The sequence below is a fragment of the Zalophus californianus genome, chromosome 1 (assembly GCF_009762305.2).
Source record: "Zalophus californianus isolate mZalCal1 chromosome 1, mZalCal1.pri.v2, whole genome shotgun sequence".
Lineage (NCBI taxonomy): Eukaryota > Metazoa > Chordata > Mammalia > Carnivora > Otariidae > Zalophus > Zalophus californianus.
The window spans coordinates 8,595,284-8,667,372 of NC_045595.1; the positions used below are offsets into that span (position 1 = coordinate 8,595,284).

The 72,089-nt window shown below is 41.8% G+C and overlaps 2 protein-coding genes across 2 annotated transcripts; one reads left to right on the forward strand and one right to left on the reverse strand.

The window, feature by feature from the left end:
- Nucleotides 1–25,559: 25,559 nt before the first annotated feature.
- On the reverse strand, nt 25,560–50,717 carry LOC113918273 (zinc finger protein 709-like). Its single transcript, XM_035723753.1, has 5 exons — nt 50,380–50,717; nt 30,499–30,623; nt 30,018–30,144; nt 29,775–29,835; nt 25,560–28,935 (listed from the first exon to the last, which is right to left on the reverse strand). The coding sequence occupies exons 2-5, from the start codon at nt 30,499–30,501 to the stop codon at nt 27,372–27,374; spliced, it is 1,755 nt and encodes a 584-aa protein (XP_035579646.1). The 5' UTR covers nt 30,502–30,623; nt 50,380–50,717; the 3' UTR covers nt 25,560–27,371.
- Nucleotides 50,718–56,855: 6,138 nt separating this feature from the next.
- On the forward strand, nt 56,856–57,494 carry LOC113918274 (high mobility group protein B1-like). Its single transcript, XM_035723755.1, is given in 2 exon segments — nt 56,856–57,111; nt 57,113–57,494. Coding segments are annotated over 2 exon segments (594 nt in total). The 5' UTR covers nt 56,856–56,884; the 3' UTR covers nt 57,480–57,494.
- Nucleotides 57,495–72,089: the final 14,595 nt, after the last annotated feature.

Here is a 72,089-nt window from a genome sequence, read left to right on the forward strand (position 1 = left end):
GGTGTAAGAAAGTGGTCCAGTTTCATTCTTTTGCATGTTGCTCTCTGGTTGTCCCAACACCATTTGTTGAAGAGACTGTCATTTTCCCATTGGATAATCTTCCTTGTTTTGTCAAAGATTAATTGACCCTATAGTTGTGGTTCTATTTCTGGGTTTTCTGTTTTGCTGATCTATGTATGTGTCTATTTTTGTGCCAGTACCATACTGTTTTGATCACTACAACTTTGTAATATAACTTGAAGTCTGGAATTGTGATGCCTCTACCTTTGCTTTTTTCAAGGTTGCTTTGGCTATTCAGGGTCTTTTGTTGTTCCATACAAATTTTAGGATTGTTTGTCCTAGTTCTGTGAAAAATGTTGGTGATATTTTGATAGGATTACATTGAATGTGTACACTGATTTGGGTAGTATAGACATTTTAACAGTATTTATTTTCCCAATCCATGAGCATGGAATGTCTTTCCATTTTTGTGTCCTCTTCAATTTCTTTCATCATTGTTTTATAATTTTCAGAGTACAGATCTTTCACCTCTTTGGTTGGGTTTATTCCTAGCTATCTTACTGTTTTTGGTGCAACTAAATGGGATTGATTCCTTGACTTCTCTTTCTGCTGCTTCATTATTGGTGTATAGAATCTTTTTATTTATTTTATTTTTTATATTATAATAAATATAATAATATAAATATAATAAATAATATTTATATATTATTATATTTATTTATTTATTCAACAGATTTCTGTATGTTGATTTTGTATTTTGCAACTTTACTGAATTTATCAGTTCTAGCAGGGTTTTTTTTTGGTGGAATCTTTCAGGTTTTCTCTATAGCCTATCATATGTCATCTGCAAATAGTGGAAGTTTACTTCTTCCTTGCCAATTTGGATGCCTTTTATTTCTTTTTCTTGTCTGATTTCTGAGGCTAGGACTTCCAGTACTATGCTAAATAACAGTGATAGAGTGGACATCACTGTCTTGTTCCTGATTGTAGAGGAAAAGCTCTCAGTTGTTCCCCATTGAGGATGATATTAGCTGTGGGTTTGTTTGTTTGTTTTGTTTTGTTTTGTTTTGTTTGTATATGGCCTTTATTATGTTGAGGTATGGTCCCTCTAAACCTATTTTGTTCAGGATTTTATCAGGAATGGATGTTATACTTTGTCAAATGCTTTTTCTGCATCTATTAAAATGACCATATGGTTCTTATCTTTTATTAAGGTGGTGTATCACATTGACTGATTTGTAAATATTTAACCAAACACTTGAATAAATCCCACTTGATCATGGTAAATGATTCTTATTCTTATTTTATTTGTTCATTTAAATTCAAGTTAACATATAGTGTGGTATTAATTTCAGGGGTAGAATTTAGTGATTCATCACTTGCATATAACACAGTGCTCATTACAGCAAGTGCCATCCTTAATGCCCATAACACAGTTACCCCATCCCTCTACCCACCTCCCCACATCCCTTTCAGCAACCCTCAGTTTGTTCCCTATAGTTAAGAGTTTCTTATGGTTTGCCTCCCTCTCTGTTTTTGTCTTATTTTATTTTTCCTTCCCTTCCCCTGTGTTCATTGCTTTGCTTCTTATATTCCACATATGAGTGAAATCATATGGTATTTGTCTTTCTCCGACTTATTTCACTTAGCAAATACACTCTAGTTCCACCCATGTCATTGCAAATGGCAAGATTTCATTCTTTTTGATGGCTGAGTAATATTCCATCACACACACACACACGCACACACACCTTCTTTATCCATTCATCAGTTGATGGACATGTGGGCTCTTTCCATATTTTGGCTATTGTGGACTTTGCTGCTATAAACATTGGGGTGTATGTGAACCTTCAGATCACTATGTTTGTATCCTTGGATAAATACTTAGTAGTGCAATTGCTGGGTCATAGAGTAGCTCTATTTTTAGCTTTTTGAGGAACTTCCATATTGTTTTCCAGCGTGGCTGCACCAGCTTGCATTCCCATCATGTGTAGGAGGGTTCCCCTTTCTCTGCATCCTTGCCAACATCTGTTGTTCCCTGACTTGTTAATTTTAGCCATTCTGACTAGTGTGAGGTGGTATCTCATTGTGGTTTTGATATGTTTTTCCCAGATTCCCAGTGATATTGAGGATTTTTTTCATGTGTCTGTTGGCCATTTGTATGTCTTCTTTGGAAAAATGTCTGTTCATGTCTTCTGCCCATTTCTTGATTGGATTATTTGTTCTTTGAGTGTTGAGTTTGATAAGTTCCTTATAGATTTTGGATACTAGCCCTTTATCTGTAGTGTCATTTGCAAATATCTTCTCCTATTCTGTCGGTTGTCTTTTGGTTTTATCGACTGTTTCCTTTGCTGTGCAGAAGGTTTTTATCTTGATGAAGTCCCAATAGTTCATTTTTGCCTTTGTTTCTCTTGCCTTTGGAGATGTGTCTAGCAAGAAATTGCTGTGGCCGAGGTTGAAGAGGTTGCTGCCTGTGTTCTCCTCTAGGATTTCGATGGATTCCTGTCTCACATTTAGGTCTTTCATCCATTTTGATTCTATTTTTGTGTATGGTGTAAGGAAATGGTCCAGTTTCATTCTTCTGCATGTGGCTGTCCAATTTTCCCAACACCATTTGTTGAAGAGACTTTTTTCCATTGGATATTCTTTCCTGCTTTAATTAGTTGACCCTAGAGTTGAGGGTCCATTTCTGGGTTCTCTGTTCTGTTCATTTGATCTATGTGTCTGTTTTTATGCCAATATTATACTGTCTTGATGATTACAGTTATTTCTTGATATTTTATTTATTTGACAGAAAGACACAGCAAGAGAGGGAATACAAGCAGGGGGAGTGGGAGAGGGAGAAGCAGGCTTCCCTCCAAGCAGGGAGCCCAACATGGGGTTCGATCCCCGGACCCTGGGATCATGATCTGAGCTGAAGGCAGATGCTTAACGACTGAGCCACCCAGGTGCCCTGATTACAGCTTTATAATAGAGCTTGAAGTCAGGAATTGTGATGCCACCAGTTTCAGTTTTCTCTTTCAACATTCCTTTGGTTATTCAGGGTCTTTTCTGGTTCCGTACAAATTTTAGGACTATTTGTTCCAGTACTGTGAAAAAAGGTGATGGTATTTTGCTAGGGATTGCAGTAAATGTGTAGATTGCTCTAGGTAGCATAGACATTTTAACAGTATTTGTTCTTCCAATCCACAAACATGGAAAGTTTTTCCATTTCTTTGTGTCTTCCTCAGTTTCTTTCATGAGTGTTCTATAGGTTTCTGAGTATAGATCCTTTACCTCTTTGGTTAGGTTTATTCCTAGGTATCTTATGGTTTTGGGTGCAATTATAAGTGGGATTGACTCCTTAATTTCTATTTCCTCTGTCTCATTGTTAGTGTATAGGAATGCAACTGATTTATGTGCATTGATTTTATATCCTGCCACTTTGCTGAATTCCTGTATGAGTTCTAGCAGTTTTGGGGTGGAGTCTTGGGTTTTCTACATAGAGTATCATGTCATCTACAAAGGGTGAGTTTGGCTTCTTTGCCGATTCAGATGCCTTTTATTTCTTTTTGTTGTCTGATTGGTGAGGCTAGGACTTCTAGTACTATGTTGAAGAGCAGTGGTGATCCTGGTGGACATCCCTGCCATGTTCCTGACCTTAGGGGAAAAGCTCTCAGTTTTTCCCCATTGAGAATGATATTCACTGTGGGTTTTTCATAGATGGCTTTTATGATATTGTGGTACGTACCTTCTATCCCTGCATTGTGAAGAGTTTTAATCAAGAAAGGATGCTGTATTTTGTCCAATGCTTTTTCTGCATCTATTGAGAGGATCATATGGTTCTTGTCCTTTTTTTTGTTTTTGTCCTTTTTTTAATTTAGGTAATGTATCACATTATTGATTTGTGGATCTTGAACCAACCTTGCAGCCCAGGAATAAATCCCACTTGGTCGTGGTGAATAATCCTTTTAATGTACTGTTGGATCCTATTGGCTAGTATTTTGGTGAGAATTTTTACAACCATGTTCATCAGGGATATTGGTCTGTAATTTTCCTTTTTTATTTTTTTTAAAGATTTTTTTTTTTTAATTTCTTTGACAGAGAGACAGTGAGAGAGGGAACACAAGCAGGGGGAGTGGGAGAGGGAGAAGCAGGCTCTCCGCCAAGCAGGGAGCCCAATGTGGGGCTCAATCCCAGGACCCCAGGATCATGACCTGAGCCAAAGGCAGACGCCCAGTGACTGAGCCACCCAGGCACCCCTGTAATTCTCCTTTTTGATAGGGTCTTTGGTTTTGGGATCAAGGAAATGCTGGCCTCATAGAAAGAGTTTGGAAGTTTTCCTTTCATTTCTGTTTTTTGGAACAGCTTCAGAAAAACAGGTATTTCTTTAACTGTTTGGTAGAATTCCCCTGGGAAGCCATCTGGCCCTGGGCTCTTGTTTGTTGGGAGATTTTTGATTACTGCTTCAGTTTCCTTGCTGGTTATGGGTCTGTTCAGGTTTTCTATTTCTTCCTGGTTCAGTTTTGGTAGTTTATACATCTCTAGGGATGCATCCAGTTCTTCCAGAGTGCCTAATTTTTTGGCATATAGCTGCTCATAATATGTTCTTATAGTTTTTTGTATTTCTTCGGTGTTGGTTGTGATCTCTCCTCTTTAACTCATGATTTTATTTATTTGGGTCCTTTTTCTTTTCTTTTTGGTAAGTCTGGCCAGGGATTTATCAATCTTTTTTTTTTCCTTTCACGTTTTTTTATTGTTATGTTAATCACCATATATTACATAATTTGTTTTGGTGTACTGTTCCATGATTCATTGTTTGTTCATAACACCCAGTGCTCCATGCAGAATGTGCCCTCCTCAATACCCATCACCAGGCTAACCCATCCCCCCACCCTCCTCCCCTCCAGAAACCTCAGTTTGTTTTTCAGAGTCCATCATCTCTCCTGGTTCGTCTCCCTCTCTGACTTACTCCCCTTCATTCTTCCTCTCCTGCTATCTTCTTCTTTTTCTTTTTTCTTAAAATATGTTGCGTTATTTGTTTCAGAAGTACAGATCTGTGATTCAACAGTCTTACACAATTCACAGCGCTCACCGTAGCACATATCTTCCCCAATGTCCATCACCCAGCCACCCCCTCCCTCCTACCCCCGACCACTCCAGCAACCCTCAGTTTGTTCCTGAGATTAAGAATTCCTCATATCAGTGAGGTCATATGATACATGTCTTTCTCTGATTGACTTATTTCACTCAGCATAACACCCTCCAGTTCCATCTACGTCGTTGCAAATGGCAAGATCTCATTCCTTTTGATGGCTGCATAATATTCCATTGTGTATATATACCACTTCTTCTTTATCCATTCATCTGTCGATGGACATCTTGGCTCTTTCCACAGTTTGGCTATTGTGGACACTGCTGCTATAAACATTGGGGTGCACGTACCCCTTCGGGTCCCTACATTTGTATCTTTGGGGTAAATACCCAGTAGTGCAATTGCTGGATCAAATGGTAGCTCTAATTTCAACTGTTTGAGGAACCTCCATACTGTTTTCCAGAGTGGTTGCACCAGCTTGCATTCCCACCAACAGTGTAGGAGGGTTCCCCTTTCTCCACATCCCCGTCAACATCTGTCGTTTCCTGACTTGTTAATTTTAGCCATTCTGACGGGTGTGAGGTGGTATCTCATTGAGGTTTTGATTTGGATTTCCCTGATGCCGAGCGATGTTGAGCACTTTTTCATGTGCCTGTTGGCCATTTGGATGTCTTCTTTGGAAAAATGTCTGTTCATGTCTTCTGCCCATTTCTTGATTGGATTATTTGTTCTTTGGGTGTTGAGTTTGATAAGTTCTTTATAGATTTTGGATACTAGCCCTTTATCTGATATGTCATTTGCAAATATTTTCTCCCATTCTGTCGGTTGTCTTTTGGTTTTGTGGACTGTTTCTTTTGCTGTGCAGAAGCTTTTTATCTTGATGAAATCCCAATAGTTCATTTTTGCCCTGGCTTCCTGTGCCTTTGGTGATGTTTCTAGGAAGAATTTGCTGTGGCTGAGGTCGAAGAGGTTGCTACCTGTGTTCTCCTTTAGGATTTGGATGGACTCCTGTCTCACGTTTAGGTCTTTCAACCATTTGGAGTCTATTTTTCTGTGTGGTGTAAGGAAATGGTCCAGTTTCATTCTTCTGCATGTGGGTGTCCAATTTTCCCAACACCACTTGTTGAAGAGACTGTCTTTTTTCCACTGGACATTCTTTCCTGCTTTGTCAAAGATAAGTTGACCATAGAGTTGAGGGTCCATTTCTGGGCTCTCGATTCTGTTCCATTGATCTATGTGTCTGTTTTTGTGCCAGTACCATACTGTCGTGATGATGACAGCTTTGTAATAGAGCTGGAAGTCCGGAATTGTGATGCTGCCAGCTTTGCTTTTCTTTTTCAATATTCCTCTGGCTATTCGGGGTCTCTTCTGGTTCCATACAAATTTTAGGATTATTTGTTCCATTTCTTTGAAAAAAGTGGATGGTATTTTGATGGGGATTGCATTGAATGTGTAGATTGCTCTAGGTAGCATTGACATCTTCACAATGTTGGTTCTTCCAATCCATGAGCATGGGACGTTTTTCCATTTCTTTGTGTCTTCTTCAATTTCTTTCCTGAGTATTTTATAGTTTTCTGAGTACAGATCCTTTGCCTCTTTGGTTAAATTTATTCCTAGGTATCTTATGGTTTTGGGTGCAATTGTGAATGGGATCGACTCCTTGATTTGTCTCTCTTCTGTCTTGTTGGTGGTGTATAGGAATGCCACTGATTTCTGTGCATTGATTTTATATCCTGCTACTTGACTGAATTCCTGTATGAGTTCTAGCAGTTTTGGGGTGGAGTCTTTTGGGTTTTCCACATACAGTATCATATCATCTGCAAAGAGTGAGAGTTTGACTTCCTCTTTGCCGATTTGGATGCCTTTGATTTCTTTTTGTTGTCTGATTGCTGTGGCTAGGACTTCTAATAGTATGTTGAATAGCAGTGGTGAGACTGGACATCCCTGCCGCGTTCCTGACCTTAGGGGAAAAGCTCTCAGCTTTTCCCCATTGAGAATGATATTTGCTGTAGGTTTTTCGTAGATGGCTTTTATGATATTGAGGTATGTACCCTCCATCCCTATACTCTGAAGAGTTTTGATCAAGAAAGGATGCTGTACTTTGTCAAATGCTTTTTCTGCATCTATTGAGAGGATCATATGATTCTTGTTCTTTCTTTTATTAATGTATTGTATCACGTTGATTGATTTGCGGATGTTGAACCAGCCTTGCAGCCCAGGGATAAATACCACTTGGTCGTGGTGAATAATCCTTTTAATGTACTGTTGGATCCTATTGGCTAGTATTTTGGTGAGAATTTTTGCATCCATGTTCATCAAGGTTATTGGTCTGTAATTCTCCTTTTTGATGGGATCTTTGTCTGGTTTTGGGATCAAGGTAATGGTGGCCTCATAAAATGAGTTTGGAAGTTTTCCTTCCATTTCTATTTTTTGGAACAGTTTCAGGAGAATAGGTATTAATTCTTCTTTAAATGTCTGATAGAATTCCCCTGGGAAGCCATCTGGCCCTGGGCTTTTGTTTCTTGGGGGATTTTTGATGACTGCTTCAATTTCCTTAGTGGTTATAGGTCTGTTCAGGTTTTCTATTTCTTCCTGGTTCAGTTTTGGTAGTTGATACATCTCTAGGAATGCACCCATTTCTTCCAGGTTATCTAATTTGCTGGCATAGAGTTGCTCATAATATGTTGTTATAATTGTTTGTATTTCTTTGGTGTTGGTTGTGATCTCTCCTCTTTCATTCATGATTTTGTTGATTTGGGTCATTTCTCTTTTCTTTTTGATCAGTCTGGCCAGGGGTTTATCAATCTTGTTAATTCTTTCAAAGAACCAGCTCCTAGTTTCGTTGATCTGTTCTACTATTCTTTTGGTTTCTATTTCATTGATTTCTGCTCTGATCTTTATTATTTCTCTTCTCCTGCTGGGTTTAGGCTTTCTTTGCTGTTCTTTCTCCAGCTCCTTTAGGTGTAGGGTTAGATTGTGTATTTGAGACCTTTCTTGTTTCTTGAGAAAGGCTTGTATTGCTATATACTTTCCTCTCAGGACTGCCTTTGCTGTATCCCAAAGATTTTGGACAGTTGTGTTTTCATTTTCATTGGTTTCCACGAATTTTTTTAATTCTTTTTTAATTTCCTGGTTGACCCATTCATTCTTTAGTAGGATGCTCTTTAGCCTCCATGTATTTGAGTTCTTTCCGACTTTCCTCTTGTGATTGAGTTCTAGTTTCAAAGCATTGTGGTCTGAAAATATGCAGGGGATGATCCCAATCTTTTGGTACCGGTTGAGACCTGATTTGTGACCTAGGATGTGATCAATTCTGGAGAATGTTCCATGGGCACTAGAGAAGAATGTGTATTCCGTTGCTTTGGGATGGAATGTTCTGAATATGTCTGTGAAGTCCATTTGGTCCAGTGTGTCATTTAAAGTCTTTATTTCCTTGTTGATCTTTTGCTTAGATGATCTGTCCATTTCAGTCGGGGGGGTGTTAAAGTCCCCCACTATTATTGTATTGTTGTCAATGTGTTTCTTTGCTTTTGTTATTAATTGACTTATATAATTGGCTGCTCCCATGTTCGGGGCATAGATATTTACAATTGTTAGATCTTCTTGTTGGATAGACCCTTTAAGTAGGACATAGTGTCCTTCCTCATCTCTTATTAAAGTCTTTGTTTTAAAATCTAGTTTGTCTGATATAAGGATTGCCACCCCAGCTTTCTTTTGGTGTCCATTAGCATGGTAAATGGTTTTCCACCCCCTCACTTTCAATCTGGGGGTGTCTTTGGGTCTAAAGTGAGTCTCTTGCAGACAGCATATGGATGGGTCTTGTTTTTTAATCCAATCTGATAGCCTGTGTCTTTTGATTGGGGCATTGAGCCCATTTACATTCAGGGTAACTATTGAAAGGTATGAATTTAGTGCCATTGTATTGCCTGTAAGGTGACTGTTACTGTATGTTGTCTGTGTTCCTTTCTGATCTTTGCTGCTTTTAGGCTCTCTCTTTGCTTAGAGGACCCCTTTCAATATTTCTTGGAGGGCTGGTTTCGTGTTTGCAAATTCCTTTAGTTTTTGTTTGTTCTGGAAGCTTTTTATCTCTCCTTCTATTTTCAATGACAGCCTAGCTGGATATAGTATTCTTGGCTGCATATTTTTCTCGTTTAGTGCTCTGAAGATATCATGCCAGTCCTTTCTGGCCTGCCAGGTCTCTGTGGATAGGTCTGTTGCCAATCTAATATTTTTACCATTGTAAGTTACATATCTCTTCTCCCGAGCTGCTTTCAGGATTTTCTCTTTGTCTCTGAGACTCGTAAGTTTTACTATTAGATGTCGGGGTGTTGACCTATTTTTATTGATTTTGAGAGGGGTTCTCTGTGCCTCCTGGATTTTGATGCCTGTTTCCTTCCTCACATTAGGGAAGTTCTCTGCTATTATTTGCTCCAATATACCTTCTGCCCCTCTCTCTCTTTCTTCTTCTTCTGGGATCCCAATTATTCTAATGTTGTTTCGTCTTATCGAATCACTTAGCTCTCGAATTCTGCCCTCGTGATCCTGTAGTTGTTTCTCCCTCTTTTTCTCAGCCTCTTTACTTTCCATCATTTGGTCTTCTATATCACTGATTCTCTCTTCTGCCTCATTTATCCTAGCAGTTAGTGCCCCCATTTTTGATTGCACCTCATCAATAGCCTTTTTGATTTCGACTTGGTTAGATTTTAGTTCTTTTATTTCTCCAGAAAGGGTTTCTGTAATAACTTCCACGCTTTTTTCAAGCCCAGCTAGTATCTTTAAAGTCATGATTCTGAACTCTAGGTCCGACATCGTACTAATGTCCGTATTGAGTAGGTCCCTGGCTGACGGTACTACCTCTTGTTCTTTTTGCTGAGGTGATTTTTTTCGTCTTGTCATTTTGTCCAGAGGAGAATAGATGAATGAGAGAACAAAATACTAACAGGTTTACAACGTCCCCAGTAAATATACTGTATACAAATCAGAAAAGACCTGAAACCAGGGGAAAAGAAAGGGAAAGAAAGAAAAAAGAAAGAGAAAAAAAAAAGAAAAAAAAGATAAAAACAAAAACAGAACAATACAAAAAAAAGCAGAATGTGATCAAATATGATCAGGCTAGTGCATAGATCAGTGCCACACACTAGATTTTGGGCGTATTTTGGTCTGTTAGAAAAAAGTGCCTCCTAAAATTTTAAAGGAAGAAAGACATATATGTACAAAATAAGGGTTGATACAATGAAGGGATAGAAGATGACTGTAAAGATGAAAATTATAAAAGATTTTATAAAAGGACTTGATAAGATAAGAAGTTGTTTGAAAAAAGAACGAAGATTAAAAAAAAAAGAAAGAAAAAAGGGAGAGAATGTGATCAGGCAGGAGACTAGAACAGAACCATACACTAGTGATTTAGGGTATATTTTTATCTGTTAGAAGAAACTGTATCTCAAAATTTTAAAGAGAGAACAACTTATATATATATGCCAAAAATAAGGGTAACTACTATGAAAGGATAAAATATGACTCTAAAAATGAAAAATAAAAAAAAATTTTTTTTTATAAAGAGATTGATAAGATGTTGGTTGAAAAAGGGAAAAAGAAAAAGAAAACAGTTAACAAAAATTAACTTTGATGAACTAATGAATCAGGGTAAAAAAAAGCCATGAATTCTATGTGCAGTATTCCCCTAGCGCTGGAGTTCTCCCGTTCTCCTTGATCGGTAAACTTGGTCTTGGCTTGCTGGCTGTTCGTGCTGATCTTCTGGGGGAAGGGCCTGTTGCTGTGGTTTCCAAATGTCTTTGCCGGAGGCTGAATTGCCCCGCCCTTGTCAGTCCGGGCTAAGCAAGCTGCTCGGGTTTGATCTCAGGAGCTTTTGTTCCCTGCAAGCTCTCCGTACAGCCTTGGAGGACTAGGGCAAAAATGGTGGCCTCCCAATCTCCACCCAGAGGAGCTGAGAACTCGGGGCCCCGCTCCTCAGTGCGCCCCCAGAGAAAAGCAGTCACTCCCTTGTCCCTGGTCTCCGGCCGCACTCCGTGCTCACCCGGCCTGTGACCGAGCGTTTGTATCTCTGGCACCTGACCCCGTGTGGAGTCTCCAAACCCAGCAGATCCCTGCGGTGCGTTCCCGCGCCGCTCCTCCCCTGGAAGGAAGGGGAGTCTCCCCGGATCTGCCGCCTGTTGGGTCCCTGCTGCAGGAGCAGTGGCCCGACTGGGCCGCGGATCACAGTTTATGGCAACCCAGAGCTGAGAGCCCACGCCTCAGCTCCGTCTCTGCAGCCGGCTTCCCCGCTCCGATACCTGGGAGCTCTGGTGCACTCAGGCTCCCCCCCGGTCTTTCTGTGACCCCAAGGGTCCTGAGACCCCACTGTCCCGCTAGGGTTCCACCCCTGCTTAGCCACTGGAGCGACGTCCCTCAGCGGAGCCGACTTCTAAAAGGTCTGATTTTGTGCTCCGCGGCTCTATCACTTGCCAGAAGCGGCCGGCGGAGGCCCCTCCCCCGCCGTCTATCCTCCCGAATATCGCCTCGGATTCACTTCTCCGCACGTCCTACCTTCCAGTAAGTGGTCGCTTCTCTGTTCAGAGAGTTGTTGCTACTCTCCTCTTTGATTTCCTGTTGAGTTCGTAGGTGTTCAGAATGGTTTGATTCCTATTCAACTGAATTCCTGAGACCAGACAAAATCTAGGTCTCCTACTCCTCCGCCATCTTGCTCCGCCTCCCGGGATTTATCAATCTTATTAATTCTTTCAAAGAACCAGCTCCAAGTTTCGTTGACTGTTCCACTGTTCTTTTGGTTTCTAGTTCATCTTTAAATAAAGCTCTAATCTTTATTATTTCTCTTCTCCTGCTGGGTTTAGGCTTTATTTGCTGTTCTTTCTCCAGCTCCTTTAGGTGTAGGGTTAGGTTGTGTATTTGAGACCTTGCTTGTTTCTTGAGTAAGGTTTGTAGTGTATATACTTTCCTCTTAGGACCACCTTTGCTGCATCCCAAAGATTTTGAACAGTTGTGTTTTGATTTTCATTTGTTTCCGTGAATTTTTAAAATTCTTCTTTAATTTCCTGGTTGACCTATTCATTCTTTAGTAGGATGCTCCTTAGCTTCCATTTATTTGAGTTCTTTCTAACTTTCCCCTTGTTGATTGAGTTCCAGTTTCAAAGCTTTGTGGTCTGAAAATATGCAGGGAATGTTCCCAATCATTTGGTACCAGTTGAGACCTGATTTGGGACTCAGGATATGATCTATTCTGGAGAATGTTCCATGGGCACTAGAGAAGAATGTATTCTGTTGCTTTGGGATGGAATGTTCTGAATATATCTGTGAAGTCCATCTGGTCCAGTGTGTCATTCAAAGCCCTTATTTCCTTGTTGACCTTCTGCTCAGATGATCTGTCCATTGCAGTGAGGACTACTATTATTGTATAGTTATTGATGTGTTTCTTTGATTTTGTTATTAATTGGCTTATATAATTGGCTGCTCCCATATTAGGGGCATAAATATTTACAATTGTTAGATCTTCTTGTTGGATAGACCCTTTATGATATAGTGTCCTTCCCCATGTCTTATTACAGTCTTTGGTTTGAAATCTAATTCGTGTGATATAAGGATTGCCACTCCAGCTTTCTTTTGATGTCCATTAGCATGATAGGTGTTTTTCCACCCCCTCACTTTCAATCTGGAGGTGTCTTTGGGTCTAAAATGAGTCTCTTGCAGACAGCATATCAATGGTTCTTGCTTTTTTATCCAATCTGATACTCTGTGTCTTTTGATTGGGGCATTTAGCCCATTTACATTCAGAGTAACTATTGAAAGGTAGGAATTTAGTGCCATTGTAGTGCCTGTAAAGTGACTGTTACTGTATATTGTCCCTGTTCCTTTCTGGTCTATGTTACTTTTAGGCTCTCTCTTTGCTTAGAGGACCCCTTTTAATATTTCTTGGAGGGCTGGTTTGGTGATCACAAATTCTGTTAGTTTCTGTTTGTCCTGGAAGCTTTTTATCACTCCTTCTATTTTGAATGACATCCTAGCTTCATAGAGTATTCTTGGCTGCATGTTTTTCTTGTTTAGCACCCTGAATATATCATGCCAGTCCTTTCTGGCCTGCCAGGTCTCTGTGGATAGGTCTGCTGCCAGTCTAATGTTTCTGTCCTTGTATATTACAGACCTCTTGTCCCAAACTGCTTTCAGAATTTTCTCTTTTGCCTCTGAGATTTTTAAGTTTCATTATTATATGTCAGCGTGTTGACCTATTTTTATTGATTTTTGAGGGTGGTTCTCTGTGCCTCCTGGATTTGGATGCCTGTTTCCTTCCCCAGATTAGGGAAGTTCTCCTCTATAGTTTGCTCCAATATAACTTCTGCCTCTCTCTCTCTCTCTTTCCTCTTCTTCTGGGATCCCACTTATTCTAATATTGTTCCACTTTATGTTATCACTTATCTCTTGAATTCTCCCCTCACGATCCATTTGTTGTTTATCTCTCTTTTACTCAGCTTCTTTATTCCCCATTGTTTTGTCTTCTATATCACTAATTCTCTTTTCTGCCTCATTTATCCTAGCAGTTAGAGCCTCCATTTTTTATTGCATCTCATTAATAACCTTTTTGATTTCGACTTGGTTAGAAATTACTTCTTAAAACTGGCATTCTTATTTGTCTCCCAGTAAATAAGTCTAGGTGGCAGGCTCAGATGTTGCATATATGGTCTCCATAATTTCAACATCCCCACTGACCTTGACACCAACCTGTTGGAGGGTGTTACAAAGAGCAGCAACATGTCACCCATACTGCAGGTGATATTTCATCCTGTTCTCAAAGAAACTGTAGAAAGGGGTGCCTGGGTGGCTCAGTCATTAAGCGTTTGCCTTCAGCTCAGGTCGTGATCCCAGGTCCTGGGATCAAGTCCCACGTCGGGCTCCCTGCTCCGCGGGAAGCCTGCTTCTCCCTCTCCCACTCCCCCTGCTTGTTTCCTGTTCTCGCTATCTCTCTCTGTCAAATAAATAAATAAAATATTTAAAAAAAAAACACTGTAGAAAACCCACAAATGTGCAACACCCGTACACTTTCATAGCATTTATACCCCAACATCTGATATGCATGTGTCTTACTCTGACATAGATAAGGACTGATCACCTAGCCCTAAGACAAGACAGTAAATGTACATTGTTGTGACTGCCAAGTAAAGGCAAATGGATTCTGATGAACTCTACTGGCAGAGTTGAGCAAAGAGCAGAAGCTGCATACCAGATGCCATGGGCCTTCTTTGTATGCCCCAGTAATTATACCATATTTGGAAAACTTTATTAATATCTCAAACTGTTTAAGTGTGTGATATTCTAAACTCTTTTCATAGTTTTGTTAACGAGCAAACATGTGAATTAAAAAAGAAGGTGATAAGAAACACTCCCCTATATCTTTCAGGGAGTTGTTTGATAGAATTTATCTCTGCAATTCCTCCCTGGATGAGGTTACTTCTTGGTTGGGGAGCAGATCAAGAAGTCTCCATTTGGCCTTTCTCACCAGAATGTGCCTCAACAAATGTGTTAGGAAACCAACATAGGTATTTTGCCAATTGATAATTACATCTATTTTGTAAAAGATTGTAGTTATTCCTTTTTTAGAGAGAGAGAGCACATGTGAGCAAGCAGGGCAGGGGCAGTGAGGGAAGGAGAGGGAAAAAAATCTCAAGCAGACTTCGTGCTGAGAGCAGGGTCTGATCCCAGGACCCTGAGATCATGACCTAAGTCAAACCAAGAGTAGGACACTCAACCAACTGAGCTGCCCAGGTGCCCCTAATTATATCTATTTTGTGTAGAAGCTTTATTCACATATACCAAAATTAGAAGCAATTGGGAAGCCCCTCAAAAGGTGAATGGATAAACAAATTGTGGTACATCCAAATAATGGAATATTATTCAGTGGTAAAATGAAATGAGCTATCAAGAAAAGAGATGGGGAGCATTAAATACACATTAAGTGGGGAAAAAAATCCCATCCCCAAAGGCTATATTCTGTATAATTCCAATTATATGATATTCTGGGAAAGGCAAAACTATGGAAGCAGTATCAGTGGAAGCCATGGATTTAAAAACGGGTGGGGGATTGGTAGGTGAGTAGGTGAAGCAGAAATTTTTGGGATAGTGAATGGTATCTAGAAAATGTGGTCATTGTATATATATGACAGCATGCATTTGTGACAATTCACAATTTCCAGACGTATGCAGCACAAAACGGGAGCTGTAATGTAAACTGTAGGTTTTAGTTAATGATAATGTAACAATATTTGTTCATCAGTTAGAACAAATGCACCACACTAAAGCAAGATGCTAAAAATGGAGGAAAATACACAAGGGAAAGGGAGAAGGGGTATATTTCCTTTTATTGTCTATGATATTATTAAGTGTGATATTATGTTCATTATCAAGTTGAGGAATTTCCATTCTACTTCTAGAATATCAAGTTTTTTTAATCAGCAATGGATGTTGGATTTGTCAAATGTTTTTTCTGCCTCTATTGATATGATCCTATGATTTTTTTTCTCCTTTAGCCTTTTGGTGTGATGAATTACTTTAATTGATTTTTCAAATGTTGATTCCCCTGCCTACCTGGAGTAAACTGCATTTGGTTATGGTATATGGTTCTTATACATTGTTAGATTCAGTTTGCTAATAAATTATTATTTTTGCATTTATGTTCACAAGAATGTTAATCTGAATTTCTCCTTTCTTAAAATGTCTTTGTTTATCTTTGACTTTCTCTATTGATTTCCTGTTTTCACTTTCACTGGTTTGTGTTTTAATTGTTTATTTCTTCTGACTCCTCTTTCTCTAGTTTCCAAAAGTGGAAGATTACATTATTTTCTGTTTATAATGTGCATTCAATGCTATCAATTTCTCCTTAAGCACTGCTATTACTGCATCCCACACATTTTGATAAGATATATTTCTGTTTTCCATGAGCTGAAATATTTATTTTTTTAAAGATTTTATTTATTTTTTTGAGAGAGAGCGAGAGAGTGTGCACAAGCCAGGGGGAAGGGCAGAGGGAGAGGGAGAAGCAGGCACCCCGTTAAGCAGGGAGCCTGATGCAGGACTCGATCCCAGGACCCTGGGATCATGACCTGAGACACTTAACCGACTGAGCCACCCAGGTGCCCCCAGCTGAAATATTATTTAAAGTTTACTTTTTTTAGTAATCTCTACACTCAACATGGGGTTTGAAATCAGAACCTCAAGATCAAGAGTCACATGCTCTTCTAACTGAGCCAGTGAGGCGCCCCAGCTGAAATATTTTAAAAATTTCTCTCAGGCCTCCTTTGATGCATGTGTTATTTAGAAGTGTGCGGGTTAGTCTTCCATATTTAGTGGTTTTCCAGCTATCATTCTGCTACTGATTTCTAGTTTAAATCCATCATGGTCTGAGAGCATACTTTGTAGGGTTTCTAGTCTTTACTTTTTTACAGGTGTTATGGCCTAGAATGTAGTCTATCGGGTACTTGTTCCAGGTTTTCTTGAGATAAATGTCTTGAGATGAATGTCTATGCTGCTCTTGTTAGATGAAGTCATCTATGAATATCATAGAAGACTGGTTGATTGATGGTACAATTCAATTGCCAATTTTCTACCTGCCATCTGTCTGATCATGGATGTCTGACAGAGGGATGTTGAAGTCTTCAACTATAATTGTGGATTTGTCTCTCTTACCTTGCAGTTCTGTACATTTTGCATCAGCTATTTTGACAATCAGTTGTTTGGCACATATATATTAAGGTTTATTACGTTTTCCTGGAGAATTGGCACATTTACTAGTAGGTAATGCTCCTCTTTCTCCCAGATAATCTTCCTTGTTCTGAAGTTGGCTTTGTGTGAAACTAATAGTTATTTAAAATTCACAGCCCGGTCGTTCAAAGTCTCTTCTGTACCTGAGTCTTCTTTTGATGATTGCTTTCTCTCTTAAGAATGTTTTCTCCTCCCTTTCAAAATGCCTTCCAATTTTTGGTTGAAAGCCAGACATGGTGTATCAATTAATAGGATTTGAGGAAAATAGGCCTTAATTGGGAGGTTGTATGTGTTCTTGAATAGGAGTTTACTGTTTCTTATGGCTGTAGGTATCAGGGGCTTCAGTATCCTCCAGTGTCCTTGTATTTTTCTCCCCAGCGTGTTTGGGTATCCCAGCAACTCAATCTTAGGTAAAGTCTGTGTCTTGCAGGTGTTTTAATCCAGTTCTTACATTGGGACCCTGCTGATATGATGGGTAGGTTTTTGGGAAGGAACATGTTCTATTATGTTATCGTTAGACCTATAATGTTTCGATGGCATAGAATCCCTGGACTATGAAAATCAGAAAAGGTTCTTGGACTTTATTCCTCCCCTTTTGTCAAAGAGGAAAGGTGAAGAGGGCTGGAGTTGTATAATTGCTCTTTCCCCAATCAGATAAAGCTTTAGCAAATTAGTTTTCTGTGGAGGATGGCCTAAGTTACAGAGAACAGAGAATGCATTGTGTATATATCAAAACATTTCTTCTGTTTGTTTTTTTTAAGATTTTATTTATTTTTTGACAGAGAGAGACAGAGAGGGAACATAAGCAGGGGGAGTGGGAGAGGGAGAAGCAGGCTTCCCGCTGAGCAGGGAGCCCGATGGAGGGCTCAATCCCAGGACTCTGGGATCATGACCTGAGCCAAAGGTAGACTCTTAACGACTGAGCCACCCAGGCGCCCTCCTCCTGTTTTCTACATGAAGCATGAGGCAATTTTTTCTGATCATGGTGAGAACCTTGTTTGGTTCCTGCAGGAAGAATTTATGAATTGTGGGGAGCACCCCAAGACTGGGTTCCTCAAACCATTTAATTCTCAAGGTAGTCTATCCTCAAGCAACTCATCTCTTACAGTTTGTGTTCCTATAGGTCACTGGCTTGAGTGGCTTCCCCTCCCAGTTCATTACTCAGAGGCACTTTAAGAAAGTAAGGCAAGTACAAGTGGGTTTGGGTGGCTGGATCAAAGGGGAGAAAGCAGGTAGAGCCTTTAATGTGTCAAGGAGTTGAGGCTGTGGGTTTTAAAGGCTTGACCCTCCTACCATAAGCACAAAAAGTAAAGGGCCACGTGTGAACTCTCTTAGACTTGTTGCCCATTATGGGCCAGGCAGGGTGAGTGGGTATCTAAAGCCAATAATCAAACATCAAAAGAGGAGTCAGTGTCTTTTTTTTTTTTTTTAAGATTTTATTTATTTATTTGACAGAGAGCACAAGCAGGGGGAGTGGCAGGGAGAGGAGGAACAGGCTCTCTGCTGAGCAGGGAGCCCAATGTGGGGCTCGATCCCAGGACCCCGGGATCATGACGTTAGCTAAAGGCAGATGCTTAACTGACTGAGCCACCCAGGTGCCCCAGAAATCAGTGTCTTTATTAAAGTTCACTCTTTGATGATTGTTAACTGAATTATGCCACATTGCATTTATATGAATTTGAATTTGATTTTAAAGATTTTATTTGAGAGAAAGCATGCCAGAGAGAGCAAGAGAGAGAGTGCGTGCACAGCAGGGAGGAGGATCAGAGGGAGAGAGAGAAGCAGACTCCCCTTTGAGCAGGGAGTCCAACATGGGGCTTGATCCCAGGACCCCAAGATCATGACCTGAGCCAAAGGCAGACGCTTAACCGACTGAGCCTCCCAGGCGCCTCTGAATATGAATTTTTAAAGCCATGTGAAAAGCACAAGCAACATGTAATAATCAAGATGAGGAAAACTTGAAAAAGCATCAGAATCTAGTCATCCCAAGGTTTGGGGAGAGATTCAGGCATATCATGTCAATAGGCTTTCAGAGCTCTGTTCAATTATTTATTTTTTTATTATGTTAGTCACCATACAGCACATCATTAGTTTTTGATGTAGTGTTCCATGATTCATTGTTTGTGTATAACATCCAGTGCTCCATGCATATGTGCCCTTCTTAATACACATCACTGGGCTAACCCATCCCACCACCCTGTTCAATTATTTTAGTAATGTTATTGGTTCTTTTCATCCGTTGTCTCGTTTGTTGAGTTATTGATGACATTTTGCCAGTGTTGTCTACATGCAGCAAGCAATCCCTTTAAGGGAGCGGAACTCTCCCAGCCTGGCCAATAAATAGTCCAAAGCCAAGTAGTCATAAGCTACCATAGTTGTCAGTTTTCCTCCATGGAAAAACATCTAAAACATTAGCTGCCTGCTGCATGTGCTTAGAGTGTTTTGGACATTTTTTGACTGGGATCAATGATGTGTTTGTTGAATCACATCGTATGTGCCCGGGACAGTGCCAGTGCCTCCCATGACAATGATTGCATGAGTGTAGTTGGTAGGAAAATATCCCATTTGTGTTGAGATGGCCCTGAGGTGGTTTTGAAAGAGGGAGCCCAAAAGGAAATACGGACACGCAGGAGACAGAGTACAGGTGATGTTAGGAGGAAGATCCAGGAGTGGGATATAAGAGTGTGGGCTGTTGGGCACTATTACAATAAATAAGGGCCTGTGAAAATGACCATTTTGACATAAATGTCAGATGCAGAAAGGACTTTTTTTTTTTTTTAATTCATGTGACGGGGGTGGGGTGGGGGGATATGAGCAGGGGAGAGAGGCGGAGGGAGAGGGAGAAGCAGACTCCTCGCTGAGCCAGGAGCCTGATATGGGGCTCAATCCCAGGACCCTGAGATCATGCCCTGAGCTGAAGGCAGATGCTTAAACATCTGAGCCACCCAGGCGCCCCTGTCAGATGCAGAAAGGCCTCTTCTTATAACGTGCTGGCAAACGTGATGACAAGAACAAAGTAATGGGCCCTAAAGACCGAGGGTTTTGTCTAATGCCTTGAGCAGCAGGAAGACCCATTTAGCAGACGACAAGGTTTGTCTAAGTAAGCCATTCTTGCTTCTATGAGGGCTGTAGCCTGGGCTTATAAGACGCAAGCCCCAATGAATGCCTTTTTCAAGAGCCCAGTGTGTTTGTTTCTTTCTTTTTTTTTTAGAAATGAGTTGATCGGGTGCCTGGGTGGCTCAGATGGTTAAGCGTCTGCCTTCGGCTCAGGTCGTGATCCCGGGGTCCTGGGATTGAGTCCCACGTCGGGCTCCCTGCTCCTTGGGAGCCTGCTTCACCCTCTGCCTCTCTCTCTTTTTCATGAATAAATAAATAAAATCTTAAAAAAAAAATGAGTTGATCACATCAATGTCTAGAATGTCTTAGTCCTTGCATTTTGGTTTCATCAGCGGCATGTCTGATAGGGTAAGTGAGTAATGTCTCTGCGTATCTAACATGGTCTGATCATAGCAAGTAGCCCTATGTAGGGGATAAGGGGCTGTATATAGTCTATTTTCTATTTGCTACAACCCCCTCCTTGGCCTGGGAATTCTGTCCATTGTTTATTTTCCCAGTGGCATGACTTTTCACAACAGGTGCATTGGTCAGTCACTAACCTGTGTTGGAGAAGTCCTTTGCATTCTTTCTGCCTAGAGCGTTTAGGGAAGCTGTCTCTGTGGTTTCATATTTCATGGGCACAAAGGGCCAAGGTTAGTATTAGGTCTGAGATGTCAGTATGAGTCTCAGACATTTGAGTTAATTTATCACCCTGAGTGTTGAAATAAGCCTCTAGAGTTTGAAGTTTAATATGTACAGAGTCAGGAGGGACCTTGATTTGTACTTGCATAACTGTGATTCAAGATATTCTTAGAGTTCTTTATCCCAAAGGGAGCAACCCTGGGTAAGGAGTTGTTTCTATTGATGCGACCAAACAGAAGCTATTATTGGCAATGGCCAAATGATGTATAAAAATGTGCAGGGGAGTTTGACTCTTGGCCAGGGCATCCTGTAGTGCTGGCATGATTGCCTGGAATTTGAGTAACTGAGCTGATACTTGGGTGCAGTCTTTGATCAGGGACGGCCTATTTGATCTGGGAACAGAAAGTATTTCTGCAGTTCACTTTTCATCAGGTAGGGTAGTGGTACAGGGTCCATAAAGTACATGAACTCTTCTGGTCATTCATGTAATCCCAAGGGACTCCCCAAATGGCTAGTGAGTCTAGAAAAGGGGTGACCTCCTCCAGAATAATCACATCATCCTTTGTCCTATAGGTGGGATACGCCAGAAGGCCCATTTTTTTTTGCTCTGTCCTATAGGTACCAATATCTTTTAATTTTTATTTATTTTTTAGATTTTATTTCTTTGACAGAGAGAGACACAGCGAGAGACGGAACACAAGCAGGGGGAGAGGGAGAGGGAGAAGCAGATGCAGGGCTCGATCCCAGGACCCCAGGATTATGACCTGAGCCGAAGGCAGATGCCTAATGACTGAGCCACCCACGCGCCCCTAACAGTATCTTTTCAATGAGGAGGTCTCTGTGGTTAAAGCAAGCCTGGACTCATGACCCAGGGCAAAATGAAAGGCTGGCTGCATTGGATCATCAGCTCAGGACCTGTGAGCTTCTGTTTCCAGGAAGACTGGGTATTGCCAACAGCGGCTGCACTAGGCTGAGAACAGTTACTTGTACCAGAATGCTGTGGCCATCATAGGCGTTTGGAGATCCTGGGAGGTTTGAAAGGAGGCTGCGGAAGCCTCTGTGGAATAGGAGTCTCGGGAGGGAGACACTAATGGAGTGACTGTTATTTGGTCAGATTCTAGAGCCATTTGTTTTACCAAAGTCATTCAATTTATAAGTATTTTGTGGCTAAGCAAGCAGAGCAGGTTAATTTTGCAACAGCTAAGATTGTTGTGGCTGAAGGCCATGTGCCCCGTGATGTACCTTCTGCCACTCTTCTACCCATGCACCTCACAGCCCCTGCTGCTGTTAGAGAAATGTTCCAGAGTGGGACAGGTGTGGGTTGTAAAGATGCTCCCCAGTAAGCAGGCAAAGTCAGCTTGTGATGGGAAACTAAGAGCTGTATGTGGCCTCAGGATGGCAAGGGAAAGATAGGACACTGATGCTTAGGCATTAGGAGGTCCTCAGATCGTACTTGGGGAGAACTGCAGGGTGCGCCCTCGTGTTTCAGAAGCACAGTATTTCCAAAGATCTGACTGAGGAACCTGACTTAGATTCTGGGAGCCCTCTCACTTTAGGTGCAGACGTGATTGCAAGAAAAGGCCTGTTGGGGACTGAGTCCTCCTTCCTCAATCCTTCAGTTCTTCCTAAGTAGTATCTCCAATACAGTGGAAAGAAGAGCTGCACACATGACAATCAAGGTTCAGCAAAATTCAATATTCTCCCAGCATATGAAAGCATTTTTATTTTCTATTAATCATTTCGAGTATATACATACATACAATTTATAGTGGGGAGTCTCCACAAATGTGCAGTAATACTACCATCAAAAGATGAACCCCAGGGACACCTGGGTGGCTCAGTCATTAGGTGTCTGCCTTCAGCTCAGGTCATGATCCCAGGATCCTGGGATTGAGCCCCACATAGGGCTCCCTGCTCAGCGGGAAGCCTGCTTCTCCCTCTCCTACTCCCCCTGCTGTGTTCCCCCTCTCGCTGTCTCTGTCAAAATCTTAAAAAAAATGAACCCCAGAACACTCTTATACTAAACCCCTCCACCACTGACCACTCATGTTTTAGATTCCTATGTTTGCCTTTCCCAGAATGTAATATAAACAGAACACACTGCCATATGAGTCATTTGTGAAATTTGATGGATAATTTGTAAAAGCGAAAATTTCTTGCAGTGCTTTTCTGAGTTTAAAATTTTGACAATGCCCAGTTACGTAGGTAGCACACATTAGATCTCCAAACGTGAGAGATGTTCTCCTGTGCTTAAGTTTCTCTTATGTAAGATGGAAGGAGTGATTGGTGGAGGCATCCAATGAGAGACCAATAATCATGAAATTACTGCCACAGTGCTAAGAAAATGTCAGTCAGTACTAAAAAATGAACAGGATTGACTTCCCTTTGCTCTTTAATAAAACTCCAAGTGGTTACTTTTAAATTCTCCCAGCCCATAACATGTGCTGGAAGTGTGAGCATATGGAAATGACACCTGTGGACAATGAGGTGGGCTGTGGGGCTTTGTGGATCATTCAAACAAAAAGCTTCCAATTACTCCTCTTACAGAGAGACACTTCCCGTTTTTCCTTTTACATAAAATTAGGATATTACTCAAAATGATACTTTGTGACTGCAGCTTTCCTTATTCCTCGGTAACTGCCTTCTAAACATCGCTATTTTTGGTGTTTCCACTGGGAAATCACAGTGGACTTGTGTAAATACCACTCTCGGAACATAATAAACTCTGGATGGGCTAGAACAGCGCAGATCATCATAACTTTTCAAACTGGGAGAGACCCCAGGGTTTAATGGGGGGTTTATATTATGCAGTTAATATAGAAGCAAAAAAAGGGAGCCTGGGTGGCTCAGTTGTTAAGCGTCTGCCTTCAGCTCAGGTCGTGATCCCAGGGTCCTGGGATCGAGCCCTGCATCAGGCTCCCTGCTCAGCGGGAAGCCTCCTTCTCCCTCTCCCTCTGCCCGCAGCTCCCCCTGCTTGTACTCTGTTTCTTGCTGTCAATAAATAAATAAAATCTTTAAATATATATATATATATATAAGCAAAATTTAAGTGCCAAATACTGTAAAATTTAAATACAGGTAAATTGAAATGCTCTCAAATAATGTTAAACACACAAAAAAATACCACAGATATCTGTGGCCCAAGTCAGTGGCAAGTTTCAAGCCCCAGATATCCAGGCCCAAACTCATGATCACATATTCCATACAGAAAACTACAAAAAGGAAGATGAACTAGGTCTGTATCTTTATGGGGAATCTTTACTGTTAATTACAGGAATGCCGGACTTTCTCCATTTCTACTGCCCTCTGTTTACTTCCACACCCAAGCTGTTCCTGAAAGCCTTTAAAATGTATTGCATGGTGGGAATTCAAGTGGTCAGTAGTGACATCCTCACTCAGGCTCCTTTCCTCCTAGAAAAGATACATTCCCAGCCTCCCTGTTATTTCGCGATGTTGCTTACTTTCCTTCAAAGCCCGCCCTTCCATCTTATTATCTAAATTTTACTACTTGTTAACCCTCTCTCTTTTCCCACAAAAATATGAGCACCACGACTGCAAGAACTTGTGTTTAATGCCTCTATATTGAAATCCTACACTGATTTTATTATTTTTGCTACACAAGGTATGTTTTGAGTACACAGTGTCTGACAGATGAGGCATGTTCAAAGATTAGCATCAAGAGTAGTCTCTGAGGGGCGCCTGGGTGGCTCAGGTCATGATCCCAGGGTCCTGGGATCGGGCCCCGCATCGGGCTCCCTGCTCCAGGGGAAGCCTGCTTTTCCCTCTCCCATTCCCCCTGCTTGTGTTCCCTCTCTCACTGTTTCTGTCAAATAAATAAAATCTTTAAAAAAAAATAGTCTCCGAGTAAGAAAGGCATGATTGGAACAGTAGTCCTGTTCTCCCCGCCCCCCCGCTAGGTTTTGTTCTCTCATAATTTACCTAAACTTACAGGCTTGGTGACATCATAAAGGAGATATTAAACATAGTTTCCTAAGAAGTGAAATTACATATTTTCACTGAGGTTCTCGGAGGTAAATAGTGTCCATCAGTTCACTGTAGGAAATATATTGGTGTTTAGATAATGAGTAGGAAAGGCAACAGCTCTTCTAGGGGACTGGCCCTGCCAAATCTTACAGTGCTGAAGAGAAAAATACTGAACACTTCCATCAGACAAAGCAATTTGGTGATCATGATGGATCAAGACAAAAAGAAGGGTATTTTGTAACCATGTCTCTCAAAATGGAGAAGAGACCATTCTAAGTCACAAAAATAACCAAAGTTCTCTTCTTAATATGACTGACTGGAGCTTCTTACAGGCTTAGCCCCACTACACTGGGGAATCATAATCATTTTCTAGAAGGTAAAGACAATGGTAGAATTGTCTACCTCCACAAAGCATCCAATACATCCAGAACCTTCTTGCCGTTACTGAATAGTAATGAAATCACCTAACAAAAACCCAAATCACTTAAGTCCTTGGAAACACTCTTACTAATAAATCCAGTCATTTAGGGTTTGTGGTCCTTTTTTTAAAGTAGGCTCCATGCCCAGCTTGGAGCCCAACATGGGGCTCAAACTCACAACCCTGAGGTCAAGACTTGAGCTGAAACTGAGAGTCCGATGCTCAACCAATTGAGCCACCGAGGCACTCCTGCAGTCATTCTTGTTACTATAGTTCATCACACCCCTGCTGACTGCTGATGTGAACGTAGTGGGTTTGTCTAGCGAGAGGACACTGACCAAATGAGAAGTTTCATGACAAAGAAGACTGTACCTATAAAAGAATGAAAAGCACCTCAGCACGTATACAGCATGAGGTAATACTGGGAAGGTATGCTTAACTTGACAACATTACAAAGTTGATTTGAAAATTCATAATTACAATGGGATATTTTAATATATGCTCTCAGGAAATGAGAGACTCAATATATGTTAACATACAAATTAAATGTTTTAAGTTTTATTTGAGAGCAAGATCAAGCTCAAGAGCATGAATAGGGGAGTGGGCGGAGAAGCAGCCTCCCCACTGAGCAGGGCGCCCGACGCAGGGCTCGATCCCAGGACCCTGAGATCATGACCTGAGCCAAAGGCAGATGCTTAACGACTGAGCCACCCAGGAGCCCCAGTTAATAAAATGTTTTAAGAAATGACTACAGAATATTTTGTTTGACAAATGCATTGCTTTTAATCACATACAATCAACCATACTTGAAAACATACCAAGGAATTACACACAGCTGAGCAAACCTGCCTGACAGGAGGGAGGGGCCAGCTGTCCTAGAGAAGGACAGGGCCAGAGCAGTAGCTGCAGTGGAGGAACAAAGTCCACGGTGTTCTTCTGGTCACTGTAGCGCTCACAGTGGAATCAGGAGTACATGGTCACTAGCAGTATTACCAAAACAAGGTATTGACTACACAAATTAGACCTTAAATGAATGCAATACAGAGGAGAGTCTGGGCAACAGAGAGTACTCCCAACCATGAAAGTTCAGATTAGTTGCCTGGTGGACACATGAGGGCTGGCAGGAAAATCCAAACTGTGATGGATCTTTGATGCCGAACTTGTGAAGGTATATGTGGAAACCTACGCCTCTGAGAAATGAAGTCGAGCAGTTAATTGTGGTTTTGAGGACACTCTTGACTAGCAGGGCAAGAGATCAGGAAAATAGGCTGCAAGCAGGGATCCTCAAAGCTCCTGTACAGCTCTGTCTAGTGGCTCTGAGACCTGATGCCTCCTGTACTCCTGCCTTTCAAATCTTACACAAGTGAGGCTACAGGTATAGAATCATAAAGGAAACAGATTCTAGAAAATGTCACATTACCCAGGTGACAAAACATAATTTAGGAGTGCCATCTCCAATTCTACATTTTATTATCCAATGACTGGTCTGTCTTAATGCAAAATTGATTATTCAAATCTCAGCCAGAAGGAATGGCAAAGGCCAAAAGATGGAAATAACTGATCAGACGATACTTCATAATAAACTGCATATTTACAAATTTATGCCATCTTTTTATTAGCAAGGAAAATGGAATTAAGGCTCTTCTGGCCAAAAAAGAATTGGTTTTCTCCCAAGAAAGATGGAGTGTATGATGGGTAACGGATATCCAGTAGCTGACACAGGAGGCCAGTAAGAAAATACCAAAACATTTATCGATAATTCAATTAAAACATTATATAAAAATTAAATATACTTGCACATTTAGAAACCATTTCAATTCACCCATGGATCAAGCAAACTCCAAAATGGAAAGAGAAAAATGTTATCAACTGATTTGAGAAAACAAATATCTATTAATCTTTAAACAACAGTAATAAGAGTACTTACAGAATTATCTCACCTCAGTGTTCATTTTTGAAAGTAGTAAATATCCACAGTCCAGAGATCCACTTTAAGAATGAGGCACTGATAATATATTTATAACTTTTATAATGATTCTTTCATGTTAGTTTTCTGGAACATTATACATGGATTAATTTGTATCAGGCTTTCTTTTTTTTTTTTTTTTTTTTTAAGACTTTATTTATTTATTTGAGAGAGAGAGAGAGCACATGAGAGGGAGGAGGGTCAAGGGAGAAGCAGACTCCCTGCCGAGCAGGGAGCCCGATGCGGGACTCGACCCAGGGACTCCAGGATCATGACCCGAGCCGAAGGCAGTCGCCCAACCAACTGAGCCACCCAGGCACCCTGTATCAGGCTTTCTTATATTTGTTGGATTTCTTTCCAGGGGGGGTTTTCACATGTAAGGATGAAGGTCAATTGATGTTTTTCCCACACTGCTTACATTCAAGAGGTTTCTATTCAGTATGAGATCTCTCATGCCTTCGAAATGAATTGGGACGACTAAAGGCTTTTCCACATTCTTTACATTTGTATGGTTTCTCTCCAGTGTGCATTCTCACGTGTCCTCGAAAGGTAGTGCGATAAATAAAGGCTTTTCCACATTCTTTACACTCATAGGGTTTTTCTCCAGTGTGAGTTTTTTCATGTGTTCGAAAGGATGTGTAACAACTAAAGGCTCTACCACATTGTTTACATTCATAGGGCTTCTCTCCCGTGTGAGTTCTTTCATGTATTCGAAATGAACTGGGAAAATTGAAGGCTTTCCCACATTCCTTACATTTATAAGGTCCATCTCCAGTGTGCATTATCATGTGTGTTCGAACACTTGAGGGAGAAATGAAGGCTTTTCCACATTCTTTACATTTATAGGGTTTCTCTCCAGTGTGCTTTCTCATGTGTCCCTGAAAGGTTGTGCGATAAATGAAAGTTTTGCCACATTCCTTACATTCGTAAGGTTTCTCTCCAGTGTGAGTTCTTTCATGTATTCGAAAGGAACTGGGCCAACTGAAGGTTTTACCACACTGTTTACATTCATAGGGCTTCTCTCCAGTGTGAGTCCTTTCATGTGATCGAAAGGAACTGGGACAAATGAAGGCTTTCCCACATTCCTTACATTTATAAGGTCCATCTCCAGTGTGTGTGATCATGTGTGTTCGAATGCTTGACAGAGAAATGAAGGCTTTCCCACATTCCTTACATTCATAAGGTTTCTCTCCTGTGTGAATTCTTTCATGTATTCGCAAACCTAGAGGAGAACTGAAGGTTTTCTCACACTGTTTACATTCATACTGTTTCTCTGCAGTGTGAGTCCTTTCATGTCTTCGAAAGGAACTGGGACAACTGAGGGCTTTACCACACTGCTTACATTCATAGGGTTTCTCTCCAGTGTGATTTCTTTCATGTATTCGCAAACCCAGAGGCGACCGGAGGGATTTCCCACACTGTTTACACTGATAGGGTTTCTCTCCAGTGTGAGTCCTTTCATGTGTTCGCAACGAAGTAGAACAACTAAAAGCTTTCCCACATTCCTGACATTTGTAAGGTCCATCTCCTGTGTGAGTGATCATGTGTCTTCGGAAAGTTGTGAGCCACGTGAAAGCTTTCCCACACTCCTGACATTCATAGGGTTTTTCTCCAGTGTGAGTCCTTTCATGTCTGTGAACAGACTTGCGGTAGCTGAAGGCTTTCCCACATTCTTTACACTTATATGGCTTCTCTTCATATTCGTGATACTCATATGGCTTATGTCCAGTGTGAGATCTGATGTGCCTATTAAGGGATGAATGACGCACAAAGACTTTTCCACACACGCTACATTCACATGGTTTTACTCCAGAAGACGTCGTCTTGTTCAGGTTAAGATCTGGAGTCTGGGTGATGGTTTCTCCACACTGATGCTTTTCAGGTGGTTTTACTCCAGAAGGCGTTTTCTTGTTCAGATTAAGATCTGGAGTCTGAGTGATGGTTTCTCCACACTGACGACCCTCTTTGCTTTCACGTTTTTCTGCCATATGACGTCTGTAAAAAAATGGGAAGTATTTTATTAATGATTTCTTAGTAATTCATATTAGTAGGGTATCAGAATTACATTTTTATAACTTACAGCAAAATGAAGGTTTCCTACCCTTTCTGAATCGTTTGGAAAGTTAATATACTGAATGCTCTGTAAATAAGGACTTGACCATAGCTATTATGTAAGCAAAGATTATTAACATACAGGGTTTCTTTTTTGTTGTTTTTATCTACCTATCCATCCATCCATCCATCAGAAAGAGAGAGGGAGCACAAGCAGGGGGAGTGGCAGGCAGAAACAGACTCCCCGCTAAGCAAGGAGCCTGATGTGGGGCTGGATCCCAGGACCCTGAGATCATGACCTGAGCCAAAGGCAGACACACAACCAACTGAGCCACCCAGGTGTCTCAACATATGGGGTTTTTTTTCTTTTTCCATATGGGGTTTCTTTATTTTCTTTTTCCATATGGGGTTTCTTTATGCTCTTTCCAAGTGAACAGTTTTGCAAACACTCAACACCTATGTCATACTTAAGTAAATATTTTCAGTGAAAAAAATTTAAGGATAAATTTGAATAACTTGGGTTTTATTTATTTAACAATTTTGTTTATCCACTTGACAGAGAGAGAGAGAACAGGCTGGGGGAGTGGCAGGGAGAGGGAGAAGCAGGCTCCCGCTGAGCAAGAAGCCCAATGTGGGACTTGATCCCAGGACCCCGGGATCATGACCTAACCTGAAGGCAGACGTTAACTGACTGAGCCACCCAGCACCCTTGAATAATTTGGTTTTTAAAAATTCACGACATAAGATTCTCATGTGGGACACTGCTACATTGTGTGACTCACCTTAGTCTTCTCCCCTGGGTATTGTACCTATATTCGGTGTCATGATCTTTCCATTTTTTCTCTAAAATGCAGATGGAGAAAATATTCCGTTATTAGAAATTATAGAAAAATTACTAGATTTTAGGTCTATGATGAGCTTAGCTTACTAATGTACTATTTTCCCACATGTCAGAACAAGACTGATGGGCAAGAAATACTTGTTCTCTAATTGCCAAAGTTCAGTAAGAATGTCATCATCTTTACCTATTGCGGCCAGGTTTCTGAAGGTTTCCCGCATCACATCTCTGTAAAGTTTCTTCTGCGAAGAATCCAGTAAAGCCCACTCTTCCAAGCTGAAGTTCACAGCCACATCCTCAAAGGTCACTGAGTCCTAAAACATCCCAAATATGTTTACAGTAGCATACATGAGTCTGACAGCACTGGGGATTTATACTCAATTATAGGAAGGTTATGTATGATTCTGTGGTCTCCAAACATTTATGTCTTGGTCATGAGAAACTTACTTTCTGTTCACACTTCCTCATAAATTTAACAGCATCATGAACACATGCAAATTATTTATTCATCTTTACTGTGATCACTTTAAATGTTACTGTTCTCTAATGGCAGGGTCTAGAGCACCTTGGAGAAATGAGAGAAATACTATACAAATGAAACAAGTATTATTTTAAGCACACTAATTCCTTTTGAGAAAAACGCTCTCATCTCCTTCCTTCTTACCTACCATTTAACTCAGCACTCCATGATGTACGGGGTCAAATCTGCATGAGGTTTTAATGAATAAAACACAATGAAGAACTGGAAGCTTTTTCTTCTAGTCCCATCACCAAACATGAGAGTCCAGGAGGCCTGTGGAAATGCAACTTGTAACAAGGATCAGCTTGCCATTATCGGCCTGAAGGCCGTTAGAAGTAGCCAGATGTAGCTGGATAAATGAAAATATTCTTGTGAAGTAGTACTTTTCACTTGTGTAGTTCTTACTGCACTCAGTTTTTCCATTCTCTCTCTGTCCCATTTCATGGAGCCAGGAAGTTACTCAGAAGTTAGGGCTCAGAGATCTCCACAAAAACCCTATCCACATGAGCCTCAGGACTGCTGCTCACTTTTTAGGACACATACTGAAATGAAAAGGTGCTAGAGGAACTCTTTTTGGTCCAACTGTAATAGTGCCCTCTGGCCCATGCTAACCCTGACGAACAGGTTAAAAAGTGCAGGTTGCGAGGGAGTTCCCTGACATCCACAGTGGTTTGATGGTGAATCTGTTCATGATTATTAACTACATAAAGGATTCAGCAGTGCTTTCCTCCAAAAGAACATAAAATCGCCATTCTCCAACTTCAGGAGGAACTTTCCTGACCAGCGCTCTAGAGGGAGCCCTCTCATTTTCTCTCACTTAGGAGCTCTGTGCCGTACAAAAGCACAACAGCCAAACCTGAGTACAGGAGTCCCTTAGTTGAGGACGCCACATGCTACCCACAGGATATAAGAGACTTTACTCCATAACTGAGGTCTCTGGGGAGGAAGGCAGGCCTCTCAAGCAGGCCTGAAATGACGAAAAAGCAGGGAAAAGCATGCAGACCTTTTTCCCCCGGAGGTTGTGAGTGGACTAAAGGTTCACACACAAGGGCAGGCGCTTGTATGAACTGATCCTCTTGCCACTACCAAAGCAGGAAGCACTAGGCTTTCTTACTGCCTTGGACAGAACTGGACCAAGGAGGAAAAAGGAGGGCTGAGCTTCAAAGCTGTGAGCAGTCAAACATGAAACATCGGGAGTCAGAGACTTGGGGTTTTTTTTGGGGGGGGGGGGTCATATAATGAACTGAGAAGCAGTCTCTCCCTCACAAGGAAAAAGCAAAAAAGCTTAAACAACTCTTCTTTGACCCATCAGAGACTTGAGGACACAGGGCAAACCACTGTCTTCAAAATTGGAGACAGAAAAGAAGCTATTTTGAAATATGCCCAGAATATTCTATTCTTAACAAGGCCTGTCCTCAGAAGAGTGTTTCGCTGGGGCCTAAGCAAACAAAAATAGAACACAATATCCAAGAACTCTGGTATAATGACAAGGGTAAAATACAATGGGAATAACTGATGGAAAATAAAGACAGAAAAAGTAAGTGAAGCAATAATCACTGCATCTTCCTACCATTCGAGATCGCAAACTGCAGATCCGGGTAGCTAAGAGAGCACAAAATACGAAGGGGAAAAAACCCCAAACAACCAAAAATGCAAATTCAAGCACATCCTATTCAAACTGGAGAAAAATCGAAAACAAAGAGATTATAGTGAAAGAAGCCAGAGCGGGGAAAAACAAACCTCAGTTACACTGAAACAGAGGTAAGAATTAAATTGGACTTCTTTCTGAAACCATTTCAGCAAGAGACTGGAGCAAAACACTTAAAAGTGCTGAAAGGAAAAAAGCACCATCCTACAATTCTGTGTTAAAATTATTTTTCAAAAATGAGGAAGAAATAAAGACTTTCTGAAGCAAACATTGAGGAATTTGACATGAGTACACCTGTTTTTCAAGAAACACGAAAAGAAATTCATCGGGAGGTAAGTAAGAAAGAGCATTAGGAAAGAAATTAATGAAGGTAAAACACCTTTTCTTTTACTAACAAATCTGACATATCACTTTTGTATTCAGTAATAGCTTTTGGATAAGTGAAATGAATGACAATGTTACAAGGGACAGGGAGAAATTAGGAATATGCTGACATAAGGTAAACTCAGCAAAACAAAGTCAAAAAACTATAATTGATATGCTGAGAAGAGATAAAATGCTCAATTAAAGCTAAAGCCGGCAGAAAAATGGCAGAAGACAAACAAGGACAACAAAAAAAGAGTAAAAAGTACGGTAGATATTAATCAACATTATCAATAACCACTTTAAACATCAATGGCCTAAACCCTACAATTGAAAGACACACTATAACAGCACATTAAAAAGAACTAAATATAGACACAAATAAACTTAAAAGGATGGAGAAAGATATACCATGCCAACAGTAATCAAAAGAAAGCTGGCAGAGTATATTAATTTCAGACAAAGCCTACTTCAAAGCAAGGAAATATCAGATAAAGAGGGAATCATGTAATAGTAAAGGGATCAAATCTCCAAGAAAATAAAACAATCCTTTCTGTGTATGTGCATTAATAACAGAGTAGCAAAATATGTTAGGCAAAAACTCATAAAGTTGGACCCATCAACACCCCCATATCAGTAACATAAGAGTTTCAGCAGGAAGAAAATCAGGAAATCCATGGAATATGTCATCAACAGCAAATACACATTCTTCTCAAGTTCACATGCAACATTCACCAAGACAAACCGCCTTCTGGGATATAAAACACCTTAAATTTGAAAGAACAGAAAATGTACAAAACATGTTCTCAGGAAACAGCAGCATTAATCTAGAAATCAATAACAGGAAAGCAGTTGGAAAACCCCAAAGACATGGAGATAAAAAACTTCTAAATATCGGGATCAAAAAAGTCTAAAGATATCATTATTTTGAACGATATAAAAATAGAATTTATCAAAAGTTTTCTGGTGGAGCAACTGTAGGAACCTAGAAGGAAATTTGTACCATTGAACAAATAAACCAAAGGAAAAAAAAAAAGATCGACAATAACGTAAGCAACTACTTGAGGAAACAATAAAGAACAAATTAAACCTTCAGCAGAATAAAACAGTCCAGGTCATGGTGGTGACATAGAACGATCCTGGACTTACTTTCTCCCACAGATACACTGCATCTAAATCTACATATGGAATAATTTCCTTGGAAAAACCCAAACCCCAAAAACTAGCTAAGCGGCTCCTACACACTGGATGAATGAGCAAACCAACCACATAAAAGCTGGTTGGAGATGCTGAGACACAATCTTGCCATAAACCCCACCACTGGTGCAGCAACCCACAGTCAGGAGGGAACACAAAATCCCAAGCTTCTCCCTGAGGAGTGAAGGTTCTGAACCCCACTTCTAGTACCCCTACCCTTAAGACCTGAACTTGAAGATGAGCCCCCAAACATCTACCTTTGAAAGACAACAGAGCCTGCATCCATGGGACCAAGAGGGCTACACCAACTGAAACAGTTATTAAAAGGCTCACATGTGCAGACTCACCCAGCCCAGGACCCAGCATAGAGGCAGCTGACTGAAAAGCAGCCAGGCTTTCCGTGGAAGTGGCTTGCTTGAGGAGTGCCAGGGGGGCTCATTCGGTTAAGCGTCTGACTCTTGATTTCAGCTCAAGTCATGAGATGGACATGGAACCTGCTTATGATTCTCTTTCTCCCTTTCCTTCTGCCCCGCCTTGCTCTATTTAAAAAACAACAACAAAAACGAGGCTTGCTTGCTAATCTTAAAGTGTCAGCTTGAAAGGCAGGCATCTAATTAAACATACATCTAAGGGCTCACTGAAATGTTCTTCAAAAACAGACAATGTGTGTGCTCCCCCTCTGCCTCACTCCAGCTCTCCAGGATCTCCCAGGAGCACGTGCCCTTGCCTGACACTCCTGATTTTTGCAGAAAATTTTTGCTGCCCAGGAAACACCTCTAGATTGCTTGGCTCTGGTGGTCAGTGGAGCTCACACCCGTGGGTCCCACAAGACTGTAACAAATGGAGAAGGAGTTCTTAACCGGCCACCACCATTCCCAGGGCACAACAAAGAGGCAACAGACCGAGGCACCCAGTCTCTGTCGAGGACCTATTAGTTTATCTTCATAGCTGTCCTCTGAGGGGTGAGCTGCTAATTAAACAGGCACGGAGGACCCAGCCTATATCATCTCCGGAGACCCGGGGTGGGGTTGGGGGGACAGCGGTGCCTGAGTGCTGACAATACTGGCCTCCGACCCTGTCCAGGTTCGCTCAGTGACGTCGCCTGGGGCTTCCTGTTCCTGGCCCCTCGGAGGTCGATACACATACGTCAGGAATGCCCACCACGGCTGGAATGAGGGGAGGCTTGTTTGGCCTTCCATCAATCACAGGTGGTGCCACAAGATCCGATGAAAGGCCAGCTGTCCATTAGGTGCGTGCACGCTCTCTGACCTCACTGCAGTGTCCTCCTGTGTGTCCCCTTCCTCTAGAAAATCTGTGGACTGGGGCCTGGACTTGTGGAGAATAACTATGCGGCTGCCGTGGACCATCCTCTGCCCAACTCTCCTACCAATAAGTTAGCCTGAATAGAACTGTAAACTGTATGAAGTGGCCTGTTTTGTTTTTGGTCTCAAAGTGCCTTCTCAGTTTGAGGGATACTTCACTGTCTCTCCTCCATCTTCTAACAAGTGGGCACCATCTTCACATGCTTCCTCTGCCCTGCCTCAGGCCCCCCATGCCATACAAATCTCTAACATAAGAGCTCGTACACATGCCCTGGAGTCCCTTAATATCCTGCCTTTGGTGGCCAGCAGGGCTTGTACTCAATGGGATGGTACCAAGGAAGAAACCATTCCTAACTGGTTATTACCCAGGGCTCAGAGCAGAGGAAGCTGGCAGAAATGTCCACCTCCCAGTCTTCACCTGAAAGAGTTTATGTTGAAAATTTTAAAAGCTGCTGCCTGAGGGTCTGCCTTCTAATCAGCCTGAATCTAGGTGCTGCCTGAGATCCTCCTCTTGGGGGCACTGCCTCAATTACTGGGATCAACTGAAAAGAGCCTTCTTGGACAATCACAAAGGTTTGAGAGACAATAAAGGGCTCTCTTCCATGAGATCATTCCTTCAGAACTGGGAGAGGTGGCTGTTTTATCTAACACATAAAACCCAAGAGTGTCAAGGAAACCAAAGAAACAATATATTCCCAAAAAAGCAAAATATAAAACCTTAGAAAAAGACCTTAATGAAAAGGAGACAGGTGATTTATCTGATAAAGAGTTCAAAATAAGTGATAAAAATGCTCACCTCTCTCAGGAGAAGAATGGATGAAAAAAGTGAGAATTTCAACAAACAGAAAACAAAGTACCAAATAGAAATCATAGAACTGAAGAATAACTGAATTGAAAAATGAAGACAGGGCAGAACTTACCCAATCAGAACAGCAAAAAGAAAAAAGAATGAAAAAGAGTGAAGACAGCTTAAGGGAGTTATGTGACTACATCAAGCTGACCAACATCTGCATTACTGAACTCCCAAAGAGGAGAGAGGAGCAGAAAACTTAACTTTAAAAATGGCCGGAAACGTCCCTAACCTGGAGAAGAAAACATACATCAAGATCCAGGAATCCCAGAACCCAATGAGACTCACACCAAGAAGCATTATAATGTCAAAGCTAAAGACAAGGAGAGGCTCCTAAACCAGCAAGAGAAAACAAAAAAAACTTATGTACAAGACAACTCCCATAAGATCATCAGATTTTTCAGCAAAAACTTTTCAGGCTAGAAAGGAGTGGTGTGATATATCCCAAGTGCTGGGGGGAAAAAAACCTGCTAGGGCCATCAAAAAACACGAAATCTTGCCATTTGCAACCACGTGGATGGAACTAGAGGGTATTATGCTAAGCGAAATAAGTCAATCAGAGAAAGACAAGTATCATATGATCTCACTGATATGAGGAATTCTTAATCTCGGGAAAAACTGTGGTGGGGGGTGGGAGGGATGGGGTGGCTGGGTGATGGACATTGGGGAGGGTATGTGCTATGGTGAGTGCTGTGAATTGTGTAAGACTGATGAATCACAGACCTTTACCTCTGAAACAAATAATACATTGTATGTTAAAAAAAAAAAAAGGATAGTAGGAGGGGAAAAATGAAGGGGGGTGGAATCAGAGGGGGAGATGAACCACAAGAGACTATGGACTCTGAGAAACAAACTGATGGTTTTAGAAGGGAGGTGGGTGGGGGGAAGGGTTAGCCTGGTGATGGGTATTAAAGAGGGCACATACTGAATGGAGCACTGGGTGTTATACGCGAACAACGAATCATGGAACACTACATCAAAAACTAATGATGTAATGAATGGTGACTAACATAACATAATAAAAAAAAACTGCTAGGGAAATCTGGGTGGCTCAGTTGGTTAAGCAATCGCCTTCGGCTCAAGTCATGATCCCAAGGTTCTGGGATCCAGCCTCATATCGGTCTCCTTGCTCAGTGGGGAGCCTGCTTCTCCCTCTGCCTGCCACTCCTGCTTGTGCTCGCTCGTTCTCTCCCTCTGACAAATAAATAAATAAAATCTTTAAAAAAAAAAAAAAAATGCTAACGAAGAAAATTCAACTCGTAAAGCTGTCTTTCAGAATTGGAGAAGTTTCCCAACGAAGCAAAAGCTAAAGGAGTTCATCACCAGTAGACTAGCCTTGCAAGCCATGTAAAGGGACTTCTTTAAGTTGAAATGAAAGGATGCTAATTAGTAACAGGAAAATATGAAAGTACAAATTTTGCTGTTAAAGACAAATATATAGTAAAATTCAGACTAATGTAAAGGTGGTGAGTTTTTTTTTTGGTTTGTTTTTAATTTATTATGTTATGTTAGTCACCATACAATACATCATTAGTTTTGTTTCTTTTTTTAAAGATTTTATTTATTTGACAAAGAGAGACACAGCGAGAGGGGGAACACAAGCAGGAGGAGTGGGAGAGGGAGAAGCAGGCTTCCCGTGGAGCTGGGAGCCCGTACATCATTAGTTTTTGATGAAGTGATCCATGATTCATTGTTTTCGTGTAACACCCAGTGCTCCATGCAGTACGTGCCCTTCTTAATACCCATCCCCAGGAAGGTGGTGAGTTAATCATATGAAAGTTGAGGTTAAAAAACAAAAGTATGAAAATAACTCCACTAACTTGTTAATTAAGACATAAAGATGTAAATTGTGATATCAAAAACATAAAATGGGGTGGGGGGGATAAAAATGTAGACTTTTAGAATGCACTCATATTGTTATCAACAAAGTATATTGTTATAAATATAAGCTATTCTAGTAGTAACCTACAGAAAATTATCAAATCACAAAAGAAGGCAAATTACAAAACAGCCAGAAAACAGTGAACAAAATGGCAATTAGTACATACCTACCACTACTTTAAAATGTTAATGAACTAAATTCTCCAATCAAAAGACACAGAGTGGCTGAATGGACTTTTAAAAATCTATACTGCTGGGGCAACTAGGTGGCTCAGTCGGTTGAACGGCTGCCTTTGGCTCAGGTCATGATCCCAGAGTCCTGGAATCGAGCCCCACGTGGGGCTCCCTACTTGGCAGGGAGCATGCTTCTCCTTCTCCCCTGCTTATGTCTGCACGTGCTCTCTCTCTTAAATAAATAAAATCTTTAAAAAAAATAATAAAAATCTATACTGCTTACAAAAGACCTGAGGTGTAAAGACATACAGATTGAAAGTGACATACAGATTCAAAGTGACAGGATGGAAAAACATATTCCATGCAAATGAAAACCAAAATAGGGTGCCTGGGTGGCTCAGTTGTTAAGCGTCTGTCTGCCTTTGGCTCAGGTCATGATCCCAGAGTCCTGGGATCGAGCCCCACATCGGGCTCCCTGCTCAGTGGGGAGCCTGCTTCTCCCTCTCCCACTCCCCCTACTTGTGTTCCTGCTCTTGCTATCTCTCTGTCAAATAAACAAATAAAATCTTAAAAAAAAAGAAAAAAGAAAAAAGAAAACTAGCTATTTTGTATGACACAAAATAGGCTTTAAGACAAAGACTGTAATAAGAGACAAAGGAAGTCATTATATAATGATAAATGGGTGAATCCCATTAAGAGGGTATAATATTTGTGAATGTTTATATACTCAAAATAGGAGCACCTAAATATATAAAGCAAATATGAACAGACCTGAAGGGAGAAACAGCAATACAATAATAGTGGGGGACTTTAAAATCCTATTTTCATCAATGGATATATCATCCAGACAAAAAAATCAATAAGGAAACACTGAATTTAAATGACACATTAAACCAGATGGACTTAACAGACATTCCATCTAAAAGCAAGAGAATACACAAAATACACATTCTTAAGTACACACAGAACATTCTCCACAACAGATCATATATTAGGCCACAAAACAAGTCCTAATAAACTTAAGATTAAAGTCGTATCAAGCATCTTTTCCAACCATAATGGTAGGCCTAGAAATCAACTGCAAGGAGAAAACTGGACCATTCACAAATATGTGTGGATGAAATAACATGCTACTAAACAACCAATGTGAAAAAAATCAACTGAGAAGTAAAAAAATACCTTGAGACAAATGAAAATGGTAATACTATATACCAAAACTTATGAGATGCAGCAAAAGCAGTTCAAAGAAGGAAGTTCATAGCAATAAATGCTTACATCAAGAAAGATCTCAAATAAACCCAACTTTATACCTCAAGGGACTAGAGAAGAAAAAAGGAAGTCCAAAGTTAGAAGGAAAGAAATAACAAAGATCAAAGAGGAAATAAACAAAATATAAACTAAAAAGACAATAGAAAAAAAATCAGTGAAACTAAGAGTTAGTTTTTTGATAAGATAAATAAAATGGGTAAACCTTTAGAGTTACCAAGAAAAAAAGAGAGGACTCATAAAATCAGAAATGAAGGAGACATTACAACTGGTACAAGAGAAATACAAAGGGTCATAAGAGACTACTATGAACAATTATACACCAAAAAATTGGACAACCTAGAAGACAGGGATAAACTCTTAGAAACAAAATACATATCAAAACTGAGTTATGAAGAAGCTGAAAATCTGAACAGACTGATTACTAGTAAAAAGAATCAACCAGTAATCAAAAACATCCCAACAAACAAAAGTCCAGGACCAGATGGCTTCACTGGTAAACTCCACCAAATATTCAGAGAAAAAGTAATACCAAATCCTTCTCAAACTCTTACTAAAAAACAGGAGGGAACACTTCTAAACTAATTTTATGAGGCCAGTGTTACCCTGATACTGAAACCAGACAAAGTTGCCATAAGAACATTACAGTCCAATATCCCTGATGAACATAAGCTAGAAAAGTCCTCAATAAAATACTAGCAAAGTGAGTCCAACAACACACTAAAAAGATCATATACCATGATCAAGTGGGATTTATTCCACGATGCAAGTATGGTTCAGTATCTACAAATCAATGTGATAAACCATATTAACAAAATGAAGATTAAAAATCAGGATTATCTCAAAAGATGCAGAGAAGACATATGGCAAAGTTCAACATCCATTTATGATAAAAACTCTCAACAAAGTGGGTATACATTAAAAGTACCTTAACATAATAAAGGCCATATAAGACAAGCCCACAGATAACCTCATACTCAATGCTGAAAAGGTGAAAATTTCTCCGCTAAGATCAGGAACAAGAGAAGGATGTCCACTACATAAAACTGGAAGTTCTAGCCAGGGCAATTAGGCAAGAAAAAGAAAAATGGCACCCAGATTAGAAAAAAATGAGGTAAAATGGTCTATTTGTAGACGACATGATATTCTACAGATCTTCCTCAACTTATGATTGTGTTATGTACCGATACATCATAAACTGGAAATATCTCTAAATTGAAACTGTAGGGGGACCTGGGTGGCTCAGATAGTTAAGCATCTGCCTTCAGCTCAGGTCATGATCTCAGGGTTCTCAGATCAAGCCCCGCATTGAGCTCCTGGCTCAGTGGGGAGTATGCTCCCTCTGCCTCCCGCCCACTACCGCCTCCCGCCCCTGCTCATGCTCTCTCAAATGAATAAAACTTTTTTTTTTTTTTAAAGATTTTATTTATTTATTTGACAGAGAGATAGAGAGCACAAGTAGGCAGAGTGGCAGGCAGAGGGAGAGGGAGAAGCAGGCTGTCTGCTGAGCAGGGAGCCGGACATGGGGCTCGATCCCAGGACCCTGGGATCATGACCTGAGCCGAAGGCAGCCACTTAACCGACTGAGCCACCCAGGCGCCCCTGAATAAAACTTTTTTAAAAACTGAAAATGTACTTAATATACCTAACTTACTGAAAATCCAAGTTTAGCCTAACCTACCTTAATTGTACTCAGAACACTTATATTAGCCTACGGTTGGGTATAATCATCTAACACAAAGTTTTTAAAAAGTCTTTTAAAAGGGCGGGGGGGGGGGTGGTGGCAAGAGAATCTCCAGCAGACTCCCTGCTGAGCGAGGAGCCCTACACAGGGCTCAATCCCATGACCCTGAGATCATGACGTGAGCCAAAATAAACTGACTGAGCCACCCAGGCGCCCCACGAGGCCTATTTTTAACAAAGTGTTGAATATCTCATGTAGTTTATTAAATACTATACTGAAAGTAAAAAAACAACGGTTGTATAGGGACAGAAGGGTTTTAAAACTGTAACAGTCATTTACCCTCATGACTGTGTAGCTGACTGCCACCTAGCATCACAAGAGAATCTTGTACTGCATATTGAGAATGGAAAAATAAAAATTCAGAGTATGCTTTCTACTGAATGTATATTGCTTTTGCACCATCAAAAAGTCAAAAAATCTCGAGTTGAACCATCATTAAGTTGGGAACTGTCTGTATATAGAAAACTCTGAAGACTCCACCAAAAAACTGTTTGGTTACATTTCTTTGCACTAATAAGGAACTGTCAGAAAGAGAAATTAAGAAAACAGTCCACCTTAATAAAAAAATTTTAAAGGTATGTTAACTATACAGTAATTTAAAAACTTAATAAAATTTAAAAAATAGTCCAGGGGACACCTGGGTGGCTCAGTCAGTTAAGCATCTGCCTTCAGCTCAGGTCATTGATCCCAGGGTCCTGGGATCGAGTCCCGCATTAGGCTCCTTGCTCAGTAGGGAGCCTCCTTCTCCCTCTGCCTGCTGCTCCCCCCACCCCTACTTGTGCTCACGTGCTCTCTCTGACAGATAGACAGATAAAAATAGTCCACTTAAAACTGGATCAAAAACAAAATAGGAATAAAATTATCAAAAAGGTGAAAGGCCTGGGCGCCTGGGTGGCTCAGTTGGTTAAGCGACTGCCTTCGGCTCAGGTCATGATCCTGGAGTCTCGGGATCGAGTCCCGCATCGGGCTCCCTGCTCAGCAGTGAGTCTGCTTCTCCCTCTGACCCTCCCCACTCTCATGCTCTATCTCATTCTCTCTCTCAAATAAATAAATAAAATCTTTAAAAAAAAAAAAGGTGAAAGGCCTATATACTGAAAACTGTAAGACACTGATTAAAGAAATTGAAGATGACACAAAATAAATGCAAATATATTCTATGCTCAATGGATTGAAAGAATTACTACTGTTAAAATATCATACTATCTAAAGCAATTTACAGATTCAATGGAATCTCTATCAAAATTTCAATGGCATTTCCACAGAAACAGAACAATCCTATAATTTGCATGGAACCACAAAGACTGAGTAGTCAAGCAATCTTTTTTTTTTTTTAAGATTTTTATTTATTTGACACAGAAAGAGAGAGAGAGAGAGAGCTAGAGACAAGTGGGGGAAATAGCAGAAGGACAGGGAGAAGCAGACTACCCGCCGAACAAGGAGCCCAACGTGGGGCTCAATCCCAGGACCCCGAGATCATGACCTGAGCCAAAGGCAGCCGCTCAACTGACTGAGCCACCCAGGCACCCCTGAATAGTCAAGCAATCTTAAGAACGAATCTGGAGGGGGGGCGCCTGGGTGGCTCAGTCATTAAGCGTCTACCTTCGGCTCAGGTCATGATCCCAGGGTCCTGGGATTGAGCCCCACATCGGGCTCCCTGCTGGGTGGGAAGCCTGCTTCTCCCTCTCCCACTTCCCCTGCTTGTGTTCCCTCTCTCGCTGTCTCTCTCTGTCAAATAAATAAAATCTTAAAAAAAAAATCTGGAGGCATAACACTCTTATTCAAAATATGTTACAAAGCCATAGTAATCAAAACAGTAAGGCACTGGCATAAAAACAGCTATATAGATCAGTGGAATAGAACAGAGAATACAGAAATAAACCCACACTCCACGGTCAATTAATTTACAACAAAGGAAACATACAATGGGAGGAAGGACAGTCTCTTCAATAAATGGTGCTGGGAAAACTGGACCACTTTCTTACACCATATACAAAAATCAATTCAAAATGGATTAAAGTCTTGACTAGTGTAAGACATGACTCCATAAAATGCCTAGAAGAAAACAGGTGGTAAGCCCCTTGACATCAATCTTAAAGGTGACTTTTTAGATCTGGCAACAAGAGCAAAAATCAACAAGTGGGTGTCTGTATCAAACTAAAAAGCTTCTGCACTGCAAAAGAAATCATCAATATAATAAAAAGGCAACCTATTCAATGGGAGAAAATATTTACAAATCGTATCTCTGGCTATATCCAAGGGGTTAAATCCAAAACACATAAAGAACTCATAAAACTCAACACCAAAAAAGAATCCAATTAAAAAATAAAATGGGCAGAGGATCTAAATAGACATCCACAGAACACATACAGATGGACAATAGGTGTATGAAAAGGTGCTCAACATCGGTAATCATCAGGGTAATGCAAATCAAAACCACAGTGAGATATCACCTCACACTTGACAGAATGGCCAGTCTCAAAAAGACAACAAGTGTTGGCAAGGACGTAGGGAACCTCTGTGCACCGTAATTGGGAATGCAAATTGGTGCAGCCACTATGCACACAGTATGGAGAGTCCTTAAAAAAAATCAAAACTACAATGACCATGTGATCCAACAATACCACTTCTGGGTATTTATCGGAAAAAAACTAACTCGAAAAAATACATGCAGCCTATATTCACTGATTATTTACAATAGCCAAGATACGGGAACAAGTGTTCACCAATGGACAAACTGATAAATATTAATAGAATATTATTCAGCCATAAAAAAGAATAAAATATTGCCCTTTTTTTTTTGAGAGAGAGAAAGAGAGCAGGGAGGGGCAGAGGGAGACAGAGAATCTTAAGTAGGCTCCACAGTACTCAATCTCACGACCTGAGCCAAAATTGAGAGTTGGGGGCTCACCTGACTGAGCCACCCAGGCATCCCAAAATCTTACCATTAACACCTAGACAGACTTTGAGAACATTATGCTAAGTAGAATAAGTCAGAGAGAACAACAAATACTGTATGATCTCACTTATATGTGGAATCTAAAAACAAAAACACAGGGGTGCCCGGTGGCACAGTCAGTTAAGCATCCCACTCTTGATTTCAGCTCCGGTCATGATCTCAGGGTCGTGAGATCAAGACCCACATCAGGCTCCCCACTTAGGCAGAGTCTGCTTGAGACTCTCTCTCCCTCTGCCCCTCCCCATTGTGCACACACACATTCTCTCTAAATAAATCCTTAAAAAAATAAATAAAAATAAAACAAAAACACAAACTCATACAGAAAATAAATTGGGGGTTGCCAGAGGTGAAGGGTGGGGAAAATGGATGAAGGGAGGGAGGTCAAAAGGTACAAACTTTCAGTTATAAAATAAGTAGTCAAAGCAATCTTAAGAACGAATTTGGAGGCATAACACTCTCTTATTCAAAATATGTTACTTCTTCAAAATAAGTAAGTCATGGGATACAGCAATCAAACAGTATTATGAGCTGTGACTACAGCTCATAATACTGTAATACTGAGAATTTGAAAGTTGCTAAGTAGATCTTAAATATCTACGATAAGTAAAGGAACTGTAACTATGTACAATGAAGGATGTTCACTAGACTTACTGTGGAAATATTTCACAATATATACAAATACCAAGCCATTATGTTGTACACCTGAAACTAATGTTACATGTCAATTATATCTCAATAAAAATAAGGAAAATAAAATGGTAAGACTTATAAAAGACATTAAAAATTACAGGAAATTAAGAGACAATATAAAGAAAACCAAAAGGGAGTTCTTTGAAATGATTAATGGAATTGGTAAATGACTAGTCAATCTAAGGGAGAAAAGACAGAGATTACTAATATCAGGAATAAAAGGAGGTGAAAATGAAAACAACATTTGATAAAACCCAACACACACTTATGATAACACACTAGGAATAGAGAGTTGTTGTTCCTATTTCTGAAAAAGAACATCTACGTGAAAATTGTAGTTAACATATTAATGGTGAGAGACAGTTGCTTTTCTGGTAAGATAAAGAACAAGGTAAGAAGTCTCCTCTCATGATGGACTCTGAAAAACAAACTGAGGGTTCTAGAGGGGAGGAGGGTGGGGGGATGGGTTAGCCTGGTGATGGGTATTAAAGAGGGCACATTCTGCGTGGAGCACTGGGTGTTATGCACAAACAATGAACCATGGAAACCTACATCAAAAACTAATGATGCAATGTATGGTGATTAACATAACAATAAAAAATTTTTAAAAAAAGAAGTCTCTTCTCGTCACTCCTATTCTTCATTGTCCTGGAAGACCTAGCTAATGCAGTAGATAACAAAAGGAAATAAAAGTTATATAGATTGGGAAGCAAAAAATAAACCTGTGAGTTACAAACACATGGTTTTCTATATAGAATATCTGATGGATTCCCCAACAATTTCAGAGAGCACTCTGAAAATTAATAACAAGAGCACAGCAAGGTTGAAGGATGCAGAAGTCAACTGCTTTCCAATAGACCCACACAATGTAGTCAACTGATCTTTGACAAAGGACAAAAAGGCAATTCATAGAGAAAAAGTCTTTTTTAAAAAAAGATTTTATTTGAGAGAAGAGCGCATGCATGAGCGGGGGTGTGGGGGCATAGAGAGAGGGAGAAAGATAATCTGAAGCAGGCTCTGTGCTGAGTGTGGAGCCCGATGTGGGGATCAATTCCATGACCCTGAGACCATGACCTGAGCCGAAATTAAGAGTTGAACACTTAACTGACTGAGCCACCTAGGCACCCTGAGAAAAAGTCTTATCTAGAAAGAGTGGATATCCACAAGCAAAAGATAAACCAAAAAAACAAGAAATGAATTTAGACACTGACCTTAACACCTCTCCCAAAACTTAACCAAAAATATATAGTAAATCTAAAATTAAAAACTCCTAAAATATAACATAGGACACGATCCTGGGTTAACTGATGAATTTTAAGATACAACACCAAAAGCAAGATCCATGAAAGAAAAAAAAAATGGGAAGCTTCATTTCATTAAAATAAAAACCCTGTTCTACAAAAGAGAGTGGTAAGAAAATGAACAGTCACCGGGCACCTGGGTGGCTTAGTCAGTTAAGCATCTGCCTTCAGCTCAGGTCATGATCCAGGGTCCTGGGATCAAGCCCCGCATTGGGCTCCCTGCTCAGCGAGGAGCCTGTTTCTCCCTCTTCCTCTAATGCTCCCCCTGCTTGTGCTCTCTCTCTCACAGTCTAACTCAAATAAATAAATAAAATCTTTGCAGAACAGTTATCTGATAAAGGACACCCAAAATGTCCAAAGAATTCTTAAAACTAAAACAATCCAATTAAAAATGGGCAAAGGATCTGAACATGTATCACGAAAGATAATACAGATTGCAAATAAGCATATGAAAAGTTTAACTTCAAATGTCATTAGGGAATTATAAATAGAACATAAATGGGTATCACTAGACACTTATTACAATGGATACAATTCAAAACATTCAGAACACCAAATACTAGTGCAGATGTAAACCTACAGGAATCCTCATTCATTGCTGGTAGGAATGGAAAAAGGTATGCCTACTTTGGAAGACAGTTTCTTATAAAACTAAACATACTCTTACCAGAGGATCTAGTGATCATACTTGGTATTTACCCAAATAAACCGAAACTTTGTACTCACACAGAAACATGCAAATGAATGTTTATGGATGTTTTATTCATAACTGCCAAGAGTTTAGCAAAATATCCTTCCACAGTAGAATGAATAAACAACCTGTGGTATATGTATCTGATAAACATTGTTTAGTGATAAAAAGAAAAGGATAAAGCCATCAAAAGACAAGGAGGAAACTTTGAAGTATATTAAGTAAAAGAAGACACTCTGACAAGGCTAAATACATTGTTTTCAAGTATATGACATTCTGGAAGAGACAAAACTATTAACCAGTAAGAAGATCTTTTGGTGAAAGACAGGAGTGTTGGAGGGAAGGTTGATTATTAAACAGGTGGAGCACAAGATATTTTTAGGAAAAGGAGAGACTATTCTATATGATGTCAAAATGATGAACACAGGGGTGCCTGGGCGGAACAGTTGGTAAAGCATCCAACTCTTAGTTTCGGCTCAGGTCGTGATCTCAGGGTCCCGGGAGGGAGCCCAGCATTGTGCTCCATGCTCAGCACGGAGTCTGCTGAAGATTCTCTCTCTCCCTCCCCTTCACCCCACCTCCCCCGCACACGCACGCACTCTCTCTCCAAAATAAATCAATCTTAAAAAAAGGAAATGATGGACACATGTCATTATACCTTTGCCAAAACCCACTGATTGTATATAACACTAAATGTCTATGTCCATATAAACAGTAGACTTCGGTGCATGACTATTGGTCCATCAGTTGTAACAAACACAACACAGTAATAGGAGATGTAAAAAACTATTGCAAACTGTGGATGCAAAGGGGTCAGGTGGGAACTCTGTACTTTGTGATCAGTTTTTCTGTAAACAAAATGCTCTAAAACAAAAACCTGAACTCTCGTCATTTCATATCTTAAAATTTTTTCTGAAGTCTACTAGTTTCTTATGAATTGTAATCTTTAGCATGCAATTAATATAAAAGAAACAAACTTAACATACACTATATTTTACTGCTTAATAGTGTTTTCAACTTTTGTTACTTTAAATTTAATTTTAAATTAATTTAAACTTTTCTACATAGGAAATCATTCTAAGATTTAATTCCTTAAGCACTAATGGGTATAAAACTGCAACCCATAAAAAATGAAAAATTTCAACTAACTAAAAGGACAAGGGACATCATAGTTTGTCCCTCCGCTATATTTCACACTAAGAATATTGTCAGGAATGAAGAGCATGTTGCACTGCATTAGGGAGCTGCATTTATTTATTTTTAAATATTTTATTTATTTGACAGCGAGACAGACAGCAAGAGAGGGAACACAAGCAGGGGGAGTGGGAGAGGGAGAAGCAGGCTTCCCCACGGAGCAGGGAGCCCGATGCGGGACTCGATCCCAGGATCCTGGGATCATGACCTGAGCCGAAGGCAGACGCTTAATGACTGAGCCACCCAGGCGCCCCAGGGGGCTGCATTTAAACCCTGAAACCTACTAGGACTTTTAAAGATTTACATAAGCTTGGGTAGTTTTTCTGACATCAATTAAAACAGAAATTCATTTGCCTTAAAAAATAGTCTTTCAAATGTCAAAAGTTCCCTGGAGACATGCACATACAAAAACTGCTCTATATATGAAAAATGAGGGGCGCCCAGCAGGCTCAGTCACTAGAGCATGTGCCTCTTGATCTCGGGGTTGTAAGTTCAAGTTCCACATTGGGTGTAGAAATTTCCTAAAAATAAAATCTTTAGGGGCGCCTGGGTGGCTCAGTTGGTTAAGCGACTGCCTTGGGCTCAGGTCATGATCCTGGAGTCCCGGGATCAAGTCCCGCATCAGGCTCCCTGCTCAGCGAGGAGCCTGTTTCTCCCCCTAACCCTCCCCCCTCTCACGTACTCTCTCTCTCTCTCATTCTCACTCTCTCAAATAAATAAATCTTTAAAAAAAAAAGAGAGAAAAATAAAATCTTTATATTAAAAAGATAATAATAAAAATGAAAAATGTGCCTGAGAACTTCAATATGCCCATCTCACAGCTTGCGATTGTTGCCTAAAAGGAATAAAAATTCCATTTGGTTTCAAGATTTTCTTGCCTCACACATTCTTCTCAACTTACATCTTCAAAGCCCAAGAAATAAAAAATCTTACCCAGACAGCAAATAAAACTGCAAACTACTAAGGGAAACTAGACTGAAAGGACTGGAATATTCAATAGATAAAAAAGAATGCCAAGGAAAGAAATGCAAACATTCAAATCAGCTCAGCTAAGCAGCCTGCTTACCCAGAGTTAAGAAGGAAAACCCATATTCAGAAAGTACACACACTCCCAAGCCGGGCTCCAGACATTCCCAGTTGAGATAGCACCTCCACAGTGGGTCAGCCCCTGGTGAACCAGGGCGGGCACGGACACTTGAGCACCTGCAGGAATGAACTCTGCGAGCCCCGCACACCCTCTCTCCTGGCAGCTTACAGGAACTCCCTTCCCCAAGGTTTCCAATATTATGCGCGAGGAAACTCTCAGGCAGATTCAGTTTAAGGTTGTGACCCAAAATGAACTCCCAAATTCATAAACATTTTGTCCAGGAGACAGAACTCTGGACTTTCACAGAGCTTCTCAATACCCAAATTATACTCTGAGTGCACCTATATCATGGATGCAAAACCCAAACATGTAAAAACATCTAGGACTAAGAAAACTCCCTTTGCCTTTGCCAGGTCAAAACTGGCCTTAGCTTGGGAGTCAATGGCCTCAGGCCTCTGCTCCCCAGTCACAATGCTTTGGACCACCACTGATTAATTTAAATGACAAACCCAGTGGTTCAAGAATCCCACAAAATCTCACACACCCAGTGTTTATGTGTAAAGGAGGAAAGAAAATTTTAAGGAATTTTACTAGTTCAACAAGAAAACCAACTTTTTACTATCAGAAAATGAAGATGTCAATTATCTCCAAGAAAAGAAATTGATTTGTAAACAACTGTATTGTAATACTTAATGTTACAGGTCTAGGCCCTGGTATGCCATTTAAAATCACCTGAAAGAACATACCTCAGAATATCAGTATACCCACTTAGAAGAAAAAAGGGAACAAATTTTAACAAATAGAAAGTAACAATTTTTTTTTTCTGAAATTCACCTTTTTGGAAATACTTTATACTATCTCCCAAGCTAAGTCTCAAGTGAAATCTTTTCAGAGTGACAAATGCAAGGAGGGGCAATGCTGACAGGACAGATCACCCAGGAAAGTTTTAAAGAAGAACCTCCATTCAAAGGACTTCCGATAGGACATCAGTGTCCAGGAAAGATCCTGGGGGGAGAGGCACAAGGATTTCATAAAACAGTTCCAGGTGATTATTCTCTGCTTTCTTCTCATGTAAAATATCCACAAAAATAAATCTTTAAAAAGAGCCATTCATGGCTCTGTGGATAAATGGTAAAACACTGCGTAATTTGAAATGCATCATGGAGAACAAACAGTTAATAATGATGTTATGAACTGGAGAGGAAAGATGGCGTTTCAGAATGCAGGGAAAGATCTGGAAATTGAGGCATTTATTGCCAGTCCTATGAAGAGCTAGGCAGGGGGCACAGGGTCGCGGCTTTGAGACCCTACTCCCCAAACGTTTGGAAAAGTGAGGGGAAAGCGGGTACCCCAGGGAGAGAGGGATGGGGACCCCACAGACCACAGCACCTCCCGCGCACGACCCCGGGAGACCGAGGCATGACCGTCCCCTGATGACCCTCCCCGTGGTCGTCGCCCAATCTAAGGGAGACGCAGCCGCGCAGGGACGGGACAGGACGCCGGCGGTCCCGGCAGCCGGCCCGGCCCCGCGCTGCGTGCCGCGCCACCGGCGGCCTCGGGTCCGCAGACCCCAGAGTTCACGGCGGGGAGGCCAGGTCCCGCCACGGCCGGTTCCAGCCGGTCCCACCGCCCCCCTTTCCCGACTCCCGGGCCCCCCACACTCACCATTGCTCGCTTTCTGGGGTAGCCGGTCGAACCACCATACGACTGCCGCGGCCGGCGGACGTCACGGCCACAGAGGATGTGGCGGAAGCTCCCGAAGGCTCTCAGGACAGCGAGAGGGGACGCGAGCTTCGGCCGGACAGCAGCGACGGCACACAGTCCCCGCCGTCCACAGCGCGTCGCCCGCACGCACGGTTCCGGCGACTCCCCTGATTGGACAGTTCGCACGGCCCCGCCCCCGCCCGCCTGAGTGACAGCAGGCCGGAGGTCACGTCTTTGAGCCGACCTTGCTTGGGCAGTGGGCTGCGACCTGTTCTCTCCGAGGTCCGTGACCCTTCTTCACAAACACGGACAAAAGTGACCTCACCGAGGGTAATGACGAGTCTGGGTCCATTTTGATCTTTGACCATCTTCCAGCAGGGAGTCGTCTGCCCACCACGCTCCCCCAACCCCACTCATTTGTATCTAAAGAATCTCGAAGCCTCGGGCCACTCAGCTTGGTGGGAGGTTTGAAGCCCGCGGTCCTAGACCAGGCCAGAAGCCTCAGGTGCTCGCATGTGAGAAACATACGGAGGCAAAAATCACTGGAAAACCTTACAGTGTAATTCCATTGATACTTAGCTGTTCAAAAGCGGAAGGAAGAAAGCTGAAAGAACTCTGCTTAGTGAATAATAGATGGTAAAGGTATCGAGGATAAACAAAGCATCAGGACAGTGGTCATCTATGGGGCAGGACAGAGGTGAGCCAGGGAGGAGAACATGAGACTCTCCCTACTGCCCACAGTTAGGAATCTTGATGATGACTTCAAGGACGTTTATATTATTAGCAGATCCTACTGCAAAACATTTTGTACATTCTTTCCTCAATATATTTGATGATAAAAATCTTAAGAAATTCTGTTTGAAAAGAACATAATTTGTATGTTCTGTAATTTGGCAATCTGAGTTTTCACTCATGGTTTTGGTGGCAAAATTGGTTAAAATCCAACTGTCTAAGGGCGCCTGGGTGGCTCAGTCGTTTGGGCGGCTGCCTTCGGCTCGGGTCGTAGTCCCAGGGTCCTGGGATCGAGCCCCGCATCGGGCTCCCTGTTCCATGGGGGGGCTTGCTTCTCCCTCTCCCTCTGCCTGCCTCTCTGCCTACTTGCTCTCTCTCTGTATCTCTCTGCCAAATAAATAAAATCTTAAAAAAAAAATTAAAAAAAAAATCCAACTATTTAGAAAGACTTGCCTGCATAAACTCATCATCATACCTACTTTTTTTAAAAAACAAAGGGTGGCATGTATTGATATGTAAAGATCAGGAATATTTATTAATAAATAATTAAGCAAAGTGTATTACAATATATATGCCATGTTACCCTTTCTATAACTGTTATGGTCACCCGTAGAGTCAGGTGGGCCCCCACTCTAGGTTTGGTTGACAACATATCCCTTCCGGGAACAAATGAAAAGGTTAATTACTTTGATAATGGAAGTGTCCAGGGAGGGCATGCCTCCCAAGCAGGTGGGAAATGCCTTGAAAGAGCAAGGAAAGGGGGCACCTGGGTGGCACTTCAGTTAAGCAACTGACTTTTGGTTTTAGCTCAGGTCCTGATGTCAGAGTCACGAGATCGAGCCCCATGTGGGGCTCTGCGCTCAACACAGAGTTTGCTTAAGACTCTCCCTCTCCCTCTGCCCCCCCAATTAATAAATAAATAAAATCTTTAAACAAAGAAAAAGAAAAGAAAGAGCAAGGAAAGGAGCCTGGCCTAGGTTCTTTCTTGAAGTTCAGGGGTTGTCTAGAGTGAGAGTTTGGGCACAAGGGCAGAGGCTTCCCAGGATTGAATCTCTTCCCGGTGCCAAAGCAGTGAGCAGGCAGGCTTTCTTGTTACCTTGTTCAGATGCAGGGCACAAGGAGAAGGAGGAATGAGGCTTTTAAAGCTGTCAGCCAACAAACATTAAAAAATAGAGACCTCTGGTTTGTCATCTGGCATGTAAGGAACTTAGAAGTGACATTTCTATCCTCACTGGAAAAAAAGCTAACAAACTTAAAATCAGGGCGCCTGGGTAGCTCAGTCGTTAAGCGGCTGCCTTCGGCTCGGGTCATGATCCCAGGGTCCTGGGATCGAGCCCCACATCGGGCTCCCTGCTCCACAGGAAGCCTGCTTCTTCCTCTCCCACTCCCCCTGCTTGTGTTCCTGCTCTTGTTATCTCTCTCTGTGAAATAAATAAAATCTTAAAAAAAAAAAAAAGCAACTTAAAATCAACACCACAGAACTATGAAAGCATTAATCACAGGGCAAACTGCTGTCTCCAGAATTAGAAAGAGAGACAGAAATATAGCCGTTTTGACATATGCCCATATCATTCTCTTTAACAGGGCCTGTCCTTAATATAATCTGCTTTTCAAGAGCCTGACTGGGATTTTACCAGAACCTACCTGACACAGCAGGGGTGAGGAGGTGGGGGGATGAAACAGCCAACCTGAGTTCCCTTTAGCTTTCCTACCTGACCTAAGTTGAGGAGAGGGGGCATTTAGAAATATATGTGAGGTTGAGAGGTTTTTGTTCTTTTCTCTAACTCCTGAGAGCAAATACATGGTGTGTTCCCCAAACACCAGTTCTCCAACACTCCAACTCTAAGGGTAAGGGTGGCCTAAAATTCTATTTCTTTTTTTTTTTTAAGATTTTATTTATTTGTCAGAGATAGAGAGAGAAAGCACAAGCAGAGGGAGTGGCAGGTAGAGGGAGAAGCAGGCTCCCTGCTGAGCAGGGAGCCGGATGCGGGGCTTGATCCCAGCACCCTGGGATCATGACCTGAGCTGAAGGCAGATGCTTAACCAACCAATGCCACCCAGGCATCCCAACAATTCTATTTAATTCTAACACAAAATACAGTTAACATCATATTCCACAGTTTAAGGGCTCAGTCTCACAAAACTGCCCCCACATTGGATGTCAGCCACAAATGGGGGAGAGGTGGCTGGCTACACACATTTCTGCATGGCCAACTACAAATTCAAAGGTTCCCTGGATTGTGTTTGTTAATTTGACAGAAACACTTTAGGACTAATAAAATGCTATTATTATTGATTTATCATAAAGGATACAAGTCAGAAACAGCCAAATGGAAGGGGCATACAGGGCAAAGTACATGGCAGAGGTAGGGAACCTCCATGCCTTCTCCAGATAAAACACACTTCCAGCACATTGGTGTCAGAATTCCCCTGAATCCTGAGGTTTAGGGGGTTTTATGGAGTTTCCTTACATAGGCATGAATGACTAAATCATTGGCAGTTGGCAAATAACTCCATCTCCAACTCCTTCCTCCCCGCTCCCCAGAGGTTGGGGGCTGGGCTGAAAGTTCTAAGCCTCCAATCCAAGTCTGGTCTTCCTGGTGACTAACTCCCATCCTGAAGCTATCTAGGGGTCAGCAAACGATTACCTCATTAGAACATAAGATGCTTCTGTCACCCTTATCACTCAGAAAGTCCAAGGGCTTTAGGAAGTCTTGGCTGAGAACCATGGACAAAGACCAAATATCTTTCCTATTATAACAAAGAAGGTCGCAGTCCAAGGACACATGCTCATTAAAATACTAAGACCAGATCATAGGATACAGAACACTTCCTCTCTACCCACAACATTCCACTACATCAGGAAGACTCCTGTTTGGAATAAACCAAAAGAACTATACATTTCAGAACTTGTCTAAGAAGCCTCCATAAACCCTAAAGACAACATGGGTGACAAAAGCAAGGATACCTGAGAATATTTTAGCCTCTGACAGCCGCGACAGATCGTAAACACAGCCTAAACCCTACTCAGATAAACATGAACCCTCACACTAAAGGCCTATTTACCTCAGTTCCTTTTTCACAGTCCATCACATCCAGCATTCAACAAAAAGTTAAAAGGCATACTGATTTAAAAAATACATTTTCAGGAAATAGAACAAGCAAAAGAACTTGATTCAGATGTAGCAATATGTTACAATTATCAGACCATAAATGTAAAGTAACCATGATTAATATGCTTGTGATCTATGGAAATAGTGGATAAAATGCAAGAATATATGAGTAATGTAAGAAGAGATAGAAACTCTAAGAATCAAAAGGAAAACACAAGAAATAAAAAAAACTAAAAGAACAGAACATAAATGAATTCCTTTGGGGAGCTCTTCAATACAGTGGAAATGTATGAGGAATCAGTAAGCTAAAGAATGTGTCAATAGGGTCCTTGAAGCTGAAATAAAAAGAATAAAGAACAGAAATCCAAGAACTTTGGGATAATTACAGAAGATATACACATAATGAGAATACATGAAGAAGGAGCAAATAAGGCAATAATGGATGAGATTTTCCCCAAATTAATAATAGACACCGAACTACAGATCTAGGAAGCTCGGAGATCAAAAAACAAAAACAAACAAAAAAACCACCTAAAAATGTGCACCTTGAAATACATTTTCAAACTTGAAAAAAAAAAAAAAACAGAAAATCTTGAAAGAAGCTAGAGGGGAGAAAACCTTAATTACAGAGAAACAAAGATAAGAATTAAGTTGCACTTATTTTCAGAAGCTATGTAAACAGGAAGAGAGTTCGGTGAAATAAAACGTTGAAAGAGAGGGACACCTGGGTGGCTTAGTCGGTTAAGCATCTGCCTTTGGCTCAGGTCCTGATCACAGGGTCCTGGGATCAAGTCCCCGAGGCGGGAATCCCTGCTCAGCGGGGAGCCTGCTTCTCCCTCTCCTTCTGCCTGCTGCTCCCCCTGCTTGTGCTATCTCTCTGTGTCAAATCTTTTTTTAAAAAACAAAATAAAATAAAAAATCTTAAAAAAATAATTGAAGGAGAAATAGATGAATCCACTCATAGCTGGAGACTTTAACACCCTCCATCAGTAATTAAGAGTTCCAGCAAGAAGAAAATCAGGACAAACATAGGTGAATTAAATAGCACCATCAAACAAGGGGATATAATTGAAATCCATGCAACACTTCATTCAAACACAGCAGAATATACATTCTTCTCAAGTTCACATGAAACTCACCAAAATAGACCATATTCTGGGACATAAAACACAGCTTAAAAAATTTAAAGAAAAAAATCATACAAAATATGCTTGCAAACACAATAGTATTAATCTAGAAATCCATAATAGGAAGATAGTTGGAAAACCCCCAAATACTCTGAGATTAAACAACACAGTTCTAAATTACGTCTGGGTCAATAAAAGAGTGATGTTACAAAGAAGGTGGAATAAGACTTTTCTACTAAAATCTCCTCCCAGTGTACCAGTTTGGACAACCACCCAAGGAAGAGAATAGCTTTTGGGAAGTCCAGAGGAGAATTTCCAGCACACGACTGGAGCAAATAAACTGAGTAGGCAGACTGCAGATAGTAAGAACAGTTTCACTTCACCTGCATCACCCCTCCCTCAAAGCAGCACACCTCATTGTCAAGACCCCCTCAGTTTGGCCTGGGATTCCTTCCATAGGGAAAGAAAGAGCAAAGTGACTGAGCACTGGCTTCCCCAGTGGTATCGGACACTGCACAAGGGACCCATTGCTTTCTTCTCTGAGAATACGTAGGAGAGGGGCACCTGGGTTGCTCAGTCGGTTAAGCGTCTGCCTTCAGCTCAGGTCATGATCCCAGGGTCCTGGGATCCAGCCCTGCATCAGACTCCCTGCTCAGCAGGGAGTCTGCTTCTCACTCTTCCTCTGCTTGTGTGCACTGTCTCTGTCAAATAAATAAAAATATTTTAAAAAACATGTAGAGCATCAGGATGGATAAGCGACTGGAAGGCTGATACTGACAAATCCGTAGGACTCTTACCATCCAGGACCCGGAAATTTTCAAAAGGGCTGCAGACCCTGCTGTCTGCTAAAGACACCATCAAGGGCACCTGGGTGGCTCAGTCATTGGGTGTTTGCCTTTGGCTCGGGTCATGGTCCCAGGGTCCTGGGATCGAGCCCGACGTCGGGTTCCCCGCTCTGCGGGAAGCCTGCTTCTCCCTCTCCCACTCCCCCTGCTTGTGTTCCCTCTCTTCCTGTGTCTCTCTCTGTCAAATAAATAAAATCTTAAAAAAATAATAAAATTAAAATTAAAAAAAATAAAAACACCATCAAGAGGCTCACATACCAGCTGCTGGGGACATTTCCAGCAGGCTTATGGGTGTGCCTGATGCTCCACATGCCTCAACCCCCACGCTGTATCTAGCTCCCTGCATACCCTGAGATGATGAGCATAAGCAGATGTCTTCCAAGCATGTACATCCAGCCAGTCTGACTTGGTGGAATTGGGAGAAGACACAGACACTTGAGTATTTCAGGGGACGACCTTAGGGAAAACAGATGAGAAGCTCTCAGCCCGCATCTTGGCTTTGAAAGAGCAAGAGAAGGCATATAGCCTTAAGAATTTCCCCCAAGACAGCCATTGCAGTATACTGAGCTCCACAGAGACAGCACCGGGGCAAGTGAGAGCCAGATGGACACTGAGCGACTCTGTGCCTCGCTGAGGAAAATAATTAAACATGGGCAAAGGAGATCCTAAGAAGCCGAGAGGCAAAATGTCATCATATGCATTCTTTGTGCAAACTTGCCGAGAGGAGCACAAGAAGAAGCACCCAGATGCTTCAGTCAACTTCTCAGAGTTTTCTAAGAAGTGCTCAGAAAGGTGGAAGACCATGCCTGCCAAAGAGAAAGGAAAATTTGAAGACATGGCAAAGGCAGACAAGGCCCGTTATGAAAGAGAAATGAATTTATATCCCCCCTAAAGGGGAAACAAAAAAGAAGTTTAAGGATCCCAGTGCACCCAAGAGGCCTCCTTTGGCCTTTTTCTTGTTTTGTTCTGAGTATCGCCCAAAAATCAAAGGAGAACATCCCCGCCTATCTATTGGTGATGTTGCAAAGAAACTGGGGGAGATGTGGAATAGCACTGCTGCAGATGACAAGCAGCCTTATGAAAAGAAGGCTGCTAAGCTGAAGGAAAAATATGAAAAGGATATTGCTGCATACCGAGCTAAAGGAAAGCCTGGTGCGGCAAAAAAGGGAGTTGTCAAGGCTGAAAAGAGCAAGAAAAAGGAAGAGGCGGAAGATGAAGAAGATGAAGATGATGATGATGAATAAGCTGGTTCTAGCACAGTTTTTTTGTTTTTTTTTTTTTTTTTGGTCTATAAAGCATTAACCCCCCTGTACACAACTCACTCCTTTTAAAGAAAAAAATTGAAATGTAAGGCTGTGCAAGATTTGTTTTTAAACTGTACAGTGTCTTTTTTTGTATAGTTAACACACTACCAAATGTGTCTTTAGATAGTCCTGTCCTGGTGGTATTTTCAATAGCCACTAACCTTGCCTGGTCCAGTATGGGGGTTGGAAATTGGCATGGAAATTTAAAGCAGGTTCTTCTTGGTACACAGCACAAATTAGTGATATATGGGGATGGTAGCTTTTCACCTTCAGTTGTCTCTGATGCAGGTCTACAAAATAATTGCTCTGTTAACTGAATACTACTCTGTAATTGCAAGCTGTTTTGTTGACATTCTGAATGCTTCTAAGTAAATACAATTTTTTTATTAAAAAAAGAAGAAGAATTTCGCCCAAAGAGGCAAAAGAGGCATGATATGGGTGTACCCCTAGAAAAGGTTTGAGACAGCCTCAGAATATCTAGTTGGGCTAACTGGTGAAGGTGTTCCTCTCCCAAAGTCAGTCAGTAAATACTGTGAGTGCTGACCGTTTCTTCAAATGCAAAGACAGCAACAGAAAACTTCCAGAAACACAAAACAACAAAGAAAAATGATACCACAAAGGAACACAATTTTTCAGTGACCAATCCCACAGAAATGGGTATCTATAAATTCTCAGACACAAAGCTCATAATAATTGTTTTAAGGAAGATCAATAAGCTTCACAAGAGCACAGATAGTCAACTCAGTGAAATCAGGAAAATAATACAAGAGAAAAATGATTTCAACAGATAAAAATCATAAAGAACGAAACAGAAATTCTGGAGTGGAAGAATACAATGACTGAAATAAAATATGCCATAGATAACTTTGAGAGCTAACTTGGTCAAGCAGAGGAAAGAATCTGTGAGACTCTGGACAGACCATTTGAAATTACCCAGTTAGAGGAATAAAAAGAAAAAGAATGAAAAGGAATGAAGAGAGCTTATAAGACTGATGGGACACCATCAAGAGAAATCTCATATGCAATATGGAAGTCCTGGAAGGACAAGAGGGGTGGGTAGAAAGCTTATTTAAAGAAAGAATGGCTGGGGGCGCCCAGGTGGCTCAGTTGGTTATGCGACTGCCTTCGGCTCAGGTCATGATCCCGGAGTCCCAGGATTGAGACCTGCATTGGGCTCCCTGCTCAGCAGGGAGTCTGCTTCTCCCTCTGACCCTTCCCCCTCTTGTGCTTTCTCTCTGTCTCTCAAATAAATAAATAAAATCTTAAAAAAAAAAAAAAGAAAGAAAGAAAGAATGGCTGGGATCCCAATCAAGATGGTGGAGTAGGAGGATCCTGAGTTCACCTCCTCCATAAACATGCCAAGGCTGCAACTACATAGAGAGCAAGTGTATACTGTCTGAGAACAGCCTGAAGACTAGCCAAGCAGCACTTCCACAGTTAAAGCTATAAAGAAAAAGCCACATCAACACAGGAAGAAGTGGGGCACCTGGGTGGCTCCATTGTTAAGCATCTGCCTTCGGCTCAGGTCGTGATCCCAGGGTTCTGGGATCGAGCCCCACATCGGGCTCCCTGCTCTCAGCGGGAAGCCTGCTTCTCCCTCTCCCATGCCCCGTGCTTGGGTTCCCTCTCTTGCTCTGTCTCTGTCAAATAAATAAATAAATAATCTTAAAAAAAAATAGGTAGAAGGGGCTGAGATGCAGTCCCCCTGCTGTGGGGGACCCACAAATGGGAAAATTATCGCAGGCACAAATGTCCACCTTGAGGAGGAAAGGATTCAAGCCCCACAGCCAGCACCCTTGGTTCTGGGAATGGGCACTAGGAATATGAGCCTCCATAATGTAAGGCTTTGAAAATCAGTGGGGCTTAACTCCAGGAGAGCTGGTGGGCTATAGGAAACTGAGACTCTGCTCTTAAAGGACCAGTGCACAAACTCACTCAGAGACCCAGCACAGACGCAGCAGTTTGAAAAGCACCTGGGCCATATGTAAAAGAGACTTACTGACTAATTTTAGGGACTGTGCCAAAGGGGCAGGAATCTGTAGGAAGTTCCCCAAGGAAGGAGGCACTGCTGGGAACCAATTTTCTTGTGCTCCTTCAGACTAGCTGACCAATGCTAGCAGGTGCCAGTTCTGACACTCTCTACCTACCTTGCTAGCACTGTTCACCTCACCCTGGTGTTCCCCTGCAGACCCACCCTGCTGAACTTGCCCACCCCGGCAGGTGCCATGCCACCCTGACACATCTTAGTCAGGACCAAAGCCCCCCAAAAGCAGCTACTGCACCATCACATCCAGGAGGTGGCCTTGGCCAGCACACCTATCATAGCCCCTGCCCCCATCCCCACCACCACACATAGCACGCAGCCCTGGCCAGGACTGGTGCCCCTCCGAACACCTGTACTGGTGAGTGCAGGAGGCCCTGCACACCATTGTGCCCACAACAATCACAGCGGGGCCCTCACATAAGCATGCCTGCAGCAGTCATGGCCCATCCACAAGAGGAGAGCATAGGCAGCCCACATAGGTAAAACCACTGGAGTGCCTGGTTCTGCTGACTAGGGGAACTGTACTTCTGGGCCCCAAAAGTTGCTTTCTACATGAGACTACTCCTTCAATACTGATCTACCTAAAATACAGAAACAAACACAGAGAACCAGGCAAAATGAGGAGACAGAAGAATAAGTTCTAAATGAAAGAACAAGACAAAACCTCAGGAAAAGAAATAAATGAAATGGAGATAATCTACCTGATAAAGAGTTCAAAGTAATGGTCGTATGTTCACCAAACTCAGGAGAAGAATGGGTGAACACAGTGAAATCTTCAACAAAGAGAAAAGATTAAAAATGAACGAATCAGAACTGAAGAATACAAATAAGAAATGAAAAATACACTAGAGGGAATTGACAGCAGATTAAAGGATGCAAAAAAAAAAAAAACGAGATCAGCAATGTGGAAGACAAGGTAGTGAAAATCATCCGAACTGAAGAGCAAAAAAGGAAAAAGAACAATAGAAATGAAGATAGTTTGAGGGACCTCTGAGACAACATCAATGTTGAATGCTGACATTCACATTATAGGGGTCCCAGAAGGAGAAGAGAGGGAAAGGGACAGAAAACGTATTTGAAGAAATAATGGCGGAAAACGTCCCTATCCTGGGGAAGAAAACATAGACATTCAGGTCTAGGAAGCACAGAAAGCCCTAAGCAAGATGAACCCAATGAAGTCCACACAAAGACACATATTAGTATGTCAAAAATAAAAGAGAAAGAAAATCTTAAAGGCAACAAGAGATACACAACTAGTTACATATAAGGGAACACCCATAAGACCATAAGCTGATTTTTCAGCAGAAACTTAGCAGGCCAGAAGGGAGATCAAGCCCCGCATGGGGCTCCATGCTGGGCGTGGAGCCTGCTTAAAATTCTTTCTCTTCCTCTTTCTGTCCCTCCCCCACCTCTAAAAATAAATAAATAAACAGGAAAAAAGATAGATAATAAACAAACAAATAAATAAATGACATCCAAATTGGTAAGGAAGAAGTAACTCTATCACTATTTGCAGATGACATGATATGATATATAGAAAATCCTAAAGATTCCACCAAAAACTATTAGAATAAATGAATTCAGTGAAGTTGCAAGATATAAAACTAATATACAATCTGTTGCATTTCTATACAATAAATTTCAAAAAAGGAAATTAAGAAAACAATTCCATTTGCTATTGCATCTGAAAGAATAAAAAGACCTATGAATAAATTTAACCAAGAAGGTGAAAAACCTGTACTCTAAAAACTAATAAACTGATGAAAGAAGTTTAAGATGACACAGATTAATGGAATGCTATACCATGCTCATTGACTGGGAGAATTAATATTACTAAAATGTCCATACTACCCAAAGCAATCTACAGATTAAGTGCAATTTCTATCAAAATACCAATAGCATTTTTGGCATTTTTCACAGAAATAGAATAATCCTAAAATTTTACAGAACCACAAAAGACTCTGAATAGCCAAGGAAATCTTGAGAATGAACAAAGCTGTAGGTATCCTGCTCCTAGATTTCAAATTATACCACAGAGCTATAGTAATCAAAACAGTATGGCACTAGCATGAAAACAAAGACATCAATGGAACAGAACACAGCCCATAAATAAACCCACACTTACATGGTCAATTAATCTATGACAAAGGAGACAAGAATATATAATGAAGAAAAGACAATAAATGGTGTTGGGAAAACTGGACTGCAGCATGCAAAAGAATGAAACCAGACCACTTTATGTAACATACAAAAATAAACCCAAAATGGATTAAAGACCTAAATGGTAAGACCTGAAACTAAAACTCCTAAAGATAAAAAAGAAAACAAAACAAAACAAAAAACCATGGGCTGTAAATCTTGGACATTGGTCTCAGCAGTATCTTGTTGGATGTCTCCTCAGGCAAGGGCACCAAAAGCAAAAATCAACAAGTGGAACTACATGAAAGTAAAAAGATTTTTACAACAAAGGAAACCATCAACAAAATGAAAAGGCAAAGCCTGAATGAGAGAAGATATTTGCAAATGCTATATCAAAGAAGTAATTAATATCTAAAATATATAAAGAACTCTTACAACTCGGGGTTCCTGGGTGGCTCAGTCAGTTAAGCATCTGCCTTCAGCTCAGGTCAGGATCTTAGGGTCCTGGGATCAAACCCCATGTCGGGTTCCCTGCTCAGCAGGAGAGCCTGCTTCTCCCTGTCCCTCTGCCTCTGCTCATGTGCTGTCTCTCGTGCTCATTCTGTCACTCAAATAAATAAAATCTAAAAAAAGAAAAAAAAACAACTCATACAACTCAACACCAAAAAAATCTGATTTAAAGATGGGCAAAGCGGGACACCTGGGTGGCTCATCTGGTTAAGCCTTCAGCTCAGGTCATGGGATCAAGTCCCCCATTGGGCTCCTTGCTCAGCAGGAAGCCTGCTTCTCCCTCTGCCTGCTGCCCCCCACCCCCGGCTTGTACGCTCTCTCTCTGACAAATAAATAAAATCTCTAAAAAGAATAAAAATATAAAAATGGGCAAAGGACCTGAAGAGACATTTGTCCAAAGAAGACACACAGATGGCCAAAAGACACAGAAACAGATACTCAGCATCACTAATCATCGGGGAAACACACATCAAAACCACAATGAGATATCACCTCACATCTCTCAGAATGGCTCGTAGCAAAAAGACAAAAAGGACTACAATTTAGCCACAAAAAAGAATAAAATCTTGCCATGTGTGACAACATGGATGAACCTAAAAGGTAATATACTAGGGCGCCTGGGTGGCTCAGTTGGTTGAGCGACTGCCTTCGGCTCAGGTCATGATCCTGGAGTCCCGGGATCGAGTCCCTCATTGGGCTCCCTGCTCAGCAGGGAGTCTGCTTCTCCCTGACTCTCCCCTCTCTCATGTGCTCTCTCTCAAATAAATAAATAAAATCTTTTTTAAAAAAAAGGTATTATACTAAGTGAAACAAGTCAGATAGAGAAAGACAAATACCACATGATTTCATGTGTATGTGGAACCCTAAAAAAACAAAATGAAGAAAACAAAACAGAAATATAAATACAGAGGACAAACTGGTGGTTGCCAAGAGGGAAGAGCATAGGATGAATGACGAAATCAGTAAAAGTTATTAAGAGGTACAAACTTCCTGTTATAAAATACATTAAGTCACAGAGATGTAAAGTAAAGCATAGAGAATATAGTCAAATTGTAATAATTTTGTATGGTGACAGATGGTGACTAGACTTCCATTTTGTATCTATCTGTCACATCTTCTTTATTCGCCTATCAGTGAATATTTAGATTGCTTCTGTATCTTTGCTGTTGCAAATAATGCAATGAACATAAGGGTGCATATACCTTTCCAAATTAGTGTTTCCGGGGGCGCCTGGATGGCTCAGTCGTTAAGCGTCTGCCTTCGGCTCAGGTCATGATCCTGGGGTCCTGGGATCGAGCCCCGCATCGGGCTCCCTGGAGGGGAGGAAGCCTGCTTCTCCCTCTCCCACTCCCCCTGCTTGTGTTCCCTCTCCCACTGTCTCTCTCTGTCAAATAAATAAAATCCTAAACAAACAAAAAACAAATTAGTGTTTTCACACTCTTTGGATAAATACCCAGAAATACAAAAACTTCAGGAGTTAAGGGTTTGAAGGGAAGAGAAGGAATGCAAAAACTAACAGTCTCTACCCAGCCAGGAAATAGCCTAACAGTGTCAGAGACATAAGTCAATGGTAAAACTCCCAGTGCTGTTTCAAAAGTAAAGACTCACCTAACAGACATTCTTGAGTTGTTTTTGCAGGCTTGAAACTGTGCCCCATAGCATTAACGGGGGTAAAAGTGTCACCAGTGAGACCCCCTCTGAACCCCACCCCTTCGTCACAGGAATGCGAACTTTACCTTTTAAGGCAAACGAGAAGAGCTCAGGTGGCTTTGACAGGATTGACACCTGAGCAGATGGACCACAGAGGGTCCAACAGTTACCTCTACTTCATTATAATGTTAAAATCTCTGCCCAAGGGGCGCCTAGGTGGCTCAGTCCCTTAAGCCACCAACTTGATTTCAGCTCAGGTCTTGATCTCATGGTCGTGAGTTCAAGCCCTGCGTTGCGCTCCACACTGAATGTGGAGCCTACTTAAAAAAAAAACAAAAAAACAAAAAAACAAAACCTAAACTAAAAAACAACCAAGAAAGAGCACAAACCTCATTAACACACACTGTATGTGCAATCATGTTTCCTAAGACGGAGGTGAAAACCTTGCAGCACCTGGGTGGCTCAGTCGGTTAAGCGGGGGGACTCTTGGTTTAAGCTTAGGTGATGATCTCAGGGTCCTGGGATGGAGCCCTGTGTCGGGCTTAGCGGGGAGTCGGCTTAGGGATTCTCTCTCCCTTTGCCCCCCCCCACTCGCATTTGTGCCCTCTCTAAAATAAATAAATCTTAAAAAAAAAAAAAACCCATGTGAAACCTTATGCCTACCTCTACATATAAGGAAAAAATTCTCCTTTCTGGATATTCATCCTAACCCTAAAGAGAAGGAACCCACTCACCCCTGCAGAGAGACAAGGCTTTGGAAATTATCCCCAGGGACCTCCTTATTTGTTGCAAATAGTTTCTTTTGTGTGATTACTCCCCTTGGCTGAGTCTCTACTGTAACTCACCAAGGAGCAAACTAGCAACACTGTTGAGAGAGCTAAAGGCAAGCTGAGGGCAAAACGAAAGCGGACACCGGAAAACACCCCCTTTAATGTGGGATGTACATATAACATTCCTCAGGCATAGTAACTGCCCAAGAACAAAGGCAGGGGAAAAAGAAACGCTCAGCTGATAAAGATCACGGTCATTTAGGGCCTGAAACTACACTCTAGTTGGTAACTGTCTTAATGATTTACAGGAAAGACACCATCTTAATAGGCCTCCAGGAACCTAGAGACTCAATTTCCTGGGGCCCTATCATCACTTTCACCTCCAAAAGATAGAAAACCCTACGTAATCAGTCACTCCTCACAATCACAGTGCGGCTCTTGGCCCACAGGTCCTGTCCCCAGGCTCTAAAAAAACTCCTTTTTGCCCCATAAAACATCTCAAGAATTCTTTCTTGACCATTGTGCTTGACAATCTTCCATCAACAGTGTGTCCTTCCCCTAATCCACACTGAAGATATTTTCAGGAATAAGTAGCATATTCTAATGCTTTTAGGGGTTTGAGTTTAGCTCCTTAAATGCACTAGGTTTTCAAAGATTTACACTAAGCTTTGGGCAGTTTTCCTCACATCGATTAAAATAGGAATTCAGGGGCGCCTGGGTGGCTCAGTTGTTAAGCGTCTGCCTTCGGCTCAGGTCATGATCCCAGGGTCCTGGGATCGAGCCCCGCATCGGGCTCCCTGCTCGGCGGGGAGCCTGCTTCTCCCTCTCCCGCTTCCCCTGCTTTTGTTCCCTCTCTCGCTGTCTCTCTGTTAAAAAATAAATAAAAAATCTTAAAAAAAAAATAACAATAAATAAAATAGGAATTCAATTGCTTTAGCCTGTTGAGTGTCAGTGTTCTCTAGGGGCACAAACAAAGCTGATCCAAAAATGAAAAATAACCCGAGAATTTAAACACATTCATCTCACATCTTGAGGTTCACTTGACTAAACAGATCACAAATTCTACTTGGTTTCCCTAATTTTCTAGCTTTCCCCACACCCTATCTCTCAATCAATTTGCAGTTGAGGAGCCCAAGTGCTGAGGGAAACCAGAGCCAAAGGGCTGCACTATTTGATCAGGAAAGGAATCCAGGACTCAGTACAGATAAGCAGCCTGCTTCCCACAGGACAGAACGTAAAGCCACATTCGGAAGGTTCCACATTTTTGACTCTCCCGGTGGGGACAGCAGCCCTGGAGTGGGTCAGTCCTTGGTGAGGGAGGGTAGGGGCACCTGAGCAGCCACGGGAATGAACCCTGGGAGCCCAGCACACTGTCCCCTCTCCGGGGCATAAGGAAACTGCTCCCTTCCTCAGGCTTCCATTCTCCCAGGTGAGGAAACTCTCAGCAGGATTCAGTTCAAGGTTCTGCCCCAAATAACCTCCCCAGTCACTGACCCTAATCCAGAACACAGAACTTGACTTTCACAGACTTTCTCAATGGAAACAATTTACACTTTGAGTTCCTCTACATTGCGGATGCAAAACAATTTATGTTTAGAAAAGGCCCAAGGGTACACGTTACAACCTCAGAAAGAGTGTCTCACGCCCCAACATCCCCCAACACACCCACCCCCACCCCGTGCACTTCCATCCCCAGCTTTCCAGGGCTCTGTACTTTCAGTATTGAGGGCTCCTTTTCAGGTATGTGTAAGCAGGTAGGACACCTGCAAGGCGAGCCCCACAGAAAGAACAACTGGGCCTTGAAGTACTTTGGGGGTGGGATGGACCTTATTTTAGAGCCAATGACTGCATGCCTCTGACCCCACTAGAGTTGCTCTAGACCACCACGGATACTTTAACACAAACCCAGTGTCTGAAGAATCCAGCAAAATCCCTCAAAATCCCTGGGGCACCTGGGTGGCTCGTGGTTGAGAGCCTGACTCTTGATTTCAGCTGGGGTCACAATCTCGGGTGGTGAGGTTGGGCCCCTACTGCGGCTTCTGCACCAGGCGCTGCTTGTCCCTCTGCTTCTACTCCTCCCCCTGCTCGCTCTCTTGCGGCCTCTCCCTGTCTCTCAAATAAATAAAATATTTTTTAAAAAATCCCTCAAACCCAGCGATTATGAAAAAGGTGGGAAGAAAACTGTAAGGTATTTTTTAAAAAAAGATTTTATTTATTTATTTGATGGAGAGAGATAGGCAGGAACACAAGCAGGGGGAGTGGGAGAGGGAGAAGCAGGCTTCCGGCTGAGCAGGGAGTCCGATGTGGGGCTCAATCCCAGGACCCTGGGATCATGACCTGAGCCAAAGGCAGACACTTAACGACTGAGCCACCCAGGCGCCCCTGTAAGGTATTTTTCTAACAAGAAAACCCACAAGTACATCGTGCTTTCAGAAACTAATGATGTTAATTCATTATTATTTGCACGGCAGGAAACTGGCTTATAAACGATCACACTTGAACACTCTGGTGTTGCAAGTCTAAGCCCTGGAATTTCATTTGAAATCACCCAAAAGTAAGGAACATACCTCAGAAACAAACTCCACCGCCTAGGGGAAGAAAAAGAGAAACAAGAAACTTTAACAGATGCAATATAGTACTATTTTCTCTCGAATTTCTCCTCTTTCTTGCCTCTTTGGAAATATATTGTTTTTCAAGACCTATTGATTAAACACATTTTACATTTATTGCAGAACAGAGACTTTAAAAGAGTGAATGTTTTCAATGTGACAAACCCAGGAAGGGGCAGTGGGGTCAGGAGAGATCACTCGGGAAAGTTTCAAAGAATGTTCAAAGTTCCAAAGGATAGCTGAGCCCAGGAAAGATCTTGGGGGGAGGGGCACAAGGCTTTCACACAAATTTGTTCCAGGTGATTATTCTCTGCTTCCTCTCATGTAAAATATCCACAAAGAATAAACCTTTTAGGATTTTTTAAAAAGATTTTATTTATTTATTTGAGAGAGAGAGAATGAGAGATAGAGAGCACGAGAGGGAAGAGGGTCAGAGGGAGAAGCAGACTCCCTGCTGAGCAGGGAGCCCGATGTGGGACTCGATCCCGGGACTCCAGGATCATGACCTGAGCTGAAGGCAGTCGCTTAACCAACTGAGCCACCCAGGCGCCCAAAGAATAAACCTTTTTAAATGAGCCATCCATTGACTGTGTGAAAACGATAAACAATTAAAATACTGCGTCTGTTTCAATTGCACTGCGGAGGACAAACAGTTGGTACCGATGCTATGAACTGAAGACAGGAAGTTGGCCTCCGGGGAGGCGGGGCGGGATTTGGAAACAAGCATTTATTGCCAGTCCAAGGAAAGGCTGAGGGAGGGACAGTGTACTGGATTTGACCCTCTGCTTCCCAAACATCGGAAACACTCAGGAGAAAACGGGTGCCCCCCGGGAGAAAGGAGGGATTGGGGCCCCGGACCACAGCACCTCCCGCGCACGAACCCCGGACGAGTCAGGACTGTCCCCCGACAACCCTCCCCGTGGTCACCTCACGATCGGGGCAGACGCGGCCGCGCGCAGGGACGGGACAGGACGCCGGGGTCCCGGCTGCCCGCCCAGCCCGCACGCCGCGCGCCGGAGGGGACTGAGGTCCGAGCGGCGCCACCGGGGACTCGGCTCCGCAGACTCCGGGGCTCCCGCGGGAGGTCGGGTCTCGCCGCGGCCCGTTGCCAGCCCCTCCGCCCCGTCCTGGCACACCCGGCCCCGCACGCTCACCATTTCCCGGCTTCTCGGTCCGCCGGCGTCGTCCCTACGGCTCCCGCAGCCGGTGCAGGTCACCGCGCGATCGACGCGGCAGCAGAGCCACCTGGGACCGTTAAACGCAGGTGAGACTTGACCGCGAGCAAGACCGCAAGCGTCCACGCGGCTGCGGAGCGTCGCCACACCCACCTGCCCCTGCTGCGCCCCTGATTGGACAGCTCGCAAGGACCCGCCCCTCTGCTCCTGAGTGACAACAGGGCGGGAGGTCAGATCGCTGAGGCGCACCGTCTCTGCGGGTGGTCGGGAACCAGTCCCCTCCTTGGACTTTTACTTTTAGGCAAAACTTGGTCCAGGCCCTAGAGGGGCAGTGGCGTCTTCCTGCAGCTCCCTCTAAACGTGGGGACACGGGTGTGCGCAGGGAGTCCCAGAGTCCGTTCCAGTGGAGCGATGCCCTTGTTCAGAGCAAGAGGGGCGCCTGACCAGGCCATTAGGGACCAGGGGGTGTTCTTGGGTTGGCATGAGTTTGCGAAGCCACTCATGGAGCTGTGACCCTTGTTTATAAACACTTAAAAATTACCTCACCCCGCTGCACCTGGGTGGCTCAGGCGGTTAAGCGTCTGCCTTCAGCTCAGGTCATGATCCCAGGGTCCTGGAATGGAGCACCCACCCTGCTCCCTGCTCAGCAGTGAGTCTGCTTCTCTCTCTCTCTCTCTCTCTTAAATAAATCCCCACCTCTGGTGCTCTCTCTCTGTTAAATAGATAAAATCTTTTTTAAAAAAAATTACCCTGTGCAATAAAGACTGGCTCCGTATTGATAACTTTAACTGTGGGCAGAGACGAGGTTCCACCCACCCCTTCTCCACCTGCAAACACGTGGTACTTCAGCTAAAGAATTCCGTGACTTCCCAAGCCCTATTAGGGGTTTGAACCCCACAGCCTGAGCCTCAGCACAGGGACTCTACTCCTCCAACCATAAGCCGTGAAATGTGCTCATTAAAACTCTCAGGTGTCCATTTTACACTAGAAGGAAATTCAGCTTTTGAGTGTGTGCCTAGAAATTTTGGAAATGTAGGGCACCTGGGTGGCTCAGGTGGTTAAGTGACTGCCTTCGGCTCAGGTCATGATCCTGGAGTCCCGGGATCGAGTCCCACATCAGGCTCCCTGCTCAGCAGGGAGTCTGCTTCTCCCTCTGACCCTCCCCCTCTCATGCTCTCTGTCTCATTCTTTCTCTCTCAAATAAATAAAATCTAAAAAAAAAAGAAATTTTGAAATGTAAACTTTATGATATCCCTAGGGCACCTGAATTCCTATTTTCACCAATATTAGAAAAAATGAAAAGTTACATAAATGTGGGTTGTACTTGAAAACTCTTACTTCACTAAGCACATTAGTTCAAAACTCTGCATTTATTTGAGGTATTTATTTAGCTTTATTGAGATACAATATACATGATATACAACACATCTCTTTAATGTGTACAACTCAATGGTTTTCAGTATATTGACCAATACAGCCTATTAGCACCACAATTTTTGAACATGCAGTATAGGTCAATGTCCTCTATTTTTAAGGTTGAATAATGTTCCACTGTATGTATGCACAGCTCTTTGCTCCTGCATTCATCAGTTCATGTACACTTCCATTTGCCAGTCTGAATAATGATGTTATGAACATAGGTTTATATCCCTTTGAGACTCTGCTTTCAACTACTATGGGTATACATCTGGAAATGAAATGGCTGCATTAAATGGTTATTGTTTTTAATTTTTTTGAAAAACCACTATACCTTTTCCTGTACTGGTTGCACTATTTTGCATTCCCACCATCAGGGCACAAGGGATCCCATTCCTCCACATTCCTGCAGACACTTCTCATTTCTGTTTTGGTTTTTCTTCTCTCACTCACCCTAATGTGTGTGAGAATACCTTTATTTTTATAGGAATCATTACTCTTGCCTCCATAAAGGCAGGTCTGTCTGTATCATGCATACTATATACACTCACACCTGAGCAATTCCTGAGATAGCGTTAATTTAAGACGCAATAGGTGGTGGGAATAGAAATGCTTCATGATGACATCCTTCATCACCGAGGCCACCACCCTCCTAGAGAAGACAGAAAACACACCCCTGGGTCCTGTTACCTCACATGCCTTTGTGAACTCACCTTCAAAGCTCTTATTTCTGTCAAATAAACCTTACCATTTGTTTAAAAATGTCTCCTTCCCCATAAAATTAAAAGTACCAGGACTGTAAGAACTTTTTTTTATGTCTCTATAGTTTTGAGTCTACAGTGCCTGGTAGACAAGGGACACTCAAAAAAGTTAACATTACAACACAGCTCCTCAGCAAGAAAGGCCTGCTTTGAATCCTGGTCCTGTCTTTGTCCTTTTGTATCAAAAGATGCAGGCCTCCACTGACTCATTAAATAAGTTAAAACAATGAACAAGAATAATCTAGTTGCTCGAAGCTAATTTTATTTCGTGCTTCATGAAGTGGGCAGTGTCCACTCTTTAGAGTCCAGAGAACCCGGCTCCTGGGCGGCTCAGCCGGTTAAGCGTCTGACTTCAGCTCAGGTCATGATCCCCCGGGGATCAAGCCCTGCATCGGGCTCGAGTCTGCTTCTCCCTCTGCCTGCTCCTCCCCCTGCTTGTGCTCTCTCTCTTTCTCTCTCTAACAAATAATAAATGAAATCTTAAATAAATACATAGTCCAGAGAACGCAAAGCAAGGAGCAGGGCTGCAGACTGTTATAGAGGGAAGCATTCAGGGAATAAGGAAAGAGTATTTGGCTTCAGTTGATGGGCTGGGGTTGTATATCTGACTTTATTTAGAGCAAGGAAAGCATTACGGATAAATAACCAAACATTCCAAAACAACTGTGATTACCAATCACAGTTACATTTACCTCCTCACAGCATCCAATAGACAGCAACGTGTTCCTTCATGGACTATCGTTCAGATCACTTAACACTGGTCCAAATTCTAGAAGTCCTTTTGGATACTTTCTTACGGATACACCCACAGTCACTTCTCCTTTGCAGTCCTGCTGATGACAAGTGGGTACACTGCTCTCCAAGACTGCCGGTACGTCCTGGTGGTTCTGGCAAGAGGTACTGACACAAACATAATTTAAGTGCTTGGTATCATGCGTGAATGAGAAGTTAGATTAATGACAAAAATTTTCAATATATAAGAATACAAATTAAATTTGCCTGAGAAGAAATTCCTGAACTTGCAACCATGTACCAATACTGACTCAGAATGCACAATAGTTAAATGGAAACAGTACCAAAGTGGATCCAAATACCCATTATTGACAAAGGATATTTTAATATATGCTCTCAGGAAGTAAAAAGTAAAGACAGTAACATTTGTTAGTATACAAGTCATTTGAAAACACAGTTAATAGGATGTTTCTAAGAAATGCCCACATAAGGTTTTTTGGACAAAAATCCCCTGCACATTGTTGTCATTTTTACAATATGAGAGCTTAATTATGCTCATGATTTTCAATTGTGCTCCAGGGTTTTATTTTTGTAGTTTATCTGTTTACAGTGTTCAAAGCATAAAGAAATACATTTTATCGGGGGGCGGAGCAAGATGGCGGAGGAGTAGGAGACCTAGATTTTGTCTGGTCTCAGGAATTCAGCTGAATAGGGATCAAACCATTCTGAACACCTGCAAACTCA

Coding starts and splice junctions, on each gene's coding strand:
- LOC113918273 (XM_035723753.1), bottom strand. Junction 29,836..30,017: donor CAGAAACCTGGCCGCAATAG/GTAAAGATGATG, acceptor TCTGCATTTTAG/AGAAAAAATGGAAAGATCAT. Junction 28,936..29,774: donor ACCCAGGGGAGAAGACTAAG/GTGAGTCACACA, acceptor ATTTTTTTACAG/ACGTCATATGGCAGAAAAAC.